Raw genomic sequence first — 72,089 nt, forward strand, 5'->3', positions numbered from 1 at the left:
AAACCCAAAATACCAAAAAAGACCATAAAAAAACTCTTAATTTTTTTTCTTACTCTTTCTCTCTTGATTTTTTTTAATTGATTCTTGATTGTTTCTAATTGATCATAATGGGGTCTTTTAATAGGCCTCTAATCCCAATTATAATAGGAAAATGAGTTTTCTTTGTTTGAATATCCTAATTAAGTTTAACCTTGGATTTTTAATTCAAATCCACCTCTGAGACCAATTTTCTTTTATAGTCTTTTTTAATTAAAACATTTTCAATTCAACAATGCAATTAGAATTAAACCCTTTTCAAGTTTCAGCAAAACAATTCTTTCCCTTTATTTTTTTAAAATAATAATAATAATTCTAAACTAAATACAATACCAAAAATAAATAAAAGAAATCAAAGCCTAATCTTAAAATATAAATTGACCTCGAACTAAATAGGGTATGTACAGTTACCCCTATTTGTACATTTTCTGTGAAATAAGAATTGTGCAAAGATATAGACACCCATTACGTCCAAATTTGATATAAAAAAAATCTAGAGATTCTCATCTATAGTAATGATTCGTAGTTTGCAACTGAAATTAAAAAATTTACAATTGAAAATTTAAACATTCGCAATTTAAAATTCAAGACTTTTTAACTTGAAGTTCAGAAGTTCGCAATTAAATTCAAGGATTCTCAATTTGAATTTAAATGCTTGCAAAACATTCAAAGTTCTCCCAAAAGTTCAAAGGTTCACAAATAAATTGAATTCAAAGATTCACAAAACTTTAAGGTTCACAAAAGATTCAAGATTCTAAAAAATTCAATATTCGTAAAAGTTTAAAGATTCACAAATGATTTAAGATTTGCAAAGATTCAAAAATTTACAAAAGATTCAAGATTCGCAAGAGATTAAAAGATTCACAATTCAAAATTCAAGACTTCTCAACTTGAAGTTCAAAAGTTTGCAATTAAATTCAAAGATTCTCAATTTGAATTTAAAGGCTTGCAAAACATTCAAGGTTCTCCCAAAAGTTCAAAGATTCACAAATAAATTGAATTAAAAAATTCACAAAAGTTCAAGATTCACAAAAGATTCAAGATTCTTAAAAATTCAAGATTCACAAAAGTTTAAAGATTCGTAAGAGATTCTAGATTTATAAGTGATTCAAGACTTGCAAAAAAATTTCAAAGATTCGTAAACGATTCAAGATTCACAAAGATTCAAAGATTCGTAAGAGATTCAAAATTCACAAAGATTCAAAATTTGTAAGAGATTCAAGATTCGTAAAAATTCAAAAATTCACAAAAGTTTAAAGATTCACAAGTTTCAAGATTTGCAACTGACTCAAGATTCGAAAAAATTTAAGATTCAAAGATTCACAAATGATTCAAAGATTCGCAATAATTTAAGATTCAAAGATTCGCAAGTGATTCAAAGATTAGCAATTGAAACTCTTAAAGATTCAAATAAAAGATTAAGGTTCTCATTCAAATATCTTAAAGATTCACATCTAAGATTCAAAGGTTCGCATTTGAAAAAATTTTGAGATTCTCATCAAAGATTCACATTTAAAAAGATTTTCTTAATAGTTTTAAAATCTCATTCTAATAAAACCCTATGCACAAAAGCTTAATAACTTTGAAAAATATATTAAAAAAGGCTCTTCTCATCAGAGGCTTAACAACTTTTAAAATATTAAAAGGGATTCTTATTTGAAAGAGATCAAAGGTTCATTCAAATATTCAAATCGAAGATTCAAGATTCTCACTGAAAAGTTCTTGAGATTTATATAATTTTTCGAGATTCACATCAAAGATTCAAAGATTTACATTTAAAAATCTTAGAGATTCACATCCAAGATTCAAAGATTCTTAATTGAAAAGTTCAAATTTAAAATTCAACCTTTCAAAGATTTGCATAAGAGGTTCTCACATTGAAATGAAAAACCTACTTTAAATAGAGGTTATAAAACTTTAAAAACTGAAAGAGCTTCTTAACTAAAGTTTACCAACTCTTCTCAGAATCATTTTCTTCATCCAAAGGTTTCAAACTTTATCTTCACAAAGTTTTCCTCATACAAGAATCAAAATCTCATCAAAAGACTTTATTTTTGTAAAATATTTTCTCAATCGAAGATTATTACCTTACTTATTTTTTCAAAAATTTCTCATCAGGAATCAAAAATTTATCTTCGAAAATTATTGTTCACCAATGATTAAATTCTCATTAAAAGGTTTTATTTTTGTAAAATATTTCCTCTATTGAGGATTATTACCTTACTCATTTTTTCAAAAATTTTTCATCAGGAATCAAAATCTTATCTTTAAAAATTATCCTCTACCAAGGATTAAAATCTCATATTTGAGAAAACTTGTCATCAAGTAAAAATATTTCACATTCTCATTAATCATCATTTCAAAATCTAAGATCATAACTTTTTATCAAACAAATTACATGCGTGTAATGTTTATGAATGCAACTCTAATTGTGGTAAAAAAGGTTTTCAAGATCATTCAAGTGTCTTCATTCTTCAAGTTCCCAAATCATTCCTTTTCAATCTCTTAGGTGATCATAACTGCCCCATGATCTTTTTTTAATTTCACGTTCATAATTTTTTTTTCAGCTTCTTAATACTAATAATTTCAAAATTAACTCATAAATTCTATCAATTGATCCATTTCCATCATTTGCTAAAAACTTACAGATTCCATTGATTGACCCATTGCTGTTTTCATCACTTGGTCACCATATCTACAAAATATTTCCTCAAGCTTCTTTCTCATTTCATTTTCTTCTCTTTGTCATCTTGGATTTCTTTTTAAATAATCTTTTATAAACATTATCATTCATTTATTTATCATCATTTCATGATCATGACAAATGTAATGCAATCATACGTTTCCTCTATTCATTCTAGGTATGTAGAAATGGTAAAAAACTAAGAAAAATAGAGGAAACGAGTATTCATCATTGAAAGGAATAAAAGAGATTTGGTCAAGATGAATAAAAGTAAATCACTGTGATTGTTTGGATGAGATATCAACATTCAAATAATGAATACTCAGATAATTTTGAATCCTAATTCAAAATTCCTTATCAAAAACTCATTTTATTGAATTACCAAATAATTAAGCTTATTAAACCTTGCCTTAATTTATTAAAATCATCAGTTGACATTGATATTTTTTACTCAAAATATTTTATACCTAAATCATTTTTTCGTATTTTCAATTTGAGTATTCTTTTCTTCTTTTTTTTTTTTCACATTTTTCTCATTTCTCATTTTTCTTTTTTTTTTCTTTCCATTTTTTTCTCATTTTTCAATTTTTTTTTCTTTTCATTTCTTTTTCACTTCGTTCCTTATTTACATCCCTATCTAATTTCAAACTAATCCTAAAATATTGGAACAAATCGTGGTCTTATTTCTCTATCACAAACATGCCTTAGTTTAATATTTGATTCTTTAATTCAACATTTATATTTGATCAAAATGGACTTGTAAGGGATATAATGTAGGTTAAGTTGAATGGTTATGAAAGAAAAGATAAAATAGACTTAAAATATGTGTTTGAAGGGTTACAAACTAAAGAATCATTTCATAATTTGAAGCACATTGGCATTTTCCCAATTTTTTCACATTTCCTTTTCCATTTCATTTTTTTCTTCTTTTTATTTTTTCATATCCATTATTTTTCATTAGTTTTTTTTTTTAGAAGAATTTACTAATAAAATGTTTTTCTACTTTACCCCTTAGATCATTTGTAGCATTCGCCTTTCTTTTAATGAAAAGGGTTTTTTCAATCTTCATATTTGAGACATTTTATGATATTTTCTTTTTTTTTTTTTTCAAACAAATCTTTCTCAAAATTTGTCTCCCAATGTGGAGGGTGATCTTTGGTTAAGATTTTTAGAAAAAAAATCATAATAAGTTCAAAAGGGATAGTAAATGGACAAATTTTATTTTCGTGAAAGGTAAAAGAAAGATGGCCATTTTTCATCTTGAACATGAATACTTTCATTGAAGACCCTTATTAAATATAGACTCGCTTATGGATAGATCATTATAAATGACCATATGCTTATGAGACGTCATTATTTTACTTTTCAATAAATGGTCAACTAATCTTCATAACTTGTTTTTGAACTCTTTTTACATAACTTGCTCAAATAATCTTCATAGATCAAGTTTATCAATAGAATGAGTTTTTAAAATTGAATCCTACATTATAATCATTATTGGCTGAACATTCACTATTTGAAATATAAGAATGGGTATGGAAGAAAATATAGGAAGATAAAAGCATATAACTGTGATTTATGAAAGAGAAAATGTCATAAAATGTATCATATTTGCCATTTTTATTAAAATAATAAAAAATAAAATGAAATCCTAATACATAAAAGAAATCCTAAAATGACAAGCAATTTTTAACCAGCTTTTTCATATCCTTTCCAAAATTATGCCCTTAGGTGATTAGGTAAAGGGTCTTTATTGATATTCAACCTCTCTAATTCATCGAAACTCAACAAGCTTGCTCGGATCAAACTTTGCACTTTGTACTTAAAGTATGGTAAGTTTTTATAGAGTGATCAAGATTCCTATTATGGTAATCATGTATGACATTAACATCATATCATTTAGGATAGGGTGGCTTTAATGGTTCCAACTTAACTTCACATACTGGGTTATTTTTAACCAGTTCTGGAAATAACTTAATGTAAGCATGGGGATAAGATTAACACGAGCTTTTTTTTTATTATTTTAAGATATCCTCAAATCACTCGTTTGGTTATTAGGCCTTAAAACTGTCTAGTGATATGATTAGGCTCATATACATGTATTTAAAAGGCTTATTAGTAAGTTGATGGATAAGTTAGTTATGGAACATGTTGGTAATATAATATTGTTAACTATGAGATAGTAAACAAGATGAACAGGTGATCGATGTAAAGCATAATTTTTGAATTGTTACCCCTCAAAATTCATAGCTTGAGCTTTGGTTTTTTTTTTTTTTTGTTTAAACATCTCTTTTTTTTTGTACTGATAGTCTCTTCTTCCTTAAGCTTGCCATTTTTTATGCCATTTTTAATAATCTCTCTTGAAATAACCATATCAACGAAGTTCTTCATTATATTCCCTATCATTTTCTCATAGTAAGGTGCCTTTAGGGTTTTTACAAATAACACTATAGTTTTTTTTTCAGTCAAATATAGTTGTACTTTAATAGTTACATCCCTTTACTTTTGGGTATACTTTTTAAATAACTCGATTGTCTTTTTTTTTATATTCTGTAAGAAAAGACGATTAGGAGCTAGATATATTATATAGCAATATTGACTAATGAAGCCATGAGCTAGCTCCCTCCATGAGTGAATGCTGGACAGATTAAGTTGGACATACCATATTGTCGTAGAACTAGTAAGGCTATTTTGAAATATATGCATCAATAGTTTTTCATCACTAATATAGGTAGTTATTTTTTAGTAGTACATGATAACATGAGTTATCAAACACTTTATACCATCATATTTTTTGAACTTTAAAACTTTGAATTTTGGAAAAGTAACAACATCTGGGACTAAACAGAGCCTAGCAGCATCAATGAAACCATAAATCGAATCCCTTCACTGCTCGTAACCTTTCCTCGATCATGTTCATCTTTTGGTTAATTTTTGAGTCTTTTAGTGACTCGACCACTTTTAACTTTAACTTCTCTTTCTCTTTTCAATAATTTATAATAAGGATTTGGATTGGTTCTGAAGTTTTTTCTCCAAAGATTGGATTAACATAATTTTGCAATTGACTTGTGTAGTAGTAGATTGCATTCTTTAATAGGTGTAAGGATATGCCCCAAAAAAATTTTCTTGTGTCCCTTGTGAAGGCTAGCCTTGGTAAAGATTAAATCTTTGAGGGTACAAAAGATTAATAACATCTTGCACTGGATGCTTTGGGTGACTTGAAACTTCTTCTACCCCTTTCTTTTATTCAGCTTATTTAAGACCTTCAAGATTTTATTCAACTTTCTTTTCAGTTTTTTTTTAACTTTCTCTTTCTTGTAAAAAAGATTGGAGTTTTTCTACTTGTCTGCTCTATTTTCTAGCTCACGCTCTGGTATTGTATTGGTGGTGAGTGAGGTTCTTAGACGGTGGAGCTATCTTTGAACTTTGTGTACCATAATTAGCATGCACATATTACTAAATGTTTACACCAAAGTTTTTAAGATTAACCTAACTTGTTTAAAAATCCTATATGCATGAATGAATAAATGTGTTGAATGCTTGACACAACAAATTATTATACATAAATATATGATTGTATGCACAATAATGTATGAATAGGTAAATGAATGCATATATTGGTGTTTGTCATATTATGATGTATGGATGAATACATATGTTAGTGATGCTAGATTAAAATACAACACACAACACACAACATACAACAACGTAACACTAAATAAAAAATCAAATAAAGCCAAAAAGTTCACCCATATGTCCTAACTAGGGTTACATTCTAATAATAGGTGGACATGACTTTAACCTAGAATTTGCTTATTATGTTTTACTATATATGGTTTGGGTTAAATCTAAAGATTTTCAAATTGTTCTCACATCATTATCTATCATAGACTAGTAAGATAATCTAATCCTCGCTTATCATAGGCTACAAGCAGAAAAATGTTCAATTTGAGTAAAAGTATTTTGCTAGTCCATATGGAGATATAAAATATCACAAAGCATAGGTACTTTACTCCTTTTTAAAAGATAGAACCTGGGTATAGAGCTCATGTTATGCATATGTAAATGCATGATAGAATATTAACAACTTGAAAAATAAAAATTAAAAGCTTGAAAATACATCAAGAAGAAAAAATTTTAGGGAAAACATTCGGCTTGGATAGCATAAATTTATTTATTGGCTTGACTTTCAGCTCTCCCTAGTGATGTCACCAAACTATCATAATGTATAAATCCATAGGCCTATAGTTAGACTTGACTTAGGGAGTCACCATCAATCTTTTTTATTTGGTAGGATTAGTCACCTAATTGAATCTGTCTTATTTTAATGAGATATCCTGAGTTTGACTTGGGTATTTTTAAAAAGTAGATTATAATGTACAAAATCATTATTAGATTCGAGAGTACGATTATATGTGAGAAAGGTTATATCACCCTTACAACGCTCATCGAAGGATACATCAGTTTAATTTCATGTTACCCAAGCCTTGAAACATATTCGTATTTTTATTGAATAATTTAATATTGAAAATTGATCTTAAAGTTACTCTAATCATTTGGTAGTAATTTAAGATAATTTTTTTACCTCAAGAGTATTTTATAAAGATTCGTGTCACACCTTGAAGAGAATCTGTTGTCAGATACATTAATGTGTTTTTTTTCAAGAAATTAATTTTGAAAATAATTAATAAAATCTTTCAATTGTTTGGTATGATTTTATATCAATGCATATCCCCCAATCATTTGGTGGGATTTTTATTTGAAAAACCTTTTATGAAAATTTTAAAAAGAATTAATAAATCTTTCAATATTTTGGTAAGATTTAAATTCTTCAATCATTTGGTAGGATTGAAATTTTATTTTTTATTTAAAATTCATTATGAAATTCTTCAATCATTTAGTAGAATTCATAGTTCGATAGTTAAATCCTCCAATCATGTGGTAGAATAAAAACTTGTTTTTCAAAATTTATTATGAAATTCTTTAATAATTTGGTAGAATTCATAATTTAAAATTTTTAAACTCATAAAAATCCTTCAATCATTTGGTAGGATATCATGAATTAATTTTAAAAAAATTATTATTATTATTTTATATATTTTAAAACATCCATAAATAATAACATCAAATAAATAAACACAAATAAAAATTATACCAATTGGACCAGGTCCAAGTCGGAATCCAAAATAAATTGAACTTGGAATGGCCCAACAAAATTTTGACCAAGCTTGAAAAAGCAAGGCCGGTTAGATAATTTGGGCTTCATTATTTGGCGATTAAGTTCCGATAGTGGAGTGAAGATGGTTGAAAGACAATGTTTTGCTTTTGCTAATTGCTTTTTGTTTTTTCTCCAATTACTGTGTTCCTCAACACAAAATTTTCAAAAGAAAATTTTAATTATCTAAACCCAAAACATCATAAAAGACTATAAAAAATTCTTAATTTTTTTTGTCTTTTTTTTACTCTTTCTCTCTTGATTTTTTTGATTGATTCTTGATTATTTCTAATTGATCCTAATGAGTTCTTTTTATAGGCCTCTAAACTTAATTACAATAGGAAAATGAGTTTTTTTTTTGTTTGAATCTTCTAATCAAGTTCAACCTTAAATTTTTAATCCAAATCCACCTCTCAAACAAATTCCTTTTTATAGTCCTTTTTCAATTAAAACACTTTTAATTTAACAACACAATTAAAATTAAATCATTTTCAAGTTTCAGCAAAGCAATTCTGTCCTTTTATTTTTTTTTTAAAAAATAATAACTCTAAACTAAATATAATACCAAAAATAAATAAAAAAATTTAAAGCTTAATCTTAAAATATAAATTAATTTCGGAGTAATATATGGGTTGTCTACGGTCAATATAAGAGATAAAGTAAAAGTAGCTTCCATGTTTTTTAAAAGTTTATTGCTATGTTTGTTATTGATTGATCCCTTTCTTATTGCAGAAAATTTAGGCTAGATTTAGGTTTAATCACATGTATATAATGATTCTTTGGTTTAATGAGAAATTCTAAGTAAGAAATTATTCTTTCAAAATTCTTATTTCATGGTATCGAAGCTACCAAACTGGTGACTCTGCTTTTTTGAAAAAATTTTTTTTTCTAAGTTACGATGGCCAACGATAATCCAGTGATTGGGAACTGTAGAATCTTTGACTACCAGTGAAGTGACACTAGTATGCTCAAAAACTGGATCCTCGACCTCTTCTTTATTTGACAATTTTTCCTTACAGATCACTCATCATAAATTGAACGGAATCAATTTTCGCAAGTGGTTCCAATAAGTTATGTTAGTAATTCATGATAAAGGGAAGGTTAATTACTTGACAGAAGTAATGCCACAACCATAAGCAACAGCAGCAAATTATGAAGCATGAAAGGTAGAAAACTCCATTATCATGGCATGGCTTATTAATTCAAAGGAGCCTAACATTGGATGGATGTACCTCTTCTACAATACGAGAAAGGAGATTCGGGATGCCGTCCAAGAAATTTAGTCCGATCTTGAAAACATTTCCTAGTGTTTTGAGATCAGATCAAAGATCCATAATACTTGGCAAGAGAGTACTATAGTCATCAAATACTACAATTCTCTGATGAAATTATGGCAGAAGATGGATCTCTTTTATGAAGTAGGCTAAAGTTATCCAACAAATGCTAAAAAATACAAAAAATTGCTTAAAAAAGAACGTGTGTTTGATTTCTTGTAAGGTTTCAATTTAGATCTGGATGAAGTTCATGGGAGATTACTTGGGATGAAACCACTTTTTACACTTAAAGAATATATGTAGAGGTAACAAAAGAGAGACTAGAAAATGTGTCATGTTGTATCAGCTCAATTTAGAATCAGGTTCAACTGATAGATAAAGCTCGGTACTTGCGAGAAATAAAAAAATGGTGGTCGTGGTTAAAAACCCAAAAAAAAACTGTGGTGTGACCATTGTCATAAAACAAATTACACACGAGAAAATTGCTAGGTTCTCCATGGAAAACCTACAAACCAAAAATCAGCAAGGGCAACATTGTGCAGCATAAGTGGCAGAAATTGATTCAACTAAGCCAAGTGAGCTCAACCTTATAGCTGAACAAGTGAAGATGCTTTGACAGCTATTGATTCATCCAAATTCCTCCACTAAATCAGAGTTTCACAGTTTTCAAAACCCCATTACTACATTAACCAAAAAATGTAATATGAACCACTCTTTTTTGTTAAGAGCCATGGATGAAAAATGCTGGATAATTGATACGGATGCTTCGAACCATATGACGCGGTTGTATGATGTGTCTGACACATATGAAAAACTGATTAGACTATTAATGTCTGGGAAGTAGACGGAAAGAAATCCTCTGTAGTAGGGAGAGGAATGGTTTATGTTTCAAATCTATTGTTAAGGTTGTTTTTCATGTGCCTAACTTAACTTACAATTTATTATCTGTTAGTAAGTTGACAAGGGATAGGAACTGTATTGTAATTTTTTCCCATCTCATTGTGAACTTCAGGACTGATTTTCTGGCAAGAAGATTGCAATGCTGAGGGGAAAAATGACCTTTGTTATCTCTTATTAACTGGTACTTCCTCGATAGTTAAGTTACCAAGTAGTTTGTCTTTCCATCTCCTCTAGTTCAGATTTGATGTTATGGTATATGCGTCTAGGACATCCTAGTTTTCCTTATTTGAAAGCTTTGTATCCACATTTGTTTACCGATTAAAATGTTTCCTTTGATTGTGAGCGATGTGTTTTTGCCAAACAATCTCGCAGTTGTTATCCTTCTCATTCGTGCAAACCCTCAAAATCATTTCATCTTATATACAGTAGGGTTCAGCAAGAGTTGTAACTTTGACAGGAGCCCGATGGTTTATTATATTTATAGACAATCACATAAGGGTTTGTTGGGTCTACCTAATGAAAGAAAAATTCGAAGCCTACTCATTGTTTAAGTAATTCTATAAATATGTTTAGAATGTCTTTCAAACCTTAATCCAAATTATTCTCACAGATAAAAGGGGGAATATTTTTCAAAAGAGCTTACCCAATATTTTTGTGACAATGGCATCCATCATCAAAGTTCTTGTGTCTATACTCTTTAACAAAATGGAGTAGATGAAAGAAAAAATTGTCATTTGTTAGAAGTTGCTTGTTCCATCATGATCACAAACTCATTTCCGAATTCATACTAGAGGGAAGCTATTCTCACATCATCATACTTGATCCATCGCCTACCTTTCAAAATTCTCAAATTTCAGACTCCAATTAGTGTTCTCTTGGATCATTTCCCAAACACGGAAATTCTCAACTCCCTACCACCAAATGTGTTTAATTGTACTATGTATGTGCTAAATCATGAACCAAGTTTGAGGAAATTATCGCCAAAAGCCATCAAATGTGTAATCGTAGGCTATTCACCAACACAAAAAAGCTTCAAATGTTATTCTCCAGATTTAAAAAAGTTCTTTATATCTTATGATTAGACTTGCTTATGAGTCAGGTGACTCGCTCAAACCCAAAAATCAACTCAAAATTTTGAAGGGTTTTGGCATAAATATTAAGCTCGTTAAATGGGTCTGGATAAATAAATTAGACCTGATAAAAAAATAAAATTGGATTTGAGTTTGTCTTTTAAAGCTTAGGTTCAGCTCGACCCGATTTGAAAATTAAAAAATATTTTTTATTATAATGAAACAAAGCCTATTTGCTTTATTTTTAATAATGGATAAGATGCATTTGCTTTATTATTTATAATATGATAAAACTTATTTTTTCTTTATACAAAATAATGATTAATTTTAAATTATATTTAATAAAATTAAATTGAACCCAAGCCTAAATGACTTATAAATTCAATTAAAATTAATTAAATTAGTTAAATTAATAATTTACAAAAAAATAAAAAAATTATTTTCTTTAATTTTAAATAATAATGCTTTGGATGGGCTTGAATTTTATTATTACATATAAAAATAAATTTAGACAAAAAATGAAGCCCAAAAAATCAAGTCTAACTAGACTTAAACTTACTTCAAATGTTAAAATATCATACTAGGTCAAATCCGAACTCAAACCTATGAGCATGTCTATTTATGATGTCATATTTTTTGAGAGCTACTCATGCTACTCTAATTCCTCTCTCCAGGGGGAGAAGTAAAGTGAAAAGAGTCATTGGGATCCTACAATTTCACTGCCTATCTCCCAAGATGTTGTTTCAAATTATCCAAATCCGAGTCAAGTCACATCTAACTGTCATTCGAGTTCCTGGAGTCCTATCCATAAACTACTGAAGTGATTTCTCCAGGGGAAGAACCGGTGATTGAGCAACAACCAGTTTTGGTTTATTCATGAAGGCCTAAAGCTCGTCAAACCTTTCAAGAGCCCAATTCGGAATTGGTTCCTAATGAAGCAGATGTGATGAGCGACTTGGATGTGCCCATTGCCCTCAGAAAAGGAAGAATGTCATGTGCTAAATACTCTATTTCCAATTATTTAGCTTATTCTTAGTTATCTCCAGAAAATTAGGGGCATTCACTACGAAAGTTGATAGTGTTGCGATATTGAAAAGTATCAATGAAGCACTAGAGGAGCTAAAATGAAAAAAAGCAGTCCTAGAAGAAATGAAAGCCCTACTTGAGAATGGCACTTAGGAAGTGGTTGACTTGCCAAAGAATAAGAAGGTTGTTGGTAACAAATGGGTGTTCATAGTAAAATATAAGACGAATGGAGACATAAAACAATATAAGGCTCGATTGGTGGCACAAGGCTTTACACAGACCTATGGGATTGGCTATGAGGAGACATTTGCTTCTATGGCTAAACTAAACTCAATCCAAGTCCTTATCTCCCTTACAGCTAATCTTGACTGGGAGCTGCATCAACTTGACATAAAAAATGCCTTCTTGAGTGGTGAACTTGATGAGGAAGTGTACATAAAGATTCCACCTAGTTTTGAGTAGAAAAGAAAGCAGGAAAATTTTGTAAACTGAAAAAATCTTTATATGGGTTAAAACAGTCTCCACGAGCTTGGTTCACAAGGTTTAGCACTACACTAAATCGGTTGGCTTACAACCAAGGAAAGGTTGACCACGCTATCTTCATAAAGAAAGGAGAAGTAAGAAAAAGATCAATTCTTATTGTGTATGTGGACGACTCACAGGTGATGATAGTGTTGAGATTCAAGAACTCAAGCATCAGTTGAAAAAAGAATTTGAAGTCAGAGACTTGGGGCCTCTAAATTATTTCCTTGGGAGGGAAATTGCTAGAAGTAGAGAGGGTATTTTCTTTCACAATGAAAATACAATCTGGATCTGCTAAATAAAATCGGAAAGCTAGGATGTAAGCCGGTTAATACTCCGCTTGAGAAGAGATGGAAAGGAAAAATTGGTGACAACGAGCCAACCATTGATAGAGAAAGATATCAACGCCTAGTTGGAAGATTGATCTATTTGTCTCTCTCAAGGCCAGTTATTGCTTATGCCATGATCATGGTAAATCAGCTTATGCACTTTCTAACTAAGAGACATATGGAGACAGTAAATCATATACTAAGGTATCTCAAAGGCTCTCCTAGAAAAGGACTCATACTTCAAAAGTGTGACGAGAAATATAGAGGGCTAGGTCAACACAGGTTGGGTTGGAAGTGAAGACTACAAGTTGACTTCAGGGTACTGCACAAAGTTATGGGGTAATCTGGTTACTTAGAGAAGCAAAAAGCAATTAGTAGTTGCTAGTAGTAGTGCCAAGGTAGAATTTCAAGCAATTGCACAGGGAATCTGTGAAGTGATATGGCTAGAAAGGTTGATGGCAGATTTACAAATACCGGTTTCTTCTCCTACTAAACCGTACAATGATACTTAATAAGCCATAAGCATTGTGAACAATCCTTTTCAACATGATCGGATGAAGCATTTAGAATCAATCGAAGCTTTATCAAGAGAGAGATTGAAGAAGGTGGCATTAACTTGTCCTACATTCCCATTCATTCACAGGAAGTTGATGTACTCACCAAAAAACATGCCAAAGCCAAGTCATGAAAGTATTCTTAGCAAGCTTGGAATAAAGAACATTTATTCCCAAGCTCGAGGGGGAGTGTTGGAGATTTGAGATTGAATTGGTGAATATAGGAGATAATGTAGAAGTAGTTTCCATGTTTTTTAGGATTTTGTTGCTTTGTTTGTTATTCTGATTTCTCCCTTTCTTATTGCAGAAATTTTAGGCTGGATTTAGGCTCCATCAAATGTATATAATCATTCTTTGATTCAACGATAAATTCTAAGTAAGAAATTATTCTCTCAAAATTCTCGTTTCATTCCCAAACCTTAGCAGTAGTGAAATTCAAGCCACCTGTGTTCCAAACTGACCCATCTTCTCTTTACACCAAGAACTTGATAGCAATACTCCTTAGCTGAAGTAATTTTCTCATACACCAGCAACTATTTTGAGTAATAAGGATCTCCCACAAACTTGTCCCTTTGAGTACATAAGAGTTTATCCATGCTATCCAAAGTGAGCCAGTTTGTGAAAATAACATCCATAGGTGCTGCAGAATGCATGCTTGATTCCAAGTTAGGATCCTCATTAAACCAATACCCCTTTTGACTTGGGTCTACATATGTGCTGTCACCCTACTTTAGCTCATTTAGCTGAACTTGACTATCCCTTTCAAAAGTAACTTGGGCATAGCTGAGTAATCTTTTTTATGACTTTTTGAGGAAGCACAAAGTGCCTGCACCAAATAGTTATGCATGCTGAAAAGGACTGATTGTATCAATTGCAGTCTTCCTGCATAGACAAATGTTTAGATACCCAACTATTTATCCTTGCTGTGATCCTCTCTATTAATGGAGTGCAGTGCAATCCTTAATAGTAAGTTTTCGTGTGACCAATGGAACCCCAAGATACCTGACAGGAAGTGTTCCGTGTTTAAATCCCATTGCCTGTAACGTACTAAGCAATTCTGCTTTCGGAACACCTGTACTAAATACCTCACTTTTTGTGCTATTGAGTTGAAGACCAGAAAAGGAGTACAAAATGCTCTGAACACCAGTGATAGACTCCAAATTTCCTTTGGTGAAGATGAACAGATCATTAGCAAAACACAGATGGGTCAATTTGATTTTCTTGCGCTTAGGATGATAAGAAAAAACCCCATGATTGCTACAATATCCAGTAATCTAGATAGAACATTCATTGCAATTACAAAAAGATAAGGTGACATAGGATGCCCCTGTCTCACTGCTCTTGCCTCTAGAAAATAGCCTACCAAGCCTCCATTAATAGATAAGGGGAACCTTGGTGTTGTTAAGCAGCTTTGAACCCAGCCTACCAATCTCCTTGGGAATCCCATCGCCAGCAAAACAAATATTAGAAAATTCCAACTTAATGAATCAAAAGCTTTCGTCAAGTCAATCTTTGCAGCACGTCTTGGGGAGAGGCTAGATTTATAGTACCCCCTGACCAGCTCCTGAGCGAAGATCACATTATCTGTTATACTCCTCTCTTTTATAAACGTACTTTTGCTGCTACTGATGAGAGATGGCAGATACTTTTGCAATCTGCTAGCTAAGATTCTAGTGATGCACTTGTAAACCACAGATCATCATGAAATAGGCCTGTAGTCGGATATGCTGGAAGGAGATTGACTTTTTGGCACCAATGCTAATATAATGGAGTTGAATGCAGGTAACAAGTTACCATGCTGAAAGAAACAAATTACGGCTTCATCAATGTCCTCCCTAACTATACTCCAAGTGGTTTTAAAGAAGTATGCATTGTATCCATCAGGGCCAGGTGCCTTATCATTTGCTGGGAAAACATTGCATTCAGAAATTCATCTTTGGTAGCATTCGGTGATAGATTGGTTTTGCCCTTTTATGACAAGGTGCCTTGTTATATTTCTGTTAATATCTCTTGTGAACATCCTATTACCTACGCATCCACCGTTCCTAGCAATATAATTCTCAAAAGTTCCCATAGCCTCGGTTTAAATTTGTGAGAATGTTTCTGGGCTATTCCCCTCGCTATCATAAAGCACCTTTATGGTGCCTATCCTTTGCTTGGCATTCACTGTCTTGTTTAAAAAACTTTGAATTCTGATCCCCTTCCTGTATCCATTTGATTCATGATTTCTGTCTCAACATACTTTCTTCAGCTTGAAGAAGTTCATGTAGCTCTTGATGAGATTTTTCTCCTTCTCAATAGCTGCACTAGGAGATTGTAGCAGATTGGCAGTTTGTACCTTTGCCAACTCCTCCCTCTTGACTTTTGGTTTCTCTACCAGATTACCAAATTACGAAAGGTTAAATGCCTCAGAGTTATCTTTAACCACGTAAGCTTTCTATGCAATCTGATCATGGGGTTTCCTTCTACTGTTTGTTGCCATGATTCTTCAACCAACTTCAGAAAATCAGGATGCTTTGCCCAGAAGTTAAAACTTAAATGGATTTGGTGGACATTGACGTGGCATATTCATCCTGAGCAAAGCAAGGCAATGATTAATAAAGATAATTATTTTATTAATAATGATTTTTAAAGTTTAATGTTTGGGGTTTAATCTAATCATCTTACTATTTCTTTTAGTTTTTGGTTTATTTAGAAAAAAAAAAGTTTTGAACAATCCTCTTCAAACAAAAAATCATATATCTTAATAATAATAAAAAAAATCATATATCAATCACTTAAACCTAATGTTTTGGGAGCAATATTTATAAATTGAAGCTTCAAATTTAAATTATTCAATTAGGCTATCTCAATCTCTCTCTCTCTCTCTTTTTTTTTTTTTTTTTTAATTTCTGAAGACCGAGCCATGGTGTTCCATTCTTTCGTTTTTCTTCTTTCCTCTTATACAATCTGGAATTGGTTTCCCTTGGCAGCCACACCAAATTTCATTCCAGAAAATCTAAGCTACCTGTATTATTGTAAACAATAAAATAGAATCAAAATTCATTAAAAAATGGGAATAACAAAAGGTGACTTTTGATCTCTGCCAAAATTCAAAGCCTTAAGTTCAAACAAAATTTTAGTACCTAAATCACCATTACAACTACCAACACACCTCCAACTTTAATGAAATTTCAATATGACAATCACAACATTTCAATAACAAGAAAATAATAATAATAATAATAATAATAATAATAATAATTAAACTCAAAATAAATAAAGAATAAATATGTAGATTCTTTAAAAAAATTTTTAATTTGAAAAATTTTTAAATTCCAATATAATTAAACATTTTCTGGTTATAGGATAATGTACTCAAGTCGAATAATGGAGTGATTGAGGATGTGGTTCAATAATCAATAGGCTACTTTGGAAGCGTAATCGGTCAGGGGTTGAAAGGCCTTAGCTAGTGGCTTCCGATGGAGGGTTGGAAATGGTGGTTTTAATGATGGATTCATAATTTATTTTTTTTTTATGTTCACTTATAATATCCAATTTTTTTTTTCAAATTATCTTATTTTTCAATTTTTGGGGATGTTTATGGATATTCTACCTTACTGTATTGATCCGCCACTGCTTATATAACAAATTTTTTCTCTCTCAGATTTTATAAATTTGACTGATAAGGTAAGTGATTACACTGACGAAAATGGTTATGGAGTTCTGATTTAGTTTTTAATTATCTTCCTTGATTATGAACATGGTCCACTATCTACTCATAATATTTTATATGTTAGATTTTGTAACTTACAATTAATCTTTACGAATTTAAGAAATTATTTGGTTTAAAGTTATTATGTTTTGATCAAATAATTTATTACTTTAAGTAAAAAATAGATGAGATATTTCCTCTCGTTTTGCTTGGTGATGAGTTCTCTCTAGTGGAGGTGAGAAAAAAATCGAAAATTAATTCGAAATTATAGTATTCGATTTTATTTAAATTAAATTTCGGATCGAAAAATCAAAAATAAAAAAAAAGAATTGAACCAAATCAATTATATATTTTTATTAGTTTATATATAATTTAAATTTTTATAAATTAAAATAATTATTTATATCTAAATATATTGAAATATATTAAAAATCATATTAAAATAATATAAATAAATAAAAATTTTAATTTTAAAAAATCGATAAACTAAACCAAATTGATAGAATTCGACTTGAATCGAATCGATTTTCAAAAAAAATCTATTAGGATTCAAATATATATTATATTTTTAAAATTTATAATATTATATATTATTTAAAAAATCAAATCAAATTTAATTTAATCCGAATCATTATCACTTTTACTTTTTAAACTATTCATCCATATTCACATTCTTAATATCACACTCAAAAAGAAAATTCTTTTTGCACCATTGTTTTTTCTTTATACACCCTTTTTTTCTTTCAATTTTTTTTAAGAAGGGAAATTATTAAAATACTATTCTCATAAATTTTATAACTTTTGGAAATGTACTTTTGATAAATCATAACACTTTTTGAAAATGAATTTTCAAAAAATGATAACATTTTTCGAAAATGCATTTTTAAAAAATTATAACACTTCTTGAAAATCTATTTTTGAGAGTGTTAGAAGTGAAATTTTATAAAAAATCATAAAATAAAAAATTTTATTAAAATTATTTGTAAATAAGTGTAATGAAAAAGTTATTATTAAAGAAAAAAATAATATCCTATGAGAGCCTAATTAAATTAAAGATAAAATGGCAAATATAATTTTTTTATAAAATTAAAATTTATCATTTTTAATAATTCTTTTTGTATCAATTATTAAAATTAAACTGAACTCCTTAGATAAATATTTCTATCTACTTATTACAATGGGTTTCTCTAATTAGCATATTAGATTTTAACAAAATTGCATAGTATTCAATAATATTAGTGTCTCTTTATTCTTAAGCATGCAATGTTAGTTAAGAAAATTTTCAACTTTGAATTAGTTTTAATTTTTTCAACACATTTCTCACTAGTTCTTAAATTTGTCTCAGGACGAAGATATGGCAATGGTGATTTTTATGGGCGGGCAATCGGTAGATTAAATTTGAAAAAATCAATAATTGAATTAACTAACTTTTATTTTATAAGTAATTGAATTGACTAACAAAATTTTAAATAATCAACCTAATCAAACGTACCAAAAATTGGTTTAGTTCGGTCAGTTCGATTAAATAAATGAATTTTTCATCATTTTTCTCCTATTTTAAACAATTATTTAGTTTCAAATTCAATTCAATAAAACTCAAATTCAAGTATTATTTAAACTAAATTCCTAAATAATTGAATAATTTCAACAATATTTTACAAAAAAAAAAAGATAAATAAATACTTATACCAACTTGTTTAATCAAAATAAATTAAACAATAAGTTCTAAACAATATTACTCTAAGCCAACAATATATAATAATTGTCATTTCAACCCATAAATAAATTTTCAAGTGTCAACAATCACAGACTAACTTAAAAAAGTAAATCAAGCAAATAATGCTCTCATAACTTTGGTGTAAAACATTAAAGGTATTTTAAGTTGGCAAATTGAGCTAATAGCGTACAAAATATAAAACAAGCTATAGACACTTCAAGTTGGCAAATTGATATAAAAATTCATAAAAAACATAAAATAAGCTAATTAAAAGACATTACAAGTTCCAAAAGCATTCTTCATACATGGACCCCATAGTAAATAAGCTAATTAAAGGACATTACAAGTTTCAACAACATTATTCATACATGGACCTCATAGCCTTGGTGCACATTTTTCATTATTTTTTGAGATGTTAAAGAGATCAAAATCTTAATTAATTGTCAAAGAATAAAATAAATATTTTTTAAATGCAAATATTCATAGAAATTAAGAATGAAATTACCTTAAAAGGTCCATGCACCTTTTTCTTAATCAATTACTAGATTTAAGGTAATTTTTGATAAATCTGAAAATATATAAACAAAAAATAACAAAAGTAAGCCTTCAACAATTAAAAAAAATAAAAAATAATAATTATTAAAAATAAATGATGGTATAAATAAAATATTACCCAAATCCATTTTGTCAAGCTATCTAAATCATCTTCAGGTTGAAATGAATCAATATTAGAAGATCTACGTAGCCAATCTTAAGTACAAATAAGGGTTTGCACAATCTTATGAGTTAAAGAACTCCTATATGTATTAAACACATGACCATCAATGCTAAAAGCAGATTTAAAAGCAACCATGGATATAAAAATAGCCAATACATCACTAGCTAGATGGGAAAAGATAGAAAACCTATGGCTATTGAGTTTCTACCAAGTTAGAACTTCAAAATTAAGCACTGTCATTATCATCAAGTTCCTCACTCAAGTGTTTAACCAATTCTGATTTATGTTCATCTTTGCCATGTTCAATCATATACCTCTTATACTTGGACTTAAAGCTTTACTTCTTTTTTGTCATTCTATTTCCACTTTCATCATCAGTGGGATGTGACGTTTGACTCACTTGACTACTTTCACCAATTTGCTCAAACTGAGGTTCTAAGATTATTTTGTATTCATTGAATAAGTCATCTTTTGTTTGTTGTACTTTTTTAATCATCAATGAAGCTTCATCATAAGAATACATTTTCAAGCAGCAATATTCATGAAAAGGAAGTTTTTTTAAAGGATCATGAAGAGAAGCAATATAAATCAACATATTTATTTTCTTTATATTTCTCTAATCATTATCACATTTATCCTTTATTCTCTTTGTCATTGCATTTAACTCAATATCAAGATTTAATTGCCATTCTTGTCAAGTGGAATAAATATCACATATATCGTCAAGAAAAGTGTTAGATGTGACATAAAAAGTACCTGAAACTTTTATAGTGAAATCATAAAATTATTGCAAGAAAAGATAAAACTTTTTAACAATTGCCCAATCATTCTAATAAAGAACCCCATCTCTCATCAAAATCTCTCCTCTATAATAAGAATCATGATCATCAAATGCATTAAATGCCTTTTCAAACTTTTGAGCTATATCCAACATCAAGTAAGTAGAATTTCATTTAGTGCTAACATTTAAACACAATAAAATCTTACTCTGAATATGTTCATTTACAACTCACTCTTTAAACTTGGCTAACCTAGAAAATGATTGTTTCATATATCTTATTGCCCCTCTAATATGAGCAATTGATTCATTCATTTCCTTCAATCTATCACAAACAATAAAATTAACAAAATGTGCAATGTATCTCAAATGAAGATATTTGCCTTCTAAAATACTAGTTCCAACATGGTTAAATTTCTTCATCAAATATACAATTGCAATATCATTAGAACTCGTATTATCAACTGTAATAGTAAAAATCTTATCAATCCACCAATCATGTAAATATTTCTTAACTGCCTTACCAATGGCTTTACCGTTGTAACTAGAAATGGGATAAAAATTTAATATCCTTTTGTTTAGTTTCCAATCTTTGTCTATGAAGTGAGTTGTAAAATACATATAATTGACCATTTGTAATGAGGTCCATTTGTCAGTGGTAAAATATACTTTTGTGGAAAATGATTTCATGAATTGCTTCAAATGATTCTTTTCATAAATATAAAGTTGATAGCAATCCTTAACAACTGTTTATCATGATGGTACATAAAATCTAAGACATGTAACTAATATGCAATAATTAAATCTTTTCGTCTCCATAAATCTAAAAGGCAACCATATATAATGATCATTTTAGCTACACCTTTCCTAACATCTTAATTAAATTTTCATATGCCTAATGATTCCACTCCTCATGATAACAACACTAATTCTATTTAAGTACTATCATCCCTACTAACACGAGGAAGCTTTTTACAAGAATTCATGTGATTCTTTAATATAGTGGTTTTATTCTTTTTAGGATCAACAAAAAATTCTCTATTACAATAATTACACCTAGCTTTATGATTACCTTTCTTGTTGACAAATTTGGTGAAGTGGTTCCATACCTCTGACTATGGCTTAGATGCTCATCTTATCACTTTAGAATTTGCAGCTTCACTTCTTGTTACTTCATCATATACAAGAAGTTGAGGGGTTAATTGTGTTTTATTAGGTATAAAATCCAAAGTCATATCATCCATTTCATTTGACATATAAAAAAAAAAGCAATCAAATTATATCTAAACAATAAAGAATAAATAATTAAATTATTCAAACAATGAATAAAGGTAAAACCATATAAAAAAGTACAAGCACTTATATCAATTGAAAGTGAGTTATTTAAAGATGAATTGCATTTAAAGCAAACTTTACAATTATATAAGGGTAAAATAAAAAAAAAACAAATATACTAAAGTGTGATATAGTTTTAATAAAACTCATATCAATTGTATGCTTAATTTAGTCCAAAGAATAAACAAATGACTTAAGTTTTAAACAATAGATTAAAGCCCCAAGCCGAAAAAAATAATAATAATATATATAATTTTGTACAAGCATAATAAACAAAGGAATTCTTATCCGAAAAACAAATGACTTTAGTATTGAATAATAGACTTAAGCCCTAAGCTGAAATAAACAATAGTAATAGTTCTTATATAGTCTTTTCAACAGTAATAACAATATTTAATGAAATAGTTTATCAACATTTTTAAGTGATTGTCAACAAAATTACTTTATATATATTTATGGGTCTTTTCAATCTTGGTAGATTTATGATTCAATATAAGGTTTGGTAACAAACATGTAGTAAATAGACATTACATATGCAAACTTAATTAACTAGGCTCCACTTTTTGCCAGTTTTCTCTTTTCATTGCTACCTTATATCACATAAAATGTCTCTTGTAGTTTCTTTGTTGTATGGGAAATTGATTGGAGATTATATACTCAAGATTTCAAAGGTAACAAGTCATAAAATTAACAAGAACATACAACTATTTTTTTCTTGGACTAATTGGTTTTTAAAACATTTTTAATACAATATTCAATCTTTAACTTTCCCTTTTAATTTTTTTTCTAATTTTTACTCAAATAACTACACCAAAGGGAAGTGTAAACTGATGGATTAAAAATTATATTCTATTGTGTTTGATGTTTTTGGTTAATTAAAAAGATGTACCCATGAACAAATGGCTTTAATGAAACAATTTATCAAGTTGAAATAAACAATAGTAATAATTGTTATATGATTTTAAACAATAGTAATTTTTGTACAAGCACAATAAATTCTTATCTAGAATACCCACCAAAAAGAATTCTTATTTAGCTTCCTTTAAATGGATTAATCCGTGAATACATCTAAGAATTGAAGAATACCTACCAAAGGTTCAAGCTTTCTAATTACCCCTAAAGGTTCAAGCTTTCTAAGGACTCAGAGAGTAGTTCTTGGTGGAATAGGCAATTTTCTACCCAAACGTAGTTCTTAGAAGCATTTATTATCGGCGTAGCTTCCAATGGGTAAGTTGGTTTTTTTTTTTTTTAATTGTTTAGGGTATAACTTTGATTCATTAGAGAAAAACTAAAGATTATTGTGTTCATAGTTCAATGATAAAGAAAAAGAAGAAGGTCATCAAAGACTTATGGTGGCTGTAGGTCTTGTGCAGTAAAAGAAGATATTTACAAACTTTAATATTGTGTAGCAAATTAGAGGTGAGAAAGGCTAAGATGTGCGAGAAAGAGAGGTAGAAAAGCAGTCGAGTAGAGAAGGAGACAAAGATGCAAAATGGAGGAGGCAAAGAAGCAGTCGAGCAAAAAAAAGGCATGTGCATAAGACGTGGGTGGGTCTTGATAGAGGTTAAAAGTAGTGAGTTAAGTTTAGGATTTTTTAAAATAGGAATATACATATTTACCCCTAATTATTATATAGTCGGTTAATCTAGTCAATTTGGTTATCAATTTTAAGAATCAATAACCAACAAATTTAACCAATTTACTTGATCCCAAAATCGACTATAACCGAAAATCGATTAGACCAAACCGAATTGACCATATTTCATCAATTTCAGTCAGTTAAATTGGTTTGAACTAATTTTTGCTCACCCCAAGTGATTTTTTCCTACTTTTTTCCAATTTTTTGAAATGTCATAAAAAATCCTAACAAGCATATAATTATCATATTCAAGAATGTTGTGCATCTCTAAAATTAAAAAAATAAAAGTAACATTTTTATTAATTTTAAAATTTATTATTTTTCTAATTATAACTTTTTTGTCACACTAATTTAAATACTTTTAATAACATTCCCTTTTTGTAATTTTTTTTATAAATTTCACCTTTTCTATTTTCAAAAATGCATTTTCGAAAAGTGTTATGGCGTTTTAGAAATACATTTTCAATAAGTGTTATGGTTTCTCTTAAATTTATTTTCAAGAAGTGTTATGACTTCTCAAAAATGGTGAATATTCAAAAACTTATAAGAAGAATATTTAAATAATTTTACTTACAAAAAAATTTGAAAAAAAAAATTAAGGTGTATAATATAAAAATAGGTGCATTTAGAACTCCCCTACTCAAAACCATCTTTTTTATGTATTTGGCACCCAATTTTGTAAAGATGAAATAAAAGTATGAAAATCCTTATATAATATAATATGATAATCCTTATATAATATAATATGATGCCAGGATCATTTACACAACTCATGCATGAGAACATTTTTTATAAGTGAAATAACAAATGAAATTTTCATTGTGGATCATGTTAAGTAAACTTGTTCATCCAAATCTACATGTTATCCCAATATTCTAATACTTTAACTTGTGAAATCAATTACTTACTTCATAGTTAAAGGAAATTTAACATATATTAGTTTTTAAGTATTATTGATCCCATGTTTCAATAATTCAGCGACTAGGAACAATTTTAAGTACAAAACTTTGATACATCTCATAAGTATAACTTTTTATAAATTTTTTACAAAATCATTGTGTTTTATGGATTTAATCCTATTCATACTTAATAACTTTTTATTTTCACATTATTGATAAAGAAAAAACTTTTATAACTTATTAGATTAATGATATGTATGCAACATTATTGTATATCCTTAATCAAATCGATTAGCTCTAGCCATAGACCAATATCATCACCCAAGTGATAAAATGATTAAATATAGTACGTGTTCCTAGCTTATATTAATAAAAAAGTCCTTGACAAAAGTAATTATGCTTAAAAGATTGATATAGAAGCTGCTTGATTAAACTATAAAAAATCAATCCAAAATATATAAAATACAAAATCACTACTAAATTATTGATGTGGTAAATTTTTGTTGATACGATTAAATTTGATAATATAAAATATGATACGATGATATAATATGAATATAATACAAAAATAAGACATATAGGTGATATAGCTTAAGATTTTAGTAATATCCTTATATGAATTTAATAAATTTTAAAATATATATTTTATATGTTTATGTCGACATAAATTATGATATGTAAATTTTTTATAAAATATAATACAAATATAAAAATTTTATTATTTTATATGATATAAATATATAAATAATTAAATTTAGATACGACCTTCTTTGATTATGTAAATGACACAAAAATTTTTTTTTTCTCTTTTTTACGATTGTTTAAAATTTAGTTCGGGTGGTCCATGATTTCGTGGCCACCTAAAAATCTAAAATGGGCCAAAATGGTTGTTCAAGCCCACTCTAATTTATATTGGATACGAGGACCATAATCAATATTTTTGTTATAAAATTCATAATGTTTTAGAAAAATGTAAATAAATTCATTCTGAAAAACTAGTCGAGAGAAAATCAAGAGAAAACTAGTAAAAGAGCGGGTATGTTGCAAAGCCGACGATGTTTTATCACCGACTTTCAGCAAGTAGTTTGCAGTTTTTTTCACTTAACGTTCCCCTTCATCTATATTTCCGTATCATTCATTCTTTTCTTCTTTTTCTTGGCTCGAATATTGGATAAACCCTAGCCAATTCAAATCACAGTTTGGGTTTTTTTTTTTTTTTTTTCGGATTTTGGTCATAACCCATTTCTTTTTTTCTTTTTTTTTTTTTTTTTGCAGAGATTCGGCTTTTTTTTTTTTTGTTTCTTTGAAGCTACTTAATTTGCTTATTACAATGAGGATATGTGGTGATTTGGCTTAGAAATATTCCTCAATGGTATTTTTATTGTCATTATTACTCTTTCATTTTTTTTCCCTTTAGATGCTGAATTTATAGAATTTGTGTTACCATTTTTATTATATATATATATATATATTTTTTTTTTTCGGAAGGATCCAGAGAATGAAGATCTTCCTCAATACGAGCATATTTTTCAAAACGAGTTCTCTTATCGAAAGTAAGTTATGGTTTGGATCATAATTTTTTTTTAAATTGTTGGTTTGGATATATTATATCTCATGACGCTTATAGCTGCATTGGATGTTTTCAGTTTCGATTATATGAAATGCAGCAGTTTCATGCATTTTTGGAGACTTTTTGAAAATGGGTGTTCTTTGCTCTGGTCTAAGACAGAGCTGCACGTTTTAATTTGCATGATGATAACCTAATTGCTGTCTGAAATTCCATTCTCTTGCAGACACAAAAAGCAAAAGGAGGAGGATATTGCCATATGCGAGTGCAAGTTTGACTTTAGTGATCCTGATAGCGCATGTGGAGAGAGATGCTTGAATGTACTAACAAGCACAGAATGTACTCCTGGTTATTGTCCTTGCGGTGTTTACTGCAAGAATCAGGTAAGGATTGTGTCTGACATGCCCAATGCATCAAGATGGATTAGGGGTGGGGGCTTGGGTGTGTATGAGGTCATGATTGCCCTTGTTTTATATACATCTTCCTAAGTGTGTGAATATAAGACAAGACCTTTTGATTATCCATTGCTTCGAAAATGTCACCCTGAATCTGTAATATAATCTGTTTAATTTGCAATTGTATGTTGCTTTGCCTTTATGTTCCTTCTATTGACTGTTAGTTTTTAATATAATTTTTGTCCTTTGATAATTTCTGAATGGCTGAATAGTTGTCTAAGGGGAACTAAGTACAGTGTCTGGTTATTAGCAGTTCAATTGTGCTTGACATTTCATAAGACACTGTTTTCAATTTATATAATCGCCTTTGCAATTCCAACTTTGTTTTAAGTCAATTCAATTTTCTTTGCTGCTACCATGTTCCATGACCTGTTTAGAGCTAAATAAAAGGCTCAGCATATATATATATATATATATGTATATATATATGTATATATGTATGTGTGTGTGTGCGCGTGCACATGTGTGTGTACTTTTAAAAAGAGAAGCTACATTTTGTACAAACCTTCTCTTCAGCTTGGTACACACATGAGGTCTTCTATCTATGAACAGAGACATGCTTAAATTTAATTTCTTTTGCTTGCTTTTTAGGAGTCTTCTATTTTGAAACTTCATTTCCTTGCGAATTTGGAACATGAATATCTATTCTGTTTTAAAAACATTTGAGTTCCCTGCTTAAATGTTAGGAAGTTCTGTTTATTATTTATTATCTTGCTTGAAGATACTTCTTTTTATAAAATTATTTGTAAATAAGAGACTAACTTGTTTTGGTTAATGTCTTATGTTCATTTTTAATAGAAATTTCAGAAATGCCAATACGCTAGAACTACGTTGTTTAAAACAGAGGGCCGTGGCTGGGGTCTGCTTGCTGCTGAAAATATAAAGGTAACATTTGGCAAACCAGTGTTAATTTTTGGGATTAATCTAGGGTTCTGGCATCAAGTAGTTGGTTGGATCCTTTTCTGTTTCTGTCCTTGCTTTCAACATACTTACAATGCATTCTCATTGAGCAGGTTGGACAATTTATTATCGAGTATTGTGGTGAAGTAATATCTTCGAAAGAAGCAAAGCGAAGGTCTCAAGCTTATGAAAATCAAGGTGAATTATAAATTTGTGAGAATTATTGCTTTATGTAAAAAAAAGAAAGACCTATAGTCTTTGCTTTCACTTGATGCAGGTCTTAAGGATGCATTTATCATTTCTTTGAATGGCTCTGAATCCATTGATGCCACAAAAAAGGGAAGCCTTGCTAGATTCATCAACCACTCATGGTGAGCCACTTATGCATTAAGTTTTCAGCTTTTAATGTCCTCATGTCTTATATCATTCTGGTTGTCTGTTATCCAAAGTTGACATTGACTGAAATATTTTGTTTAAGTTTTCAGCCAACCAAATTGTGAGACAAGGAAGTGGACTGTTTTGGGAGAAATACGGGTTGGAATATTTGCAAAACAAGATATAACCATTGGAGCTGAACTTGCCTATGATTATAACTTTGAATGGTATGGTGGTGCAAAAGTTCGCTGCCTTTGTGGTGCACCGAACTGTTCAGGATTTCTGGGAGCGAAGTCTCGTGGCTTTCAGGTAAATGTGTAAGTGTGGGACTAGCATTTGATTTGAGTTTTTGGAGACATAGGAAATTATGCTTGAGATTATATGTGCTGCTTAAAAAACTTAAGTCGTTGTAAGTAAAATGTTCTTTTTTGTGAACTTTTACAGATATATAGCTCACGCCATTGTAGATTAGTCATTCTCTGACTTGGTTCTCTTACTGACTTGACTCTGTATTTATCCTATCATGCATGATTTTCTACTGCTTCTCATGTGTTTGGTGTATTAATTCTCATCTTTTAAGGCCCTGTTAACTTTTTTGGAATGGTAATCTGGACAATATGTGGCTTGGAATGCATCAGAATTATATAGGTAAGAGAGATATGGATTTTGCATCCATTGGATCCTCAATTGTAAGAATGTGCTACCGATTTATAAAGTGATATGCAGCTTTAGGTTTTACCAGTGTTGCCTTTCTAAACAATGCATCTATTCTTCTTTTTCTGGTTTACTTGTTTGATTAGGTCCTCTAGTCTGGAATTTCTGTTGTAGTTTAAACCACGATTTGGATGGAAAAAAATTTGGGTTTGCTGTTAAAGAAATTTGGAATAAGGTTTTAGCAATTCCAAAAATTAACTCATGAACCTTGAGTTTCCCTCCTTTTCTCCTGTGCATATTTAATCTGTTGATCTTGATAACAATTTGCATCTTCAGAAACAATGTTCATACTTGGTGGTTTTTACTTATCTGATGGCTAATGTGCTTGCGTATCTCCTTTTTGACTGGATGTGTCTTCAGCCAGTTTGATATTATATATATTGTTTTATTGGTTTCCATTTATCACTTCCTCATTATACTGTTACTTTTTCTTGGGTTATGTTTGCTGTCTCATTCTCCCCTAGCTGTGTGTTTTTAAGTGAGTATCCTTGTGTTGGTGCTCTTTTATGAATTTTTCTTCCAAACTTTTCAACAGGAGGATACCTATTTATGGGAAGACAATGATGATCGGTAATCCATCTTCCATTCTTTTATGATGCAATTTTTGTTTATCTTGAAATTTTCATTGGTCACAGTTAACTGTTATTTTCCTGTTTTTATCCTTGCTTTTTACATGCATATGCACTTTATCTCTCGATATCTTCATTTTGCCTTTTAAAGGATGGAGGGTTCATTGGAGTGGAAGCTACCTGCCATAATTATAGGCCAGAAATTGTATCAACGTTTATGCATAAAGTATCACATGTAAACTTGTGTTTATAATAGTATAGCTGCTTCAGACTTGTTGTCTTTTGGTTTGTGGTTGGACCTTACCTAGTACAGCTTGTTGAATTGATGGACTACTAAAGCCTTCTGCCTGTGTAGACTTTTGATTGAAATTTTGGGACAGAAGTTTAAATTGCCCATCTTAAATACTTAAATCCCTCAATAGGCTCATTTTTAAGGAGTCTTTTTTGGAAGTAACTAATTTATGCATGAACTGTAGTGGTGCATATATTTCAAGCAGCCCTCACTCCATAAGAAATGTAAGAAATGGCTTTAAGAGAATACTAGCAATTTTTTATGCAAGTGTAATGCCAACTTTAGTTGTTGAGTTGAGTGCTTGATAACCTATTACAACAATTAACAGTTAGTTTAATGCACTGTTTTCTCCTTTGGCTTTGTGTGCTTTAGCTTAGACTGTTTGCTATTAGAGAGTTTAAACTAAAACATTTTTTACATCTGAAATGTAATTTCGCTATTATCAGTTTATGATGACATTCTTTTCAGTACAAGGATTTTGTGCTAATGCAACTATTAGGTATTGTGAATCCAATGCTAGAAATCAACGGTTGTTATCTGGCTTTCCTTTTTTGAGCTGGTTTGGCACTGCTAAATTAGATGGCTGCACTAACAATTTCTAAGATAATAAGTGGAATTCTAATATAGGAAAATGAAAGATTTTTTTTGTTTGTTTTTACTTAGATGCTTACTGGCAAGTTTTTAGCTCTCCATACTGGTGATTCTCATGAATATCGAATTTTTATCCCTCCCAGTGGTGGCACTCTGTTTCTATGCTTGCTATGTGCACATATGTGCTATACTTTTTCCCATATGAAATTTTGTTATGCTTTCCAATAGGATTTAGCTTGTTATTATAGTAACCTAAATATGCTTGCTTGACAGGTATTCAGTTGAAAAAATTCCGTTGTATGATTCTGCAGAAGATGAGCCTGCTGCTAAGCTCCTAAAATCCGTTAACTTGAATTCTGAGAATGATGTTGATATTAAAAGTGAACAGCCACTAACTGTAGATGTTAGTGTGAAATCTGAACTCCAGTTGGAGTCCACTGTTGATACGGCTCCTATGGAAGGGATAGTTGTGAATACAGTGAAAACTGAATCAACTGAAGATATGAGCTCGTATTCTCAAGATGCTCAACAGGCCTTTTCACAAAAGAATGCAATGATATCTCGCATTCGAAGTAACAGTGCGTGCCGGAATTATCACATTAGATTAGGGCCCATGCCTAAGAAAAAGTCACAGCATTATTCCAATGGAAAGTCGAAACATCTTTCAAAAAAGCAAATTGATTTAAAACATCTTGCTCAGCTCTTAGCATCAAAAGAAGCACAAGAGGAAGTCTTCAGATATGAGGTATGATTGTCTATTTTCCTGTTCACTTGATTAGATTGCTCTTTGCATTCTATGACATGGGTCATCTCAGCTTGAGGTTAATGATCACTGTCCACTAGGACTCAGAAGCTCTATTTTTTGGGCTTGGGAAGTAAGCTATGAGTTAACTGTGGACAGCTGTGGCAACATGCTTCACTATACCATGGCAATGCCATTGGAGTTGTGATATTGCTTGTTAAACTCCTATATATACTTGATCAGACTGGTGTTTTCTAGCTATTCTGAAAATCGTGTCATCTTTGGGTGTTAACGTGTTCTCATATCAGGCTTGGGAATTTGTTTCATATTAAATATGCATTTAGATGCTTAAATGTTTCTGTTTCTATTATTTTTGTTTATATCTAGTTTTTGTTTTTGAGGGAGTAAGTATAGTTCAACCAGTGTAATGATTTTGTGTTGGATTTAAGCAACATAAAACTTTTATTCCCTGATCATAACTTTTAAATAATTTTTCCTTCACTAATATTATTGTAAGTTTGATTTAAAAGGCAAAAGCAACAAGTTAGATTATATAACTAAGGGCAGCATCCAAGTTGGAATGAAGAGTAAATTGTTCCAGGATATCCTTGGGAAAAGGTCTAAAACTTGAAATGTTTGGTGGTGTATATTAAAATACTGTAAACTATTGCATTTATAAATATCTTAACCCTTGTGTCTCAGCAATTCTACTGACATATGCATTGCTCTAATTTAATCACATTTGATCAATTTTATGATAGTGACCGAAAATGCTTTTAGTTTAAATCACTTGGTTGTATCATACACTAATGATAGGACCTTGATTCAAATATTGCGTATATAGAAAGAAGCACTGAAAGAGAAAGGTTGAACATTATTTATATTTGTAGTCATCATCCTATTCTCTTGGCCCCTCGATACTCTTGGTGTTTGGGTTTTGGGGGGCATAGAACATTAATCAAAGAAACAATTCTGAAAACATGATCAGATCATTATGCATGAATAATTGCTGCAGCTTGTATGCTCTCTCTGTTGGTGGGTGATTGAAGAAAGGATGGGTGGTTTGATTTGGTGTGTGAAAGTTGAAAACTTGAAAACCTATTTCAAAGTCAGTCACGTTTATTGCTAGGGAAGGGGGCTTGAATGTTTACAGCTGACCTTGGGTTTGAGTTACACTGCAGGAATTGAAGAATGAAGCTACTTGCCAACTTGCTTCCTTGTACGATGAAATACGACCAGCGATTGAAGAACATGAGAGGGATAACCAAGACAGTGTATCAACCAGTGTAGCTGAGAAGTGGATTGAAGCGTCCTGCTCGAAACTGAAGATTGAATTCGACTTTCATTCTTCAATTCTCAAAAATATTGTGTGCACTTCACGAAAGGCATGTGAGCAAGGCAAACCATGTGAATTGGACGGAGGCAACGATAATGAAGTGAAATTGTTGGAATTTTGAAAATGGAATGGTTTGCTTTAGGAAGACTATGTATACATTCTTTTTAATACTTTTTGTTAGTTGTATACATTTTTTGAACTGGTTATATTTTATACATTTTATAATTGAAAATTTATTATTATGAAAAATAATTACAATTTTATTTTTTCGTTAATTTAAAATTTGACATAAGTTATTTACATTGCATAGAACATAAAATTTAACAATTGAAACAATAAAAATAATATAAAATAGTATGAAATCTATAAGATAAATTTTACTCGATCTTTTCAAAGTGCTGAGCATTCAAGTTACCGCATGATAGCTTCACGCTTTTTCTTTTTTTTTTTTTTTGCTTTTTTATTTTTTCTTTATAAAATTATTGAAAAAAAAAAAAAGATAGCTGTTACTTGATTTAATTAAAGAAAGAATAAAAGAAGGATGAGTGAAAGATTTAGATGATAAATGTAAATTAACAACTAAAGTTGTTTTTCATAATCTTTTAAAGATTGATTTAGGGATAGCTATTAAAAGAATGAACGTAATAAATTATTGTTAATTTTATGATTTTAATTTTTTTTAATTTTAAAAAATATTATATTTTTTATATTTGAAACGTAATAAATTAATTAAAATAATAATAAAATAATATAAATATTTTTATAACAATATAATTCTTAAAAAAATGGTTGTAATACTTAAGAATGTAGTTTTTGTTAATAAAAATCATGTTCATTAATTTAAATATATGATTGATAATTTAAAAAAATCTTATATTTTTTATTTCAAAACATAATTGATAATAAATAAAAAAATTAAATTTAAAAATTATTTAAACTACTTTTATGTTAAAAACGTAAATTTTAAATCACAAAAATCATATTTCTTACATAAAAAGCATAATCTTTAACATGAAAAAAAAAAAAAAAATGCCAGCCATCCACCTGGCATACCGACTTTCTTCTTTTTCTTTTATAAAAAAATTTGGACTTTTTTCATTAAAAAAAATAAAAAATTTAACTGTACTTTTATATAAGAAAAATAATCTGTAAACCACAATGATCACGTTTTTTATAAAAAAAAAATATAATTTTTAAACTACGCGTAAGATTGCCAGCCGTCCTAAGGCTTTCTTCTTTTTCTTTTACAAGAAAGTTTTAGCTTTTTTCATTAAAAAAAATAAAAAACCGGGTCGGTTGGAGATGACGATGAAAAGATGATGAGAAAAAGAAGTAAATGATTTAACATTAAAAAAAAGTATGATTAAGGGATACGGATAGAAAGATAATAGGTGAGATACTTAATAGCCATTTGGATTTTATCATATTTTTTATATGATGTGATTAAATTTATCGTAATTTTAATTGAATTTAAATATTAATTTTAATAAGTTTAAGTTAATATAAAATTTTCATTAAAATTTTTTCAACCATAATTATAATATATTTTTTTAATTACAATTACAATAAATTTTATTATTATTTTTAATTTCATCATAATCAATCTTACCATCCATCTGGAGCCTTAAAAAAGAAAAAAAATTGAATGGATTTTACGCAACAATTCATCCTTTTTGTCTTCCTATTGTTACCAAGTTTTACCTCCCATTAAAGTATTATGTTATAATAGCATCTACCTTATTCAAATTTTTTTCTTTTATTTTTATTTTATATTTTTTAATCATAAAGATGGTCATGATATTGTCACGAGCTTCAGTTTTAAGCCTAGCAATCATGTGGCTTTAAGCAAGAAACTGTCGTTTAAATATACCTAAGTCAGCCTTTAACAGAGTTGAGTGAGTGTGCACATTAAGAAAGCACTTGGTGAAAGAATATAAGATCCTTTCTATTGCTAAAAAAATGTGACTTTCGTACAATTATGCTTGAGTAGCTTAAATGGCTTACAAGTTCAATAGCCTTTATGTATCTATCTAAGGGAAGGGGGCACCTTTATTTATACATGAGCCCCAATGGCCAATGTGGTCACTAGGGAGTGAAGTGTGTGGCTTTTATATACATTCTAGAAGGTTCCAAGGCCCCTAGCCACATACAAGGTCGGTTAGAGAGTCTAGAAGGGAGCTAGTTCTAGGTACTCTGTGGTGCACTAGGTCCAGAAGGTCCAGGCTCCCTTGCAGAATGTTTACACCCAAGGCTTTCCAGAAGCTTCCCTGTCTAGATGTTATAGTACTTCTGTCTATATGAGCATCTAGCATTTTCAGAGGGTTCTATGTTTGTATCACTAGCCTGGGTCTAGGCTTATGTAGAGCCCTCACATATAGAATGCCCACACCACCATTCTAGGCTTCTCTAGAAGCTTTTCCTACAAGGTCTTTAGGCTCAACATTAGGCAACTTTGGCATGGGCTTATTCTTGTGGCCTGGTGCTTGGGCGAGGGTCTGGTCTTCTTTTGCTTGTATTTGGGCCTTGGCTTTGATAGTGCTCACGCGGGGTGTGACATTCTCCCCCACCTATTTCATCGACGCTCTCGTCATATATGCTTCATGAAACCTGTCGATTTGATCTTAGAATTGCCACAATGTCTCAGCTAGCTCTTAGCTTATCTCACTATCTAGCTAACCTTTTCATTTTACCAAGTACTCATGCCTAGGCATATGTTGCTTTTGTCGCACCACACGGTCGACTAAAATGCGGTGAACCTCCCGATCATAAAAGGGCTTAATGTCCACTAGTGCTTTTTTTTATTGGCCTCGAGTGGGATCATCCAAGTCTTCATGGTAAGGCTTGAGCATACTTACATGGAAGACCAGATGTACCTTGAGTCTTGAAAGAAGCTTAAGCTTGTATGCCACCTTGCCTACTCGTTTTAGAACTCTGAAAGGACCTTCGTACCTTTGAGTAAGCCCTTTGTGCATTCCTGAATTTCGTAACACAAAGTGTAGCTTAACTAGTACCAAGTCTTTTATTTGATACTTTACATCTAGTCACTTTCAATTAGCCCACTTCTTTGATTGCTTTGCTGTCTTGTGCAAACACAATTAGGCTAGATCGGTTTGTTCTTGTCATGTCTTGGCAAATTTGTAAGTTGCTGGGTTCGGTCCCATGTACCCTGAGACAATAGCACTAGGTGTACATGGCTGTTGCTCGATCACGATCTCAAAGGGACTTTGATTCGTAGCCTCACTTTGTTGAAGGTTGTATGAGAACTGAGCTACATCCAACAGTTTAGGCCAGTCTTGTTGTGAGGTACTAACATGGTGCCAGAGGTACATCTTTAATAAAGCATTCACCTTATCGATCTACCTATCTGTCTGAGGGTGCATCGTGGTGAAAAACCTCAAATTTGACCCTGAGAGCTTGAATAGTTTACTCTAAAACCTGTCCATAAATTGCCCATCTTGATCACCAATGATAGATTGAGGAACACCACAGTACTTAACCACATTATTGAGAAACAATCAAGTTGTTTCCTTCGTTGGGCATTCTTTAATTGTCAGAATGAAGGTTTCATACTTGGAGAATCGGTCCACCACTACAAAGATGTTGTCATATCCATCCACTTTAGGTAGACTGACTATAAAGTCTATGGAGACACTCTCTTATGGGTGCTCAGGAACCTACAGTGGTTCTAAGAGGCCAGTTAGTAACTTTTACTCCATCTTATCTTGTTGGCACACAAGATAAGTTTTGACATAGGCCTTTACATCATCTCTCATCCTAGGCCAATAATATCGATCCTCAATAAGGGCTAGGTGTTTGCACACCTGGATGGCCTGCCCATCATGAGTCATGACACTCTTTCATGACTTTTTTTCGTAGCTTGCCAAACTGTGGGACAAAAAGTTGATTCCACTTGGTGTAGAGTAAATCATCTTCAAGCCAAAACTATCTAGTCTTCCCTTCCTTCATGTACTGGATCAAGATTTTAGCTATGAGGTCTTGGGCTAGCCCCTCTTTGATACGTGCCACCAGGGGACCTTTTGGCCTACTAATTACTGCTAGTTCAACTTTGTGGCTGGGTGCATCAGCCACAACATTAGCTTTTCCTAGTTTGTACTCCATGGTGAAATCATACTCAGTTAGAAAGTCTTGCCAACGTGCTTGTTTGAGAGTAAACTTCTTCTGACTTTGGAAGTAATTAGTCACCACATTATCGGTCATAACCATAAACTTACTTCCCAACAAGTAATGCCTCTATGTGCATAGGCAATGCACCATGACAATCATTTTTTTCTCCTGAACTGTATATCGATGTTCTATATCATTGAGTTTTCTACTCTCGAAGGTAATTGGATGTTGGTCTTACATCAACACAGCACTAATAGCAAAGTTGGATGCATCAGTGTGTACCTTAAATGGCTTAGTATAGTCAATGAGAGCTAAGACTGGCTCTTTGATGATAGCTTACTTTAGGCGATCAAAAGCCTCTTGGCTCTCAGGACTTCATTTCCAATCTCATCTCTTCTTGATCATTTTGGTCAATGGTGCTATAATGGTCAAGTACTCCTTTATGAAGCATCGATAGTAGTTAGCCAAACTAAGAAATGATCGTAACTTTATGATCTTGGTTGGTGGTTCCCACTCTTAGATGGCCCAGACCTTGTCACCATTCATCCAGATTTGACCATTCCCTATAATATGGCCTAAGAATGAGATCTCATGTTGGGCGAATGAACATTTTTCCTTTTTTACGTATAGTTTATTCTTTCTTAATACTTGAAACACTTGCTGCAAGTGAACTACATGCTTCTCGAGCATTCAGCTATAGATAATAATATCGTCAAGGTATACTACAATAAATTGATCAAAAAAGGGTTATAGTAGCTTGTTCATCAAGGTGCATAATGTCACAAGCACATTCATAAGGCCAAAAGGCATGACTAAAAACTCGTACACCCTATAACGAGTCACACATGCTGTCTTTGGCTCATCCCCTTCGGCTATCCTTACTTAATAGTATCCTGATCTTAGATCCAGCTTGGTGAACCACCAAACTCCTTCCAGCTGGTTGAATAAGTCAATGATAGAGGGAATGGGATACTTATTCTTCACCGTAAGCTTGTTTAGTGCCTGGTAGTCAATGCACATTTGTAAGAACCCATCATGCTTTCATTGAAATGTAACTGGTGCACCATATGAAGCTTTAAAGGGCCTGATGAATCCTACATCTAAAAGCTTCTTGAGTTATCTCCTTAGCTCCTGCAGTTTTGGGGGTAACATCTTATATAGGGCTCGAGCTAATGGTTTGGAATCGGGCACCAACTTAATGTTGTGGTCTACCTCCCTTTTGGCTGATAGTATCTTGGGCAATTCTGTGAGCATGACATCCTTGAAAGATTCCAACACCTCTAGCACCTTTAAGAGGGTGTTGTTATTCAGCCCTTAAGGCTTATCTTTCTTTAGTGCCACAAGAAGGTGGGCTCTTCCTTTCGCACGCCCTTGGTGAGCTAGATGAGAGATAGTGCCTTGGTTTTGATCTCTTACCATGTTTTACTGGGATAATGCATTTGCATTGTCGGTTTAAAATGCAAATGCAGTTGGCAAAGGGAATAAAGAGTGAATTGATCCTATCAAGGAAATCTAAACAGATAATAAAGTCATAGTCATCGAGAGGGATTACCTCGATAGATTCTTTATTTTTCCACGTTCCAAGCTGTAACTTGACTCATTGTGCCGTGCTTACAATCGAAACCTCTTTAAAGTTGATGATTTTAATCTATCTGGCTTCTTTCTTGACCTTGAGCCCTAGTCTCTTAGCCATTCCTTTAGACATGAAAAGATACGACACACCTGTGTCTGTTAAGGTGTTTAAGCATTTGCCCACAATTGAGATCTCGATGAATATGAGCCCTTTTCTTTTACACCTTTTCTTAGCATGATTTAACCAAGCTTTATTCATTTCTTATCGGGTTGCTCCTCATGCCCCTTGACAATGGCCACAAGCTTGGCTCTATTGGGACGGTCTTTGGCTTGGTGTGGATCGTTGTTCAAAAATAAGTCATGGGTTTGGTCTCTCGCCATTTGGTCTTTTTTTTGTCTCCTCTTTGGTGGACTTCCATTTTTACGTTGAGGCTTGCCACTGCTGTTCCTATCCTTGTCTCCCTTTCCTTTGCCTTTACCTTTAGGCTTGGAAGACTTGAACTTGTTTTCTTTCTTGAATTCCACTAAGGATTCAACAACAGTCATAGCTCGGGTGAGGTCCTGAACACCCATTCTTTTTAGCTTTTACTTAGCCCATGGCTTGAGCCTGTTTATGAATGCAAAAAACACCTCATCTTCCCCAAGGTTAAAAATTTAGAGCATGAGTTCAGAGAACTCCTGAACATATTTTTGCACCTTTCCACGTTAGGTGAACCATCATAACTTGGCATGTGCCTCTTCCACAAAGGATTATGGGTAAAATTGCTACCTAAACTCCTTTTGAAACTCTTTTCATGTTTCAATGGCAGCCCCTTTGTACTTAGCCTCTTTGAACCTGCCATGCCACCATAAAAAAAAATATCTATAAGATACATAGAGGCGGTGCTTACCTTAACAGCGTTCTCCTTATTGCCCATTGTACGAAAATATTACTCCATGCCCCATAAGAAGTTGTTTACATCTTTTATAGATTGTGTTCCTTTGAACTTTTTTAGTTTGTAAACCTTCACCCTCATCTTAGGGGCTATTACAAGTATACCTCCCCCTATGGCTGACTTGCACGTCGAGAGCCTCTTCTTGAGCTATTCCATCTCCTCTCTCATGGCCTTCACTAAGGCCTCTAGGGTAGAGTTCTTATGGGTAAGGCTTTCAATGTCTTCGAAAAGAGTTTGCCTTAACTCTCTTATGATTTTCTTTCCAGTCGAGACTAATTCCTCCATTTGGTCTTCGTATTTGTTTCACATTTCAGCCACAACCAACTCTACTTTGGCCAAAAGGGCATCAAAGGTTATCATTATGTCATCTTTTTTACCCTTTCCAATAGTGCGTGTCTTACGAGGCTCTTACCCCTCAGCATGTCGGTGGCTCACCTCTGAAATAGATATTTTCTTAGATTAGACGCACATTAAATCATGCTCTGATACCAATTATCACAAGCTTTGATCTTAAGCCTAGCAATGGTGTAACCTTAGACGAGAAACTATCGTTCAAGTATGCTTAAGTTAGCCTCTAACAGAGTTGAGTGGGTGTGCACACTAAGAAAACACTTGGTAAAAGAATACAAGATCTTTCTATTGTTGAAAAAATATGGCTTTTGTACAATTGTGCTTGAATAGCTTGGGTGGCTTACAAGTTCACTAGCTTTTATGTATCTATCTAAGGGAAGGGGGCACCTTTATTTATACATGAGCCCTCATGGCCTATATGGTCACTAGGGAGCTAAGTGTGTGGCTTTTATATACATTTTAGAGGGTTCCAAGGCCCATAGCCATGTACAAAGTCGATTGGAGAGTCTCTAGAAGAGAGCTGGTTCCAAGCACTCTACGGTGCACTGGGTCCAAAAGTTTTTAAGCTCATTTGCAGAGTGCCTATGCCTAAGGGCCTCCAGAGGCTTTCCTATTTAGGTGCTACAATACTCCTACCCATTTGTGCATCTAGCACTTTCAGAAGGTTTTATGCTTATACCACTGGCCTAAGTTCAGGCTTATATAGAACCTTCACATAGGGAATGCCTGCACCACCATTTTGGGCTTCTCTAGAAGCTTCTCCTATAAGGTCTTTAGGCTCAGCATCACGCAACTTTGGCATGGACTTGTTCTTGTTGCCTGGTGCTTAGGCGAGGGTCTAGTCTCTTTGTGTCAGTGTTCGGGCTTTGGCTTTGATAGTGTTCACGTGAGGTGTGACAATATCAGCAACTCCTCTTTTAACAAAATTATAAAATAGTGTATTAAGATAAAATTATATATTAATTAATATTATGATAAAAAATCAATTAAAAATTTTAGCTTTTAAATTAATAAAAATAAAAATATTTTTATCTAAATATTTAATTAAATATAAAATTATAATATATGCAAAAAATATTTTATGTATATTTATTTTTTTAAAATTTTAAATTAATTAAAAAAGTAATAATTTTGATCTTAATATTTAATTAAATATAAAATTATAATATATGAAAAAATATATTTTATATATGTTTTAGATATTTTATATTTTTAACTAATTATAATTTTTTAACTATTTATTTTTACATATTAAAATTTTCTTTTAGCTAATTATTTTTTTCTCATAATAAAAAATATAGTAAATATTTTATATATTAACAATAATTTTTACGACTTATTTTTTTATAATGACATAAAATATTAAATATTTATATTACATTATCTTATTTTTTTAGTTTTTTTAATTGTATTTTCTTCATGTGATTTGATCTTTCACTTGTAAGAAAAGTTTTCTTTTTACTTCTTCCCTTTTTTGCCTTGAAACTCTACTCTTGAAGTTTTCTTTAGATTTTCACTCTCGAAAGAGGTTATAGGCTACCATTCTTTGTGATTTTTTGGATTCTCCGTTTCTTTCAATTTTGATTCTTACTTTTTCATTTTTTGGTTTTACTTTTATTTAATTCTATTTTTATCTATGTAAGAGATTTTTTTTTTCAATTTTTCTTTATGTTTAAATTGCTATTATGCCTTTTAATTTATTGGTGGGATAGATTCTTAATAAAATGGGGTTTTCAACCAAAAGATGGAGAAAACTTTGGTTTGGGTTTTTTTAATATCATAATTTTTTTTAGTTTTTTTTTTCTTTGAATTTGTGTTACAATGAGGTTCAAATGGAGATGTCATGTTCTATTTTTTAAAATTATTTTTTCTTAATTTTTTTACAGTGGTTATGGGTAATTTTATCAATTTTACTTTATAAGTTCTTGCCCATTCTCATGTCAGAGCAAGAAAGTGGTTATTTATTTATTTATTTTTGTTTATATGTTCTATAAGTATTTACTATAAATCATACCGTTGAAATTTGTTTTTTGTTGACTATAAACTTTTTTTTGGTAAGATAAATTTGAGGTGAATAGGTTGCTTAGTCTTTCAAATTAGGACAAAATGTGTCATACCTGACAGCCTAAGACAGGTGATTATAAATCATGCATTCGAGATGACCTCAATAAATGACCATCGGTAGGACTCGAACCTAAAACCTCTTCGTTGAGAATAACGAATCTTAATCGATTGAACCAATCACTTTTAACTAAAAATTTGAATGAGTTGTTACAACTTATAAATATGCAAGTGGGTTTTTTTTATCTCATTATAAATTATACTCAACTTTAGTTTTTTCCTATTTTTCTTCTAGATTTGTTTCATCCCTCTTCTCTTTTTTTTTTTTTTTTTTTTGCATTTATGATTTTTGTTAGTTTTATTCCATTTTGTTATATCTATTTAATATTTGTTTAAGGTTTTTTAAATTCAAAAAAGGACATCTCATCTTAAAATTTCATATGTTGTACTTTTATGTTATTTTGACTAATAACCATTTCATTTTGTAGAATGACTTTTATTTTCATTGTTATTGTATTTCATTTATTGTTGATTCTTTATTCATGTAGTTTTTTTCAATGTTTATTTGTTAATGTAATGTTGGTATTTTTTTAAAGGTTGTTCCAACGGTTGATGGTCTTTGTTGTGTAGGCATAAAATAGAGGTATTTTGTTTAACTACCTCAAATGAGTGCTTAGTGATTGTTTGACCTTTTTTTTTTTTTTATTGTTTACATGTATTTTGTTTCTTTTTATTTCCTTTGTAATAGATTTTCTTGCATATGGGTGCTTACCAATTATTTTGTTTTTTGAAGTATTTATTTATATTCATTTTGATCACTAAATTATGTGCTTCTTAGTTCTTTTCAAGTGGTTATCATCAGTTAATTACGTTCAGTAGGTTAAAAAGGATGGAATTTCTTAAAACTCAAAGAATTTAAAATAGACAAAATTAAGGTATTTTATCTGTTTCACCATCGTTTAATCCAAATATGTCTAGTAATTTTAGAAAAAGACATTCAATTAGTCAAAAACTTCATAAGATCCTTAAGTCTATGTTTTTATACTCAACTTTTAACTAGTGTAATGATTTGGAGACTATTTTCTCTCTTATTATTGTTGTTATGCAATCTGAATAGTGATGCTTCCTTTACTTCTGATTTAGTCCATTGTGTCTATGAGATTAGTTTAAACAGTTCTAATTCACATTTTGATATAAATGAGCTGTTTTTATAAGTTAATGATGATTAAATTTAGTCAATCTTTATAGTTAATCTTTTTATACTAAGACTTATCCATCAAAATCATGGTAATTTTGGTGATTTATCTTCTTACTTTATTTTTTTATTCAATTTTTAAAATTAGGTTACCTTGCTTGACACAATTTTTTTGCTTTCCTTCATTTATTTACATTGCAATTTTGCTTTATTTTCATTAATACATATTTTTTGGTGATTTTTCATGTGTAAGATAAGTTCTATATATTTTATTCAGGTACTTATATTTCATTAACTTCATTTATTTCCTTATTATATCTATGTTTATTTCAAATTTTGCACTTTATTTATTTATTTTTTTATAGTTGGTTAGCTAATCTAATTTTAATTTTTGTTGATTACGGATAATTATTTTATTTAAATACATATTTAGCCCTAGAACTTTATATTTTTTTGTCAAATTGATACTTAAAGAATTTCACAACCACATTGGTACTTAAACTTTCAAATCCGTTATTACATTAGTATCTACAACAGATTCCGTTAGTCAACATTTAATAAGATGCTGATAGGTGTTAAAAAAGCTCAATCAATGCCACATAATTAATGTCACGTTAGCATAAAAAATTTTCTAAAAAAATTTTAAAAAATTCTAAAAAATTAAAAAAAATAAAAATAAAATCTTAAAAAATATTAAAAGATTTTTTAAAATTCTAAAAATTTTAAAAACTTCAAAAAAATTGAAAACAATTATAAAAGATTTTTAAAAAATAATAAAAATATTTTAAAAATATTTCAAAAATTTTTTAAATTTTAAAGAAATTTTTAATTTAAAAAAATTCTAAAAAAAACTTTTTTTTCAAAAAATATTAAAAATTATAAACTTTTTTCTAAAATTTCTTTAAAATTCTAAAAATTTTAAAAACGTTAAAAAATTCAAAAAAAAAATTACAAATTTCTGAAAATTTTTCTAAAATATTTTAAAATTTTCTAAAATTTATAAAAAAAATTTTCATTTAAAAAAATTATGAAGAAATACTATTTTTTAAAAAATTATAAAAATATGTTCTAAAAAAAATTCAATATTTGAAAATTAATCTAAAAGTTATAAAAAAATTTAGAAAAACACTAAACAATTCTAAAAAATTCCAATTTTTTTTTAAAAGTTATAAAAAATTATAAAATTCTTTTGAATTTAAAAAATTAAAAATATGAAATATTTTTAAAAATTAGAAAAAAATAATAACTTGAAATTTTTTAAAATCCTAAAAATTTTCTAAAAAATAAAATATTTATAAAAATTAAATTTTCTTAAAGTTTAAAAAATAGCAAAAACATAAAAAACTGAAAATAAGAAAAAATCTAAAAACTTTTAAATGTTTTTGAAAAATTAAAAAATTTCAATATTTTGAAACATTCTTTAAAATGAAAGAAATCTAAAAAAATACAAAAAGAAAAATTTACTAAAAATTTAAAAAATATAAAAAATGTAAAAAAAGATTAAAAAATTGAAATTGAAAGATTAAAAAATATAAACAAAATTAAAAATTAAAAAAAAAATTAAAAATTATTATAATTTTTTAAAATGTTTTTTTATTTTGATTTTAGTTTTTTAAATTTGTTAATTTTTTAAATGTAACAAAATTTAAATTTTATTAAAATCTTTATTTTCTTATTCTTTTAATTTTTTTATTTAAATTTGGAAAGTTTTGTAAATTTTGAAATGTCCTTAATTCTTTTTAAATTTTTTGAAAATTTTCTAGAATTTTTAGAATATTATTTAAATTGTTTAAAGTTTTTAGAATTTTTTTAAAAAACTTTTCAAAATTTTTAAATATTTATAAAATTTAAAATTTTTAAATTTTTAAAAAAGTTTTAAATGTTTTTAGCATTTTTAAAATATTTTAAAATATTCCTTTTTTTTTGAATTTTTTATAATTTTTAGAACTTTTGAAAAGTGTATCGAATTTTTAACTTTTTGTTATAATTTTTTTAGATTTTTCAATTTTTTTTATAATTTTAAAAAAATTTTAGACTTTTTATTTGAATTTTTAAATACTTTTTGAATTTTCCCTTTTTTAAAAAAAATTATTTTTAGAATTCTTAATTTTTTTAGAATTTTTTAACTTTTTAAAATTTTTAAAATTTTTTAGAATTTTTCTTTTAAAGACGACGTGGTATTGATGACGTGAAACTAATTGAATTTTTTTTACACGTGTTAGCATCTTATTGGATATTTATATTAAGAAAGTTAGCTGATGACATTAGTATGAGATATGAACATGATAATGGATTTGAAAATTCAATTACCAATGTGGTTGTAAAATTTTTTAGATATTAATGTGACAAAAAATATAAACTTTAGAAGCCAAATATTTATTTAACTCTAATTATTTATGTATGATTAGTGTAAATTTAGGCATCTTCTACTGATATTTCTTAAGGAAGTTTTGCCTTTGTTTTTTGGCATGAAATTTATTGTCAAGTTCTTTGAGTTGTTCATGATGCTTCAAGTTCGGTTGGCTTCCTTTCTTTATAATTATGGCATATTTATTTTTTTCCTATTTGTACTAAAAGTGATCACATGTTCTTAAAATTGAGGATTTTTACATGTAATATGGCAAGAAGTTTACTGTTTCATTTTTAATTTAGTTCTTTTTACTTTGTTCTGCAACAAATTTTTTTAGTTGAATTTGTTAGCGAAATGAGTTGAATCGGCTTATGGGAGGAATATAATTATTCATTTTTTATAATATATCAAATAATAAACTAAAATTATAATTAGATCACATCATAACGCTTTTGAAAAATATAAACCAAATTTTTGGATTATGCGATGACATTAGACTATTAGTTACATAATTAGTGTTAAATGTTATAGAAGTAAACATTATACGTAATTATCTTGAGTCTTTAGATTAGTGGTTAAAAGGTGTTTGAGGAAATATCGAAGGTTTGGTTTCAAATTAGATCTCTTTTCTTTTTTTTATTTGTACTAGAGCTTTATCCTTTTGATATAACAAAAAAAAAGAAAAGATTATACCCAATGCACATATTGATAAAAAAATCTTTATTCCTGAAATTATTTTGAGAGTCAAATATAGTAAATGGTTTTTTCTTTTAAATAGAAGGCAATTTTCAGTCAAATTGTGACAATAAACAAAAAATCAAAACCAAACTCCAGACACTATTGGTCTATATTTGGCAAAAACTGTTTTTGCATATGATCAATTATATGTTGCTTTATCGTGAGTAACATCCCGATAAAAAACTAAAAATATTTATCTTCAATGAATATAACCAAGCGATGAATGAGATAAAAAAAATATTACGCAAAAAAAAAAAAAATGATAACGTGGATTGAATTTTAAGGCATTTTGTTATTTGCTTTTTTGTATGTTACAATGCTCATTTTTTCTTTATACTTTTATTTGCCCTTTTCTTTGTTGCAATCAAGTGCTTATGTTTGTCACTTGCAAAATAATCTGGCTATGATTACAGATAACCATATTGAAAGAGTAAAAAATTATGTGTTAGTTAAATATCAAATTAAATAATATGATCGAATGTTTCTTGACTTAAAGAAATATCGTAGCTATTGCTGAATTGTATGAATTTGTATTTACATTAATATTTTTTAATAAATTAGAAGATTGTTATTGAAATATATCAGTATATTTTGTATTGATCTCTAATTTTTATGAACATAGTTTTAGATGTAAGATACTAGAATGATGTTTTCTTAAAGGGTGCATAGACCTTTCTTCATGCCAACTCTATCACAGCAAGGTGATTTCCCGGCGGCCTTATTTTCAAGTTAATCTTCTGCATTTTTCTGTTTTATATTATTATTATTTTTTGCTTTCAATTATGGATAACGCTAAAACCTGTGCTTTTAAAATAAAACAACCATTTCATGTTATTTTTTATTGTCTGTTGACATGAAAATTACACTGTAGAATAGAATTGAACGTTATCATTTAATTATTAATACTATTTTGAGCTCTAATTATACTATTCATGTTAATAGTTGGTAATGCTTTGATAAACAAATTTTATTGTCCATGATTGTTTGGTATTTTATCAAGTAGGATGTTTATACTTTGCCACAAAGGAAAAATTATTTTTTTTTGTAACTTGCAATATTTTGTGTCTATGATATGATACCTTGAAACAAAACACTTTTTGTTCATGCACTAGTATTGTAGTCTGATGATAAAATTTCAAATCAATTTTGATGAATTCATGAATATTTAAATTTTATAATTTTATAATACAATATCTCTTTTTATTTTTTTTTTATTTTTACCATTGATCTTTTAATTATCATATTATTATTATTCTATTAAATATATTATTATTTACCTATAAATTTATCAAATTAGCATCATATGATCCGCAGCAAAGGGTGGGATACTTCTAGTTTAATTAAATTTACATAACGTATGAGGATCACTTTTAATATAACTTTTTTCGTTTGGTGTTTTTCGGTTACTTACGCAGCAACTTCCGTATGGGTCCCAAGAGGTCCTACTACGCAGCTCCCTTGCCTTTTCCATTTTTGCTTCACTTGGGACCGTAGTAGGACCTTATCAGACGGTCCTTTGCCTAAGATCACCCACACTGTATCCGTCCCCTTTGCTCCGTTGACTCGTAGTTTCCACGACTCTGCCACCATTGACCTATCCCTTTTCCCTTCCCCTCTCCTATCACTGAAAAATAAAGCCTCCCCCCATTTCTCATTTGCTCTCTCTCTCTCTCATGGCTGCTCCTCCCTCTTCTTTTCTTCTTCTCATCTAATTTTTGTTTTCCTTTTCTTTTTCAATGGATCGAAGTTTTCTGCCAGTTTTTGCTGCAATTTTAAGCATCTTTTTTGTATCTTTAATCTTAGCTTTCATTATCATAATATGCAAATCAACCAAAAAAGGCACCCGCCCAAGCCCAACTGAAACCCCTAACCCTCCCGATCTCACCACATATGACAGCGCCGCCTTTGACCCGTCTCTCAACCGTCTCGACATGGCGGAACTCGCTGCCGTCACCAAGAACTTCTCCTCCGACCTCATCATCGGCGACGGCAGCTTCGGCTACGTTTACAAAGCTACTCTCTCTAACGGAGTCACCGTCGCTATTAAAAAGCTCGACCCGAATGCTTTTCAGGGGCTCCGAGAGTTTCGAGCTGAGATGGAAACCCTAGGTAAGCTTCGTCACGAAAATATTGTTAAGATTCTCGGGTTTTGCTCGTCGGGTCCTGATCGGGTTTTGATTTATGAGTTAATTGAGAGAGGGAGTTTGGACCAATGGTTGTACGATGAGGAACAGGAAAACTCGGTTAGCCCTTTAACGTTATCTTGGGATACGAGGAAGAAGATAGTTATTGGTATAGCTAATGGGCTGGCTTATTTACATGGCCTTGATACGCCCATTATCCATAGAGATATTAAGGCTAGCAACGTCTTGTTGGATTCCGATTTCGAGGCCCATATTGCCGATTTCGGGCTCGCTCGACAAGTCCAAGAGGCCCATACACACGTGTCCACGCAGGTTGCCGGGACAATGGGTTACATGCCACCTGAGTACCGAGAAGGAAACACAGCAGCGACGGTTATGGCGGATGTTTATAGTTTCGGAATATTGATGATCGAGATTGCCACGCAAAGCCGCCCCAATTGGCCCGTGAGGTTCGAGGGTAAAGATGTAGGACTAGTGGAGTGGGCTAGAAAAATGGTGGCCGAAAATCGACAAATAGAAATGGTATATGAAAAGATTCCAAGGACAGGGTTAATTGAAGATGAGGTTAAAGAGTATTTCCGGATTGCATGTACGTGTACTAATGAGCTATCCAAAGAAAGGCCTGCCATGAATCAGGTTGTTGAGATGTTGAGTCAGATTTCAACATGAAAAACGATGATAGTAGGTAACATTTTTTTCTTTTTCTAACCGTTCATAAGAATGTTGTATTAGTTTGTTCGTGATCATATCTTCCATGGGGGTGAGATCATGTGAAATGCGTAAATAACTTGTAAGCGTTTAGGCAAATAGCCAATCCTTTTAATCTATTGGTTGGGAAAATTTTCCCCAAGTTGATGTTTGTGATTCAGCATTTATAGATGGAATCCTTACTAAAAAAAAAAAAAAAATCCCTCGTTTATGAATTTTGGGTTTAACCATTGGATAACATATGTACTTATTTTTGCATTCAAGGATGAAAGAATCAAACTTTGATTATTGGCTACAATACATGCTACGGTACTCCATTTTCAAAGCAGCAAAAATTCTTGCACTGCACAGGGCAGTGTAACTGTTCATTTGTATTTTCAGTTCAATTGTGCTATTCTTGAATTCCTGACATCTGTTCACTTCATTGCTTAACCCAAACAATTTGTGTTAATTTTAGCCACCTTATATATATTTTATACTCGACACTAGGCTTCGCTTTAACATTAATTTGCATTATCATCACTTTTAAAATAATCCATCATTTGAGCAACATCCATTCCAAAACTCTCTTCTTCTATTAGATTAGCCTTCCTTCATTCTTCGTTCAAGTTCAAACCCTTAAAAATTTAATGAATTTAATTACTAAATCTAAAACACTTAAACAAACTCATTACAAAAAATAAAAAGAGGGTTTTGATATCATAGAAAACGTGGGCCGTGTGTGTTGAGATCAAAGTGCACGAAGAATACTTCTTTTCTTCATGCTACTAAGAAATCTTCATCTTCCTATAATTAGGCGTAGCATCTGTTGGGGTAAGGATGTGGTGCTCAAAGGTTGTGCTGATTGGCTTATTGGTAGTGGTCACACAACTTCCCTTTGGCATGATAAATGGTTGTGTAATAAATCACTTGCGGATTTCTCTAAGCTGATTATTGATGAGCATTTGGGAAGTCAGATGGTAAATGGTTAGTAAATTCATTGATAGCAATGGCCAATGGGATCGGTCTCGGTTACAATTCCTTCCTAAGGAGATGCTGGACATTCTCTTGCTTATTCATCTGATGTCAGGCAAGATAAGAACGACCAACTTTTTGGTCTGGGGCCTCTAATGGTACGTTTTCGATCCCTTCAGCACATCATTTACTTTTATCCTCCTCCCCATCAGCTTTTTGGTTAGAATAAACTTTGGAAGTTGATGTTCCTCCCAGGATTCCCTTTTTTCTAGGTTAGTTGCTCATAATAGAATCCTCACCAGAGAGTCCTGGTTTGAAAGGAAAACTGCTCCTTCCTCTCAATGTCCTCGATGTGGTGCGCTTACTGAGAGTGTGCTGCATCTATTACGTGATTGTCGAGTTAAAATCTATTTGGGCTCTTTGGTTGCAGGGTTCTCATTTCGTTGCCTTTGGATGGTTGAGGTTTAATGTTGATATAGGACGAAGCTTATGGTACAGGGTGATATCCCTTGACTTCTATGTTTTGGATTTGCGCGCTGGCATGTGTGGAAATTTCCAAATAGGCGTGTTTGAGATATACGTGAGAATGTGATTTTTTGTTTTTTTTGGTGAAAAATTTTAAGGGAAGGGGTTAAAGCATAATATAATTTTTAAAAAAGACTTATATTATATTTATAAATTATTTATCAAGAAAAATTATTAATAACAAAAACCGAACTTATATCTTATAAACGAAATATTTTATCCTTATTAACTTAATCAATTTTTATTAAAGAATGTGATTATTTTAAACTCATAATATAAGTATTTAAGTCATGATTGATACATATGATTACGATAAAATAAAATACGATAATATTACGAATATGATTAGATTAAATAATATTATTTTATATTATATTTGATGTATATAAGAATTAAGATAAGATAATTTATTTATGGACAACATTGAGCTGATGTGGTACTATGCATGTCAGACTGACCTGACATGTCAGGTTGGCACAAATGTTAGAAATACTCTTGGTTATCTGCTAAAAGCTTCATAGAGGAAAAAAAAAAAAAAACTATTTTACCTTTTTGATCATCAAATGTCCCTAACACTCTATCCCCTCACCAAGCGATCTGAGTATCAAATTGCCGAATGTTATAAAGGGATGTTATAAAGGTTGGCAAAAAAATATAACCTGAAAGTTTAATTCTTCAAAGCGGATGTTATAAAAAGAGATCAGTTTTAAAGGATGATTAGTTTTGAGTCGCGATCCCACCTTGTGGTCGTTTAATCTTGCATGTGTATCTTCGGTTGAGTGCATAGTCGGCTTCAAGGTTACCGATGTGATAATTGTTTGGAATGATTCAAGGTTAGTGCTGGAGTTCGTCTGGCTATGGAGAGACTTGCATTTTATTTCAAAAATTTAGATGTGAGCCTTTACTTTAGACTCTGTCAATGAACTAGGCTCTTGGTTTGATTTGAAGAGTCGTCTGATTTAGTCGGTTTGATCTGGGGTTTGTTTAGTTAGGTTGATTTAACAATATTGATGAGGAGAGAGGTAGTCTGAGTGAAAAAATTTAAGGCAAAAAAATGAAAAGATGTCTTTCCATCTATACTTTGATACTTGACACGACCTATGTCATCCATCTGATCTGCAACGCTTCTATATATAAAGTCATTGGGCTTCAATTTTTGACCTTTCTATTTTTTTTACTCTTAATTTGACTTGGATTTTTCAATCTCAAAAGCTTTCTAACCTTTAAAGTTTTTTACACCTTTTTCAATACATATTCTAGGGAGGTCGAGAGTTATTAAGTAGAACATAGGGAAGGTCAGCACGGGTAGCAAGACAACAATCTGATCCCACCAATTATCAGAGGCGGTAATTATGAGATGATGGCCTACTGGTTCAATCCAATGTACAAGAAAGGGCAATGATGAGATGAAGAGAATAATTAGGCAAGAAAGGAACGAGTTTTGAGCATGAAAAAGTTATGTGCTCAGATTGACTTCGACTTACAAAATTTACCACTTTTTCCTATCTCTCAAGTCGATCTATCATCTATGGCCGACCTTCCTTCATCCTTGGTTGTTTTTTCTTCTTGAGTTTAATCTTATCAACTTTCATTTTCTTTTGCTCTTCCCCCTATCAAAACTCCCGTTGTCATTTCATCCCCTTTTAGTCAATTTTTATTGATATCTCTTCCTCTTTTAAGGGGTTTCTACCTCATCTTTTTTCTTTCGGGATTGAGTTGCTTTTAATCACTATTCTACCTTAGAATCTTTTTTAGAAGTCAGAGTTTTCTAGTGGTGAAAATTCTGACGATGAGGCTTCTGAAGAAGAATAAAAGAAAGGGAGTACCTTAATAGGAAAAAGTGATGGCCAGGAAGAAAGCCCTATGGTATAAGACGAACTCCCAAAATTCCATGTATATACTCTCTATGGCCTTGACATGATCCCCTACGACATGATGAGTGAACTAGAGTGCAGGGTAAATCTTGAAGACTATTTTAATATGTTTCGCTTATCACATCTGTGCTTTAGGTATAACTTTTTTTTTCAGAAAAGAGTATTATATAAAAATGCCAAACTTTTCAAACAAGGTCACTGATAGATTGGAGCCACATCGGCTTTACGTGTATTGGGATTCCTTCATGGTCGGTCTAAAGTTTTCACTTTATCCTTTATTTGTTTTAATTTTTAATTTTTACAATTTGACTATCACTTAGCTCATTCTTAATTCTATACAGTATATAGTAGCCTTTATCACTTTTTGCCAACACTTAAACATCTCTCTATTCAAGGAATTTTTTTTCTCTTAAAAGACACTCCAACGATAATAGATGATACTTCATAATAGCTTGACCCGATAAAAAATTACTTGTCGAATGCTTGACTCAATAAAAAATTGAAAATTACTCTTTCTTTGCCTCAAAAAGTAAAAAATAAATAAAGATGGTGAGCTTCTACTATTGAGATTCAGGCTTGAAAAATAAAGAGTACGTTTGGTTTTTTTACATATGCACCGATGGCTTTCTCTATCTTGGATCTATTAAATCGAGGTAAAATTTTGGAATCTACCTATAAAGGAGAGGTCATCATTGATGCCAACAAACTGACCTTCTCAGAAGTAATAAATAAGATAAAGTATTTTAGTAGGTTTAAGGTAGCCTCATAGGATTTTATTTTAACTTAATTTTTATTTAACTGTTAGCTCAGTTTTACAAAGATAACTAGCAAGGATGACTTTGACTTCGAGCTATTTTAACACGCCTCCAACTCAAGAGAGGCCAAAAAAATTTAGCTCAAGGCCTTGTCTCATGAGAAAGATAAGGTGGTCAATACCCCACTACATCGTTTTTCTATAAGTTGAAAAATAAAAATCAAGGTTGGTCGAGACTTATCCTTAATCTCGGCATCGACACTTCTTCTTCGTGCTAAAAAGCCATATATAGAGGCCTTCTCTTCCACCATGGAGAACCTTGAGGCTAGGGTATTAAGGCCCAACTCGGCAACAATCTCTACCAGTTTTGAGTACATTCCTGATGATGACCTCATCATTAACTTGACTATGGCAAAGAGATTCAAGAAAGTCATGATCTCTCATCTTGGTAAGTATTGATTGACTTCAGCTTGGTTTTATCAGTATTTTTCATTTTGCTAAGTTTAAGGTCATTATGTACAGTTTAACAAACATTTTTCCTTTAACTCTTAGAAAACACTAGTAAAGCCCTCTACTACGCCTACCTCGCGATGGCTCACCTGTTAAGTGTCAAGAATGACATGGCTACCTTGGTTAAGGAACACAAGAAAAGCTTAGATGCACTGGGCAATGTCTGATCTAGTCTCAGCACATCCCACAAAAAGAAAGTTAAGCAAAGAAAAAGAATTAAAGAGTTGACAGTGAAGCTGGAGGTCATCTTGATTGACAAAGCCTCGGTTGATTCAATAAAAAAGCAAGCTGAGCTCAAACTTAATGACATTCAGGTTAAGATAACTAAGGTTAGGTTCAAGCTTAAGGCTAGGGAAATGAGGGATGATGTCTTGAAAAAGAAGGTGATAGAAGAGTTCAAGGCCTCCAATGAGTGCTTTCAAATGAAGGTAGAGTTCTTTAGGAAGAACGTGCTTGATGCTTTCTAACTGGCCACGGACGAGGCATAGTTTAAATTCTCTACTTTTAACCTCAACCTTTCTGATATTGATATCAACAATATTAGATCAAAAACTCATCCAAATCAACTTGATGAGGATGAGAAAGAGAAAAATGAAAAGAAGAATGAGGATAAGAATGAAGTTTTAAAAATTGAGCTAGAGGCAGCTCTAGGGCCCAAGCATGAGGTGGAAGAGGATAGAGAGGGTAAAGTCACTACTGTTGCTCCTGCTGATGATGATGCTACCCCTACCATTGTTGTTGTTGACATTGTTGATGAATAAATTTTTTAACTTTTTGTTTTTAATTTTTTGTAAATTCTTGTTAATGTACGAGGTTAGTTTTTTGCAATAACCTTACGTAAGGATGATCTATCTGACAACTTGTGTACTTAATAGAAATGAAATAGAGAAAAATTTTGTTCAGTTTAGTCCAAGTTTCAACTCAATTCTATTATGGTTTTTTCTTTATTTGCATAAGTTTAAGCACGATTAATTAAAAAAATTTGAACCCAGTTAATTCAGGTGAGGATTTAAGTAATTACTTAGTTTAAATAAACCTAAGAATCTTTTAAAATTGTAGGTCAAATTTTCTTAGATCAATGGATGTAGACTTGTTAAACATAGTTTGATTTTCGTATTCAATTACAAAATACAAGTATGAGCTCAGTTTAGACTGAGCTATTGATAATAGATCTTTAAATTATTTACATTCCATATCCTTGGGATGATGTTGCCATTTAGGTTCTGTAGTTTATAGGTCATGTCATGGATGATCTCTTTAACAACATATGATTTTTCCCATGTTGAGGCTAATTTTTCACTTCGATCATCTACTCCTGAAGCTTCTACTTTTCTAAATATCAGGTCATTTTTTCAATATACTTACATTAGACCCTTTTATTATAATAATTAGTCATTTTTTACTGATAAGCTGCTATTCATGTTAAGGCTATGTCCCTCTATTTTTTTATGAGGTCAAGGTCAGCCTTAAGCATTTTTTTATTTTTCTCTTCTAATTCTAGTTTGAATTTTAAGCTCAGAAGATTGATCTCAACAGGTATCATAACTTCTGTTTCAAATGCCAAATGGAATGGGATTTCACCAATGGGTGCATTTTTGGTTATCTTCAAGGCCTATAGCATTTTTGGTAGCTCATCGTCGTATTTCCCTTTTGCTACATCGAGTCTCTTCTTCAGAGCTTCTAATATTGTTTTGTTCATAGCTTCGACCTGCTTATTGGACTGAGTGTGGGCAACCAACGTAAACTTAAGATTGATATGAAGGTTTGAACATTATTTTTTGAACCTCAAGTTTTCAAATTATTTATCATTGTTTATTATTATAGATTAAGATAAGCCAAATTTACAGATTATGTTTTTTCGCACAAATTTCTTAACTTAGGCCTCTGTGGTGGTAGCCAAGGCTTCAACTTCAAGCCATTTTGTGAAATAATCTACTACCACTAAAACAAATATCTTTTGACCTATGGCTAAGGTGAATTGCTTAAAGCTACATAAAGAGCCACGGACTGATGATAGGAGTAAGCTCGATCGAGGGGAAATGTTTTATGTAAGCAAATCTCTAGCACTTATCACATTTCCTTACCAGTTTGGTTGCATCCTTCCTGATGGTAGGCCAATAATAGCCTTGTTTAAACACTTTGTAGGCTAATGACTGAGGTCCGAGGTGACTTCCACATATTTCTTCATGAATTTCTCGTAAGACATAGTCTGCCTTTTTTTCATCAAAACATTTTAAATAGAATAGGTTAAAGGATCTTTTGTATAATTTTTTTTCAATCATTATGTATCGATGAGCCTTTTTCATCAATGCCTTAGCTCGGATTCGTTCCTCAAGTAGTGCTCTTATAGTCAAATATGCCTTGATTAATGTCATCTAGGTTTATTTCTCTATGATCTGTCCTACGGGCTTATCCTCAGTGCTTTTATATGTTAGCTCTTCTACCAGAACTTGGTTTAGGCTTTCTATCGTTATTCCTAAAGCCAACTTAGACAATGAGTCTACTAGTAAATTTTTTAACCTTAGTATCTTCTTCACTTTGGCTTTTTTTAAGCTAGCCACCAAGGCCAACACTTTGTCGAGATACTTTCGAATCCTATCTTTTCGAGCTCCAAACTTTCCATTTATTTGATCGATCACTAGTTGGAAATTATTGTACGTGGTTAAGTGTTGAACGTTTAGCTCAATTACTAACTTTAAATCGACTATCAATGCCTCATATTCTGCCTTATTATTGGATGCCCTGAACTTAAATATTAAGACATATAGGTATTGTAACCCTTATGGGCTTATCAAAATAAGACCTACTCCTTCGTTATGACTTGTGGCAGATCTGTCAATGTAGAGTTTTTGATCATCTTTATTCGAGGTTCTTTTTTTTTCTTGGATTGTCTTTCAAGGTGTATCGAGGTAAGTTCTGTGATAAAGTTTGCCAATACCTATGATTTTAAGGCCAACCTGGGTAATATGTGTAGGTCAAATTTATTAAGTTCCATCACCCATTTAATTAGCCTTCTCGATATTTCAAGCTTCTGTAAGACTTGTATCATTGGTTGATCGATCAGTACATCGATTGTGTGGGCTTAAAAGTATGGACTGAGTTTTATGACCGAAGTGATAATGCCATAAGCTAGCTTTTTTATGCCATTATAGTTAATTTCTAACTCTATCAGTACCTAATTTACAAAATAAATCAATCTTTATTTTTTTTCTTTCTTTTGAATTAGGACCGAGCTGATAGCCTCATTCGCGTTAGCTACATATATGTACAAGAACTCATCAAGTCTTAGCTTGGATAAAATAAGTAGAGAGGATAAGAACACTTTAAGTCCTTCAAAAGCTTTTTGGCACTAAAGGATCTACCTGAAGTTAGAAATGTTCTTGAGGATTTTGAAGAATCGTAGATATCGTTCTGCTGACCTGGACATGAATTGGCTTAGGACGACTATTCTACCAGTTTGCCTCTGTATTTTTTTTATTGAGATCAATACCTTCATGTTCGAAATTGCTCGAACCTTTTTTGGGTTCATTTCTATCCTATTTTTATTGATCATATGATCGAGAAACTTACCCGATGTGACCCCAAAAGCGCATTTGTTTGAGTTAAGCCTTATATTATACTTTATCAAAATGTTGAAGGTCTCTCTAAAGTTTTTCAAGTGCTTGGTTGAGCTCTTACTTTTAACGATCATATCATCTATGTATACTTTTATGTTCTAGCTGATCTGATTCTTAAACACCTTGTTTACTAAACTTTGAAAGGTTGCTCTTGCATTCTTAAATCCAAAAAGAATTACCTTGTAATAGTAGAGGCCTTTTTCAGTAACAAAAGTTATTTTTTCCTTGTTGTCCTCTAGCACTTTGATTTGATTGTAACTAGAATAGGCATCCATAAAACTAAAGAGACCATGCTCAGCACTATCATTCACCAGTCGATTTATACTAAGGAGAAAAAAAGTTATCTTTTGGGTAGGCTTTATTCAGGTTGGTAAAGTCAATACATATCTTTCATTTTTGCTATGCTTTTTGACCATGGCCATGTTGGCCACCCATTCAAGGTGAAAGCCTGTTTACAATAATTTGTCACCTACTTCTCGATAGCCTGTTGTCTTTTTGGGGTAAAGATTTTTTTCTTTTATCGAATTGATTTTACCTGATGATTAGTATGTAGCCTATGAACTATCACTTCAATGTCAATACTGGGCATATCGGATCGTGTCCAAGCTAATAGGTTGACATTATTTTTCAAAAGTTGAATTAACTGATCCTTATGTTGAAGTTTAGCTTTGATTTGCTTGTGTTTTTGAATTATGATATCCCAAAATGAAACTGTTAGAGGTCTTCAGTCAGCTTAGGTCAATTTTCATTCATGTTTGATCTTTGATCAATTTTTTTTGTTCAATTAGGTCGGGATCATTTCTTACGAAAACAGATCCTGACATAATGATCAGTATATTATAAATAACTTGTTAAATATGTATATAGTGAAATTAATGTGTATTTTTCATTTCATACTGTATTTTGGTCGAAATATTAGCTCGATCCAAATGACATATGGTTGTTCACGTTGGCTTAAAAGCTCGGTTGTCTTTAAAGTTACCTCAAAAAATTTAAATTAAAAAAAAAGTAAAAGTTTTTTTTATTGGAGCTTAAAAGCTCAAAACAACTTAAGAGCTTATTTTTTTTAGGTTATTTTATGTTTTGTACTCTCGCAAATGATTTCTTACTTCTTATCAGTTTTTGATGGTTGTTTTTATTTGTTTTTTTACCTCAGTTTCTATTGAATTATGCATCTGCTTCCCAGTCTTACCCTTCATTATTGTAACATAATATTGCCATGTTGTAGACTAGTCTCTCCAAACCTTTTCAACACCACTGGGTGTTAGAAATTTCACTTTCAAATGGGGAGTTGAGCTTATCAACCACATAACAGACTGGTTAGGTTAGCTTAATATCATATTATAAGCTAATGGGACATCTATAGCCATAAATTTTATAACCTAGGTAATAGTCTTTAGTTTAGTTCCCAAAAAGATCGAAAGCTTGATGGTTTTTTTTACTGGTACCTTCTCATTCCTAAACCCTACAAGCATTATGGTGACCGACCTCAACTAATCTTCATTAATTTTTTTTTATGTGGCCATTGTAAATGATGTTGATTGAACTCCCATTATCAAATATGATTCTTTTGACTAAATAATTGTACATTAAGACCGTGATTACTATAGCATCGTCTTATAGGTGTTGCATTCCTTCAAGATCTTTCAAGCTAAATAAGACCAGCTCATCTCTTCAGCTTTTTTTTTTTTGTCGAAGTGCCTACCACCATAATCATACCTGGGTTAAACTTTCTCTTGATGGAGTTGAAGCTGCCCCTAGTGATCACATTAATCATCTTAGCAATTGGCCTGTTATTATCTGTTAAGACCTCTTTTTGAATTGACTCGTCTCCTTAGGCTTCTTTTTTTTCATGTCTTGCTTTTCCCTTTTTTCCCTAGATAGGCCCTTTTGGTCTTGCTTGTAGTCCATTTTAAGTTTATCTTATCTTTTATATCCTACAAATCTCTTTAGCTGACCTCTTTTTATTAGAATTTCAATCTTATTTTTTAGGTCGATGCAATCTTTAGTGTTATGACCTATATCTTTATGAAAGACATATCTTTTGATTAGATCCCTCATGGTATTCTATCTCAATGGTTTTGACCATCTAAGGTCAGGGTTTCTTTCAATTTGTATCAAAATCCTCTCTCGAAAAGTATTAAATGCAATGTAGCTTCTTTTTTCACTGGGGCTTTCAGTCTTATGTCATTTCACTCTTGGGAGAAGATCATAAAAATTTTTGCCTTTTTTATGATCGAGGATGGGGGATAAGCCTTTCTTACTTCGACCACCAAGAAGGGAGAATAAGCCTCTTTCACCTCGATTAATTTTCATTATAGCTTTAGCATTTATGTATTTCTCAGCTATAAGTAGGCCAAGGTTTTAGGCTGTTCTAATGACAAAGTTGACTTTATGTGGTACTCTTTATCATGGAGTCCACTTGTTAGGGTGGCAATAGCGACCGTTTGCTCTAGTCTTTAACCTGTAGAGCTTCCACATTAAAACTCATAATGTCATTTTTTAGATATTTATTCTGACCTTAATGGATTGACATTAAGCTCAAAGTAATCTTTTTAACTCTTCTACTACTAACAAATTAAGATAAAAAATAGTGGCTGAGCTCTTTAAACGTCATGATTAACCTTGGTTTCAGGCTACTGTACCAAGACCAAGCTTTGCCTTTCAATGTAATAGTTAGGCCTTTACACATCAAAGCCTCATCCTTTCTCTTTATCATCATGTTAGTTTTATAAAATTTCAAATGATTGAAAGGGTCAAAAGTACCATCAAACCCTTTGAGAGGTGTGGCTTTGTTGATCTCTTTAGTGAAAGGTGAGGTCTCTAGGAACTTGAGCTCATTCTTAAAAGCTACTGTTTTCATTTTTAGCTTTTTTTTTCATGGTCTATATCCGAGCTTTTAAATCTATATTTGATTGGGGTTCGGGGTTTGTTTGTTTAGATCTTTAGGTCATAACTTGGATTGAACTGAGGCTAGGGTAATGACGGGCTAAGGTTGTGTGCTCTTCTTTTTTGAAGGCTGAGGAGTCTTTCACCTCTTTGTAGCCCAGTTGTCTAACAGCTGCTCTTTGATCAAAGGTGATTAAGTTAGGCACTTTTGAAACTTAGGGTGGGGTTATGGGCTGTAACATCTACTTGAGAGCCTGTATCTGTTCAGCCAGTGCTTGGAATTGTTCCATGGTCAGACCCACTTTTGGTTGGGCCAATCGAATGGAATGCTGACTATGATGGGTTTCTATTTTAGTCGAGACGATTGTCTCTCCCTCTTCTAAGGCTGTCTTCCTTGGTGACATTGCTTTATGCTTGGCTAATGAAAAAAAAAGTCTCCAACCTAACGTATTAAATGTTTGTGCCAAGCTCTGACCTAGTGGTGTTTTTGGAAAGGCAAAAGAAAAAAGTGGTTAAAGGCAAAGGTAGGGTGTGTCCCCCACATTTGCACTCCAACGCATAAGTCAAAAAGATTCAGGTTAGAAAAAAAGTAAGAAAGAGAAAAAAAGAGTAAAATGGTTCTAGCTTCATGGTGCCTGGACCTTCACATTTATAGGTAAGCTATAGGAGACCATTAGGGAACAATAAGGACAGTACCATATTGATGTGACACTGAGCATGTCAGATTGACCTGACATGTCAAGTCAGTAAAAATGACAAAAATACCCTTAGTTGTCTTATGAAAGCTTTATAGAGGAAAAAAAATCATTATACTCTTTTGACTATCAAATGCCCTTAACAATATTCTACAAAAAAAATGATCATAACCATATTCACAATCAAGGATACCTTTCTGTTAATTTTCAAGTAATCTTCTAATGGAAAAGTAATTATCATCACTAAATTAAGTTTGAATAGTTACAGTCGCATATATTTAGATCAAATTTAAATTTAAATTAAAAACATTTGAACCTAAAAATAAAAACATTAAAGTTTGACTTGGCACAATCTTGAAATGATCCAAAATTTAAATTAAATATAAAAAGTCTATCATTTTTTATTTTTATTTAATTAAAAATAATAAGTATATTGTGAATTAATCTATAAATAATGATATATGAATTTGAGACTATTTAAATTAATTTAAAAAATTAATATTTCTAAAAAACAATTTTAAATTTCGAAGTGATTTGAAAGTCCAACTGACTTGAAAATTCATAATGAAAAATTTTATTTTTGTTCTTCATAATCAACTACTAAATATAACCAAATTTCAAACTCACTCTAAAGCAAATTGCTCAAAATTAGATAGCTAAAGGAGCATTACAATAATTTACTTTAATCCTCCATAGCAAAAAAAAAAAATCCTATGCTTTTCGCTTTCTCATTCAACTACAAAACAAGTTGTATTTGCACTTGGTGAAAATATATATATGTTTGATTTTAAACATGAATGGATATAAACATTTATTGAGCTTTTTCCCAAGACTTAAATATTAAGAAATCTTAATTCCCTAATAAAAGTAATTTTATTATTATTTCTCAAAATGGTCATTTTTTTTTTTTTTTACATTTAAGCATAAGATTAGCCATCTTATCCTTAGTTTCATATTTTTTAGGTTTTTGTTTTGTTTTTTTTTTTAAATGCACTTTCTTTTGTTTTACAATCTATTCTTAATTTTTGCGATGCAATTTAAGAATCATTTGCAGTAAAAAATTATAAATTCCAAATTATGTTTAGTTTACAAAATTAAGATACATGCATACAGTTTTTGCTTTGTCTTTCTGCAGAGCTAAGACTATTGGGATCATAACAATTCTGATATCACTTGTTAGACAAAAAGCTCCAAATCAATTGAATATTCATGTTAGCGAAAGTATAATCAAATAATTAATCAATCACACAAAATATAGCAATTTAACATGGTTCGACCCAACTAATCTACATTCATAGATAAAAAAAAAAAGATCTACTAGTTGTAGAGAATTACAAACATACAATTCATTTCAATCAACACTAAACAATCAATACCCATAGACCCTCTCAATTTTCTCTAGTCTTATGAAGTATTCTCAACCCAAACAAATACATACCCATGTGCACCTATACACCATACCTATGTGAACCCTCTTAGTCTCTTTTATTTCACTCATAAACATTCAAACATACACATTCATAAGATGTAAATCTTCAATAGTCATATAGGGTGTCTATCTCATAAAACCTACAACTCTCTTACATTTTTTGCTTATAACTAACCCTATTGAGACTTCAATATAAGCATACAAACTTGTCTATTAAGAATCCATTTTCTCTTAGAATTCTTTTTATGTAATTCTTCTTGTCCATCAAGTAATATCTAGCCAATCTCAAACAAATCTTTTATGAGATTTAAGTCACTATTCTCAATAATCTCCACCTTAACACAAATTCTATCAGTCATCAATCTTCATACTAGACATACTTGGCTTCACCTATAATGAAAGTCTTATAATCATCTTTTCTTATATGTTTTCAAGCTTTACGCAAATTAATTCTTAAAACATAAATTCGAACTCTTTTCTTGAATCAAGCTACTATGAGTTTACCTCTTTCTATATCTCAAGCCTTTATCTCTTCCTACTTATTGAACTTTTAACTCTGATATCACTTGTTAAGATTACAATAGCTCTAATATTACTTTTTAGGCAAAGAGCTCCAAATCAATTGAACATTCATGTTAGCTTAAATATTATCAAACAATTAATCAATCACATAAGAGATAGCAATTTAACATTATTCAACCCAATCGACTAACATCCATAGATGAAAAAAATGATCCACTAGTTATAGAGAATTACAAATATACAATTCATATCAATCAACACTCAATAATCAATACTCATAGACCCTCTCAATCTCTTCTAGTCCTATGGAGTATTATCAACCCAAACAAATACATACCTATGTGGACCCTCTCAATCTCTTCTATTCCACTAACAAATATTCAAACATACACTCTCATAAGACGTAAATCTCTAGTAGTCCTATGAGGTCTCTATTCCATAAAACCCTATAACTTTCTTACCTTTTTTTTTTCTCATAACTAACCCTATTGAGACTTCACCTATTTATAAGCATACAAACTTGCCTATCAAGAATCCATTTTCTTTTAAAATTCTACTTCTGCAAGTTTTCTTATCCATCAAGTAATATCTAGCCAATCCAAAATAAATTTCTTATGAAATTTGAGTCATTATTCCTAATAAAGACAACAAGTCCATGTTTAAAGATCTGTTATGTGAGTAGATTTGCTTTGCATTTAGATAATCTCTTTTTTTTTAATAGATTTGAAAACTGATTATTAGATTTGACATTTTGAATTGAAAATGGTGTAAGAGTTTGGATTTTGTAATTATCTACCAAAACTCTAAAAACAGCGCAACTTTGATTGGAGTAGTAGGAAATGTCATCTCTGTTTAGTGGTTGGGGAGAAAGAAATTAAAGTAGTGAATAACCTCTAGGGGAAAATTGAAGTCTAAAATCTTTCATTTTTATGAGCCAAATCCTAGAAATATAAATAAGCAAATTTTGTGGCTTCAATAGGAAAATTAAAGCTCTGTTTGGTTCATTAAAAATGGTGAAAAAAAAAAAAAGAAATTTTAGATTAAGAATGAAAAATGAAAAATGAAAAAAAAAATACAAAACCTCAAGTGCTTTTATAGAACTTTAAGAGGTTGAGTATGTAATTCATCAAGATTAATTGTAAAAATGAATTGCATTTTGCTTTTGTTTCTCCTGAAACTCTCCTAGAACCAAAGTGAATTTTCTCTCTAGGCTAAGCCTGTTGCCTTTTGTGCAATGGTGGGAGCCTTATAGCTTATGTTAAGGCAAAAACATATAACGATAGTAGGAGCCATGTTGCTCATGCAGTCGTGTCCAATGTTGCACAAGGTAATGCTTTATCTTAAGTAGTTCCAAGAAAAAAGTGGTGGTGTTGCTTGGAACTGGTTGAGTAAGATGAGTTTCTTAAAGAATCTGCATAACCTTATTTTGCGTCTCTTCGTAATTCTTTATGTTTGACCCGTCGCTACTAAGTGCTACAAGTGGTAAAGTAGAAGCTTGTAGCATTGTTGAGCCAATACGCAACATAATCAAAAGGTAATGAGTATTGACTATAAACACAAGATGATATATATTGTGAATTCAAAAAACCATTGGTAAAAGATGTTGAAGGACATGGTTTTCCTATTTCATGTTGAGCAGAAAAATGTAGACATCAATTTCATTGAAATTGAATGTATCAAAATAGATCCAAAAAATAAGAATAATTACTGCTACGCTACAATAAAAATTCCAATTCAAAGGGGAAGAAGAGTTTGCAATAGACTTCGACTACCTTATTATAGCCTCTTTTAAGAAAGTGCATTCTTTTAGAAAAACGCGAGGAAACAAAACAGAAGACTAGGAGAGAGATGAAGTTAAGGATGAGGCAGCTGATCTCCTGCTTACATGTAAAAAATTACCTATTTTGGTAAATAAGAATAAAAGTACTCTTATTAGGGAATTAAGATTTCTTAATACCTTAGTTTGGGAAAAAGCTCAATATTTATCTACATATAAAAGCAGATGATATCCATATATGTCTGCTTTTGAAAAAAAATTTGACAGAAATACATATTTGTCTAATTTCAAACACGAAAGAATATAAATATTGTCTACATTTGGAAACAAACAAATATGTATATCTGTCGGATTTTAAAACCAAACAGGCAAGTATATATATTCGTATGCTTTCAAATAGTTGTGTCTGAAAGAAATTAAAAAATAATTTCAATAAGATTAATTAAGTTATTCACTTTAAAAATATTTGTCATAAAAAATTAATTGCTAAAAACCAAAAACTTGGCTACATATAAAATTTTCCATTCACAATCTAAGAAACTAAGGAAAACCTAAAATAATCCAACACAAACCAAGCCTGATCCTTCTAATAGCCCTTTTAATTCCGCACATTGCTGTTATTTAAATGATCAACTACTAGTAAGGTATCATGAGATGTAAAAGTGGTTGAATGATTATACTTACACTTAACAATAAGTAATGTGAAGACAAACATATACAAAAGAGTCTCTTCAGAGCTAAGGTTTCGGTGAGATGAGTTCTGAGTTTCGTTTAGTCAAAGGGGTTCAAACCACGAATTCTACGGTAGAGTTTTCAGAGTTTCAGTTTCATAACGGGGGAGAAGGTATTGTTACGAGTTATGGCAGAAGGATTGGAAGAAATGTGGAGGTTTAGGTTTATAAAAGAAATGTGGAGGTTTAGGTTTATAAACCTAACAGAGGAGGAAAAAGAGAGTATACGACCGAATAGGGGAATAATGCAAGGAAATAAAGAAGATGAGAACAGATGGATTGTAGGAAAGGGTTGTGGATGGATTCCTATAGTTTTTTGACAAACATCTTCTTGTGATGACTACAATGGTTTGTTGAAAGTTGGAGAGTATTCTTTCAAAACCGCCACCTTTAGGTAAGGATCTATAGCCTTCCGCTTGGGACGATAATTGAAAAAATCACAGAAGAACTGGGAAACAGATCGCACTTTTTGAAAAAAAACGAATGAAATAAAAAATAGAAGTGGGTGGGCGAGATCTCTAAGGGTGAAGGTGGAAATTAATATACACAAGCCACTAAGAAGGTTCCCAGGGGTGAATAGGGGGAGGGGTGAGAAGACATTTGGGCTAGATTGACGGACGAACGCCTGCCTACTTCTTGCTACATTTGTGGGCTGTTAGGACATAGGGAAGGCGAGTACAATACAGAAAAGGTTGGAAATAACCAATGTAATCAACCCAAACAGTACAGGGAATGGATGCGAGCCTTACCAGTAAAGAAAACGTTCACGAGATTTGAAGAAGGGCTAGGGCGATCCAAAATGGTGGAATTCGCTTGGACAAGCAGGAAGGATGATCAAGGTGTGACAACACATGGTTTACGTATGGATGACATTTCAGGGGATCGACAGAATGATACCAACCGGTTTATTAAAAACAACAGCAACAACATGCCGAGAAGACTGTGCATGGAACAGGGTGGGAAATCAAGAAATCCAACAGGATACATAATCCAACAAACGAGATTAGAGGAGAATAATATGGTTTTTTCATATGGAAATGATATCTCACCGACTTTGGACACTACAACTATCCATAGGGAGCAAGAGGGCATGATCTAAGGCTAAAATGACAGAAAGACAGAGGAGTTATCGGTATTGTTGGATAAACATAAGGAAGTTATCTAGAGTGGGCAAGCAGCAGTTCATGATGCGGTGATTAGGGGATCTACCAATGACATGGAAATTAAAGCAAAAACCCAGAGGAACACGTCGAAAAGAAAAGCTAGGAAAATGGGACTAACCACGGGGACAGGCGGGCAAAAGGAAGCAAAAAGAAAGAATGGAAAACTGATAATGGATTACACGTTCATCGACCTAAACAGGGAGGAGAAAAAGTAAATGGATGACCGAATGGTTGATCTGAACAACTATGACAGAATGGCAAAGATTGAATCCCATTCCCATCGAACACAATGAGGCTTGTAGCTTGGAACTACTATAGGCTTAGGAACCCACATGTAGTCTGAGCTCTTTAGGATTTAATAAGAAGAGAAGATCCCTATGTCGTGTTTGTTCGTGAAACTAAACTGCATGAAAATAAATTACATAAAATAAGAAAAAAGTATGGAATGTGGTCCTGTTTTGGTATAAGTTCAGAAGGGATGAGTGGTGGTCTAATGATGCTGTGGAAAGAAGACATTCCCTTAAGACTTCTTAGCTTTTCAAGACACCATATAGACGTAGAGTTTGTCGGGGAGGGAGAAGGAGATCAAGCACGGCTAATTGGGATCTATAAGGAGCCAGACTCAAACAAAAGGGAAGTAACATAGGAGTTGCTCCGCACGCTATCACAACGGTCAAACAGGTCATGGTTGTGCTTTGGAGACTTCAATGAACTAATGTGGGGTAATGAGAAAAACAGAGGCAGTCTTCAACTGGAACACTAGATGGAAGCTTTTAGAATATCAGCAGGTAACAGTGGGTTAGTAGACTTGAGCTACATAGGAAATAGTACACATGGGAAAGAGGAAGGATAGTAGGCACCCTTATCCTCGAAAGGCTTGATAGAGCTCTTATGAATGATAAATGGTGCACAAGTTTCCCAATGGCGATGGTAAAACACTTAACGGTGTCAATGTCTGACCACTGTCCTTTGATGGTGGACAAGAAAGGGTACAATAGAGCCAAAATAAAAAGACGCAATAAAAGAAGGGCTTTCTTCGAGGCTATGTAGACAAAAGATGAAGACTGTCAGAGAATAGTTAAACAAATTTGGGGTCGAGAACAGTCGCTACCAATGACAAAAAAATTTAGTGAGGTGATAAGGGAACTAGCTAGATGGCACAAAAATAAATATGGGAGGTGCAGGACCGATACGGCTGATATCCATAAAGAGATGGAAAAGTGGCAGATGGGCCCTAGGATGGAAATTACTGAAAATAACGTCATCACTAGCATATAGGGTCTTGAAAGGGCAATATTTCTCAAATGGGGATCTTCTGGAAGCAGAACTGGAGAATAAACCATCTCTCACTTGGCGCAGCATTTGGGGTGCCTTCGACCTACTCAAACGTGGCATTCGGCCGAGGGTGGGTACAGAAGAAGGAATTAGAGTTTGGAATGACGGATAGGTGGAAATCAAAGGTGAGTTAAAACATCCACAACCCAGGGACGGGCTAGATGATAACATGCATGTGTGTGCCCCGATTGATACCGAGACTAAGAAATGGAACAAGGAATTGGTGCATAGCAGGTTCTTGAATGAGGAAGCCGATGCCATCTGTGCTCTTCCAATAGGATCACTAAACCAACCAGATACACTGATATGGCACTATAATAACAATGGGGTATACTCTGTCAAAAATGGGTGTAGAATCCTAAGGAAGACATGATGACAATGGAGGATGATCAGCACATAAATGGATGGGATGGGGCCCAACGGAGGAGACTGTGGAACACAAATATACCAAATAAAGCAAAGGTCTTTGCTTGGAAATTAATACAGGAAATCTCGCCAGTAAAATCAAAGCTAATGACAAGGAAGTTATGTGGAGAAGAAAGTTGCCCAAGATGTGATGAAGCTAGAGAGTTGGTTATTCATGCTTTACGTGACTGTCCTGTGGCAAAGGAGACCTGGAACCGTGCTGGATTTGCATGGGAGATGGGGGACGACATTATCAACAACACCTTAAACTGGTCAAAAAAGACTGGTAAGAAACTCGACGCAGAAATATTTGGACAATTCCTCACAACAACACGGGCAATATAGAACAGCAGAAATGAAGAAGTCATTGGAGCAACCAAACGAAGCCCACAACAAACTGTAGGTTTTGCGGTGTCATATTTAAATGAGTTTAAAGCAGCTCAAGCAAAAAATGAGAACTCATGCAATAACAAAATTGAAGGTTGGAAGGCACCACTTGTAATGGAGGTGAAAGTGAATTTGGAAAGGCTTTCAACAAGATCATGCGGGTAGGAGGAGCGAGGTTAATAATAAGAGATCATAAAGAAGTATTGGGAGCTCTAGCCACAAGATTGCACGACGTATAGGATGCATGGATGGCAGAACGTTGGGCAGCAGTTAAAGCCTTGGAGCTGATCAGGGATCTGGGTTTCTCCAAAATCATATTAGTAGGTGATGCACTGGGAATCATTAAGAACCCGGAAAATACAGATACGGATCCTTCTCCTTGCGGCATAATTCTTGATGAAGCTCTGATGCTTGCAGGAAAAATACAAATTGCACTTAGACGCGAGGGGAAATGGCAGCGCACCAACGGGCAAAATAAGGGGAACATGTACAGAATGATGTAACCTGGACAGAGGACTATCCCTTTTCTTGGCAGAAACTGTTGGAAAAGACTATAACAGTTTACAAATTTAATCTGAGTACTCTTTTATATATATATATATATATAATGTGAAGACAAAGTGAAAAAGAAAATTAAAAAAATATCATGATTTTTAAATCATGAAAATTTATAATCGTTCATTTAAATTTAAAATTTTATATATTTATATCATAATTATTTTATATCAAATATATATATAATTTATTATTTCACAATTTATATTTGCAAATTAAATATAAATTTTTTTTATCAAACTCATATATGAATTTTATTAAAATTTTAAGTTGTTATTTTCATATCAATTAAGATATTTAAAATGATCGATCTACTTTCTCCCTTTTTTTTTTCCCCTTCCTAACCTTTTCTACAAGTAAGAGCCACTCCTTTTCGAAAAAGCAACAAGGAATAAATTCCATAACCCTTACAGATTAAAATTAAAAAAAAAAAAAAACCAAGACCGATGGTTTCAAAAATATAATATTGGCCATTGTTGCATAGTAAAAATGATATCAATTTAGATTCGATCACATTTGATTTAATGTTTTAGATAATAGGCATAATATATTGAATTTTTAAAATTCAATCAAAATTTAAATTGATCTCTCATTGAAATTGATTTGATTTAAATCAAATATCTAATTCTAATAGTTCGGTTCTATTCTGTTCATTAGTTTTGAAATTTATGAATGTTAATGAGTAGGGTATACATAGAATAGAGCATTCTCCATCCCCATCCTCAAATTTTTATATTTTATTTGTCTTCATAACCATACCCAATGAGTATTTCAAATTTATCTTCATACAATAACTATAAATATTTAATAGGTATGGTATTACTCATATCCATAGTTTTTTTTTTAAAATAAAAACAAAAAATTATTGTTTTAGTTTTTGCTATTTTTATCTTGTATATTTAAGTAATTTTTATTAATATATATATTAATTTTTCAATAAAAACATGTTAATTCTAATTCATCTAAAATAATAATTTATATTATTTAATAAAAATTTATTCACTAAATATATATAAATATATATATGTAGCGTATGGATACAGATACGAGACAGGTATTATATTACCCATTTTTATCCTCATAACCAATAAAAAATCAAAATCATACATATCTCTATCCTTATACCTACATATAATATCTATCCATATTTTCATATTTATAATATAATATCTATATCTATTCTCATACATATAATATAATACCCATCTTCATTTCAATTTGGGTAAAAAGTCAAATTCCTCATTGGGTATGGTAAAATAGACATATTTATTGATATTTAAACTTGATATATTATTTTAATATAAAATTTTAATATATTTAAATAGATTTATATATAAATAATTATTTTTTTATTTTTAAAAATTAAAAATATATTAAAGTTAATAAAAATATATAATTTGATTTGGTTTGGATATTTTCAGTTTTTGGTTTCTTGTTTCAAAATCCATTTCTTGATTCAAAATATGTTTCAAATTTAATAAAAACATTTAATATTTGAACTAATTAAATAGAATCAAATAAAAAAATTTTAATTTGAACAAAATTAAATATTATAATCTAAAATCAATTTTTTATTTTTTCAATTATTTGTCACCACTGTTGCATAATTTATTTGTTTCCGTACTGAAAAACAAAAGAGAAAGCAACGATTGCAAATGCTGCCGCCTTTTCTCTGCTTTCATTGAAACGAGAAGAAACCTTTCTTTTGGGCTTGTTATTGAATTTTGTTATATTGAATATTATTATTATATTTTAATATTAAATAATAATTAACAAAATTAAAATCTTTAATTTTATGAAACATTTAATTAATATAAATGTTAAAATTTATCATTATATTTTTATTTTCATTGTTTAAACAAAAATCATATATAATATAAAACTCAAATATTTTACAATAAATGCCAAGTCTTTTTTATATAAATTCTAAATATATATCTAAATCCAATAGACTTTTGGTTGCCTAACATTTATATAGATTCATGACTTTTGATTTTCTTCTATTCATGTTTTTTAAAACCTTTATTTGTTAAAATTTATTGAAACATTTTTTAAAATTTATGTTTTGACTTTTAATTTTCTTGTGACTTATGATTTTTCATCTTTTCTTTTTTATGAGAGGATTAAATAAGTGAATTTCATGTCTATATTATATATATTTTTTCAATCATGAGATTTGCTTTTTATTGTGTTTGCATTTTCATAATTTTTTAATTTTATAATCATAACCTGTAAATTTTTTATTTGGTATTTCAAGCTTTTTTTTTTAGTCAATTGGTGCATTTTTAGTGTTTGCATTTTTATTAGTTATTATTTTTGGTCATGCTCGTGATTTTTAATTTCAAATTTAACTTCAGCCAATTGGAGTATATTATAATTGATAGATTAACTTTTGAAATAAATAATTGAAAGATCAAAATTTGTGTTTGTTAATTACAGGATATTTATAATTATAACACTGAATAACGCATTAGCACAAAATGGTGTTGATTGATGAAAGGAATGTAAATAAATTTATTTTTGTTATATTTTTTGTTTCTATTTTTATTTTTTAATTTATTTTTATCATTTTTTGATACTTTCGTAGAGATTTTATATTCATAATGTTCTTTGAAATCATAATGCATATCAACTAAAAAATAAGATTCATGAAGGTTGTTGCTGTGACTAAAGATGATTAACGGATAATTATGGTGAATGATAGTATGAATCATTTTGCTATCATCAACGAGATACTTGATAAAGGAAAACTCAAATATTTTGTAATAAATACCAAGTTTTTTTATATAAATTCTAAATATATATCTTTTAATTTTATTACATAAAATCTAATAGACTTTTGGTTGCCTAACATTTATATAGATTCATGATTTTTTATTTTCTTTTATTCATTTTTTTTAAAACCGTTATTTGTTAAAATTTATTGAAACCTTTGGTTTTTTAAAATTTATGTTTTGATTTTTGATTTTCTTGTAACTTATGGTTTTTCATCTTTTCTTTTTGATGGGAGGATTATATAAGCGAATTTCATGTTTATATTATATATATTTTTAGTCATGAGATTTAGTTTTTTATTGTGTTTGCATTTTCATAATTTTTTAATTTTATGATCATAATCTATGATTTTTTATTTGGTATTTCAAGTTTGGTTTTTAGTCAATTGTTGTATTTATTAGTATCTGTATTTTTATTATTTTTTACTTTTGGTCATGATCATGATTTTTTCATTTTATATTTAACTTTAGCCAATTGGAGTATATTATAATTAATAAATTAACTTTTGAAATAAATAATTGAAAGTGTAGACACTTTATTTAGTCCGAGGCTCAAATCAATTGGGCCTAGATCCGATCCAAGCTCAATTGTCCAATTTCTAACTTTTTTTTATATCTTATTTGTCTTATTTATTAATTTATCTTTTATTTTTCTGGTTTTAAAATTTTCTCATAAATCATGTAGAATAATATGGGTACTAATCAAGGATGATCTTGACAATTAAGACTTAAATATAATCTCTTTAGATATTAAAGGAAGGTTAAAAAAAATGAAATTAGTGAATCAAAGTTAGATTTAATTTGAAAAATTTTTAGGGATTCTGAAAATCAAGAAAAATCAAGAAATTCCATAAATTAAAGAGAATCAAGAAAAAAAATAATTCAAAGCATAATCAGATCTACAATCCTTTCCATTCAATACAAATCCTTAAAATTCCTAGTAGAATGCCATATATAAACACCAATCAACCACACACAAAAAAAAAAAGGGAGGGGGGGAGAGGGAAGAAAAAAGAAAAATTCTAGGTACCTTAGTTTTTTATTTTTTTAATTTTAGGGAGGAATTATTCAAGCAAATTCTAGG

General features: G+C 30.9%; 2 protein-coding genes across 2 annotated transcripts; both read left to right on the plus strand.

The window, feature by feature from the left end:
* The first annotated feature begins 25,343 nt into the window (after positions 1–25,343).
* LOC111315730 (histone-lysine N-methyltransferase ASHH1) lies at positions 25,344–32,205 on the plus strand. The gene is made up of 11 exons (XM_022917687.2): positions 25,344–25,425; positions 25,665–25,761; positions 25,878–25,942; positions 26,183–26,339; positions 27,210–27,296; positions 27,425–27,509; positions 27,589–27,682; positions 27,797–27,995; positions 28,936–28,970; positions 30,126–30,597; positions 31,776–32,205. The coding sequence occupies exons 2-11, from the start codon at positions 25,759–25,761 to the stop codon at positions 32,049–32,051; spliced, it is 1,473 nt and encodes a 490-aa protein (XP_022773422.1). The 5' UTR covers positions 25,344–25,425; positions 25,665–25,758; the 3' UTR covers positions 32,052–32,205.
* A 14,537-nt stretch (positions 32,206–46,742) lies between these two features.
* On the plus strand, positions 46,743–48,251 carry LOC111315731 (brassinosteroid LRR receptor kinase BRL1-like). The gene has a single exon (XM_022917689.2). It carries the CDS (start codon positions 46,994–46,996, stop codon positions 48,068–48,070), a length of 1,077 nt encoding a protein of 358 aa, XP_022773424.1. The 5' UTR covers positions 46,743–46,993; the 3' UTR covers positions 48,071–48,251.
* The last annotated feature ends 23,838 nt before the right edge of the window (positions 48,252–72,089 follow it).

Source organism: Durio zibethinus, chromosome 20, assembly GCF_047325235.1.
Source record: "Durio zibethinus cultivar Kanyao isolate XHJ-2024 chromosome 20, ASM4732523v1, whole genome shotgun sequence".
NCBI lineage: Eukaryota > Viridiplantae > Streptophyta > Magnoliopsida > Malvales > Malvaceae > Durio > Durio zibethinus.

What these genes read in the sequence shown, in the direction of transcription:
- LOC111315730 (XM_022917687.2), top strand. An exon ending in AACGAGTTCTCTTATCGAAA is followed by an intron (nt 25,943 to 26,182) that starts GTAAGTTATGGT and finishes ATTCTCTTGCAG; the next exon opens with ACACAAAAAGCAAAAGGAGG. An exon ending in TGGGAAGACAATGATGATCG is followed by an intron (nt 28,971 to 30,125) that starts GTAATCCATCTT and finishes CTTGCTTGACAG; the next exon opens with GTATTCAGTTGAAAAAATTC.
- LOC111315731 (XM_022917689.2), top strand. Translation starts at nt 46,994, where the DNA reads ATGGATCGAAGTTTTCTGCCAGTTTTTGCTGCAATTTTAAGCATCTTT.